The sequence below is a fragment of the Physcomitrium patens genome, chromosome 5, assembly GCF_059467195.1.
Source record: "Physcomitrium patens ecotype Gransden chromosome 5, ASM5946719v1, whole genome shotgun sequence".
NCBI classification, from domain to species: domain Eukaryota; kingdom Viridiplantae; phylum Streptophyta; class Bryopsida; order Funariales; family Funariaceae; genus Physcomitrium; species Physcomitrium patens.
This window is the reverse complement of record NC_143414.1, coordinates 7,443,745-7,515,833: the sequence shown is the minus strand read 5'-3', so window position 1 is coordinate 7,515,833 and position 72,089 is coordinate 7,443,745. Positions and strand designations below refer to the sequence as shown.

Below are 72,089 nucleotides of genomic sequence, written 5' to 3'. Positions count from 1 at the left end.
TTCAAAAATAAGGATATGAAGATTACTAACAAAGCACAGCGTGCTGTCGTATATGCGTAACACATTCGGCATGTCGTACACTTCAATATACACTCAAGAAAATAAAAACAAAACAGAGGAAAGAAAAAAGGTTTAACACAGGTTCAAAGTAACTGCCGGAGACCAACTGAGGGGAATCTGAGCTACTTGGTGCAACTTGCACCACTACAAATCTCCTCAAGTATCTGATAGCCTCCAGGGTGATGAAATTATGATAAACTACTGAAATACAGTACAGCTTCATTAAAACAACATCGCTATCGAGGAGGCCTTCTCTGAACAGGGTTGAGCATGGTTACAGTAAAGGATTTCTTACTGCCTCTTCAGATAGTTACATCTCTGCAGAACCAAAGTTTCGATGAAATCTGACCCATCGAAGGATTACAAAAAAAGTCTAAATCGTCGGCCCATGACGATAGTGATACACCAATTCAGCTCGAATTACCTCTATAAACCAGTTCAAGATATCAAGGTTCAGATGCAGCCTCAGGAGCACCAAAAATGCGCAGGTTGCGATCGCTGCTGCCAACTGCCAAATAGGAGGCATCTGGTCCAAATCGGATTGATGTAACTTTACCTGTCCTCCAGAAATAGAGAAAAGTAATTGCCTTAATGATTTCGGTGAGAAAAAAAACAAGGGCCATGGTTAAGAGACACTTTTGGTAATGACAACTTTCTCAGAACCAACTGATTGAAATTCATTGTATACTATTCGACAATAATTCACCTCTCAAAATCTCAAGATACGAAAAGAAAATGGAAATATTGAACCATAATCACACAGCAGCCTTAAAGCAATGGAGTGTGACAGAAATAGGCATTAAGTTGTTCAAAGTATGCATGTAAACAAGAAGAATTGTCACCTGTCCCAGAGAGATCAGGGAAAATTTTAATCGTGTTCCACTCTTGCTTAACACTTGCTACTTGGTACACCCTGCATGAAATACCACACAAATTAGAGTTGGAACAAACACTTATAAAACTTGGAGACGCAACTGAACAAACTGCATAAACCAAGAAAGGTCAACTGGCTAACAGACGAGGGGTGTTTGAAAACCAGTTCAAGCTATGATTTTGGAAAATGTGTAAAAAAAAATGCAAAACTTATGCTGAATTTGGGAGCACCTTATGTCTGAACCGCCAACAGCAAGATAGCTTCCACTGTAATCAAATTCAACTGCAAGCCAGTAGTACAATAAATCCTCTTTTAGTGGTGCACTCTTGCTTATATTATGACAAAGGTCACAGGCTTGGGATCAATCCTCGATTCAAAGATTGATTTCACCCACCAATGTGACATACAGAAGTCACTAGCACAGACTGAATATTGACAGAACTAAGACAAAAGCTGGCAATAAATGTGATGTATTCGTGAGTAAGTAAAAGTATGGCTGACCAGTATTTGTAGGAGTATTGTTGTCATAAGGGGCAAAAGAACGGAAGTTCTTCAACTTCCGCAGGTCCCACAGCTTAACGCCATCTTGTCCAGCGGTCTGTAAAATACGTATGGGTATCAACACATACACTACCAAGAACAACTATAGAAGGCTCCAAATCCATTATACAAAACAAATACACACATCAAGTAAATGAGGGTTTCAACATGCTGATTCATTTCGAAAAAACCCAGCGTCTGTTGCCAAAGGATGCATAGAACGCATGCAATGAATAGTGAAAACCTGAAGCACAGTTTAAGTAGTGATTGAGGAACATGACAAAACTGTCCCCCAAACTTGTACCCGAGGTAAAAACAACCGCTCCCATTGCTTCAATAGTCAACCTTCATCGTCCAACACTAACTTAATAGATCTAGGGTATCTGAAGCTAAACTTGAATAATGTTACGGAGCTGCGTTTAGATTCAAATAGGCCGATCGAGACTTTCGCGTTTTCACCTTAGGTACAAGTGTCGGGACAGTTCGTCTCAGTGGACATTAAGCAATAGTAAAATAACGATCTCTTGTTACATTATAAAACGGCGTAGTGAAGATGGGAAAACTTACAGCCAAAAAGTAACCATTTTCAGAGAAAGATATATCCGTCACGGGTCCTGTGTGCCCTTCAAACTTGGCAACATTGGCCTGAATTCCAGGTTAATGTAAATGCCGGGACATAAGTGATCAGATATAAAATCCAAATAGCGCAAAAAAAATATCTATTCGTACCACAATGTAAATGTTCGGTGACAGCAACACGATTGCAAAGGGGCAGAGATACGAACCTGAGACTTCACATCCCAAATGCGAACCAGTGATTCGGCGGTTCCAGTCCCTAGGATGAGACCATCAGGATGAAAAGATGCTGACGTGTATCCATCTTGCAAACTTGGTTCATTTACCTGATCCAAATATGCAACATCGATGTTCAACACATTCAACAGTTGTACATCCTTCTGACATACCTATAGAACTCAAAAGCACAATTACAAACCAACAAAGGCATAGCATATGTGAACTCACTTCAGAACCCCAACCAACGTCACCATCTTCCAAACACTACAAGTTGTTCGATCAAAAATATCAGCAGATATTCAAGATAATCAAAATCAATAAGCACATTCTTCAAAGAGATCCACATGAATCAAGTAAAGAACGTACCTGTGTAAGACAAATCCCAGTAGAGAGATCATAAAAATTCCACGTCTTGTCAGCAGAGGCTGTGACAAAGTAATTTTGGGTGGCATGTACAGTCACTGCCCGTACCTGCAATATTTGCATAGAGAACCTTAAATACTCAAGAATCAACCCTCCTGAAACTGCTAGATTGACAGATACTATCTTACCATCCTGACACATTACACAAATCAAGTTACGCGCCAAGTAACAGTTGCTTTAAGAGAACTGTCATTAAAATCAGTTTGGAGTGCATGAGAATACCTCTGCAGAATGATCTTTCAGCGTGCATTTGCAAGCATAATCTCCGTCTTCCTGTCCTTGCCAGATTTTGACCGTCTGCAACACCCCAACACATAAGAATAATGAAATCATATCGCATAGCACAAGGTTGTCACCGTATCTCTACAACAGACGCTTCCACAACTGGATAAGAAAACCTCCTGAAGAAATTGGAAGAAGGAAGAAAATAGCAATGCTCCACCGAACCTTATCAATAGAGCCGGTCAAAACATACTCGTCTTTTGCAACGAACTTCACGCTGGTAACCTGCAAGTCGTTTAAGAAAAAGATACATAAAGTTCCAATTCAATTGAAATTCAACGTCTCCTAATAGGCATTCCACCATACAGCAATGAAAAGAAAATCGAATAGACTAACTAATGAGAAATAAGCTCAAGCAGGTTAGGTAGGTGGCATTTTCAGGTACTATTAATGCAGACATGAAAGTCATAAACACAGATGCAATTTTCATCCACGAGTTCCTTTGACAATTTCACCGATGAAACACGCAAAAACAAAGCAAGAAACCAATGTTGAATCTTACACGTTTGGTATGACCAGACAGAGTAGAAACAAGTTCCCCAGAGCTTCGGTTAAACACTATAGCTGTACCATCAACACCTCCTGACAACACAAGATTCTGCAGCCGAACAAACAAGATCATAAGGCTCACTTCAAGCAAGCTGCATTAATGTAAATATGCTGGATTATATTCATCTTCTATCCCATGCAGAACTCAATACTTCATAACCACAGACGCTAGAAGATACCTACATAATAAACCAAAAAATACAGCAAGACTGTAGCCATGAAAAGGCAGTGAAAGAATTACTTTAGTTTGGTGAATATCAATAGACATAATTCCTGGTTTTGAACTTGAATGCAAAGGATGGCTGGCCAACTGGGTGTACTTCTCTAATGCATCAGGTGTAGCCAAAGTAGGTGAAATCTGCATAAACAATTCACCAAATATTTACGGTTTTGACAATGAATCACAGTAGTATCTTGGGCCAAAGCACATAAACACATTGTCTCCTATTGTATCGATGTATTCTCAATGGTTGAAAAAAATCCAAGGTAATTTAACAAGAAGTAGAAATAAATTACAAAACGTCTTCAGGAAGACTTGTAATCTAATTTGGATCAGGTAAATGAACCAAGTTAAAGAATAGAGAAGGGACAAAATGAGAACCTAAACCAGAGGATATTGGCGACAAACCTGACGCTTCTTACGTTGACCAGAGAGACGAGCATTGCAGTCTGTGAGCTCTTTAATAATGTCAGATGTGATGCCCTGCCGTGGTTTCTTTCCAGGACCTTCAGACTCTGTGTCTGCTTCAGGAGCTATACATACAAATAAAATCTTAAGAGAGTCGGCAAAATTTGTGGATTCCTTCGCTGTCTTTGCAAAATAATGCTATCAAATGAAGATAAACGAATAAAGAAAGACAGAAAGAAAATATGAAAACTCTCATCTACATCATATTTTCGTAAACATATTTCAAGTCATGTGTGTTGCAGCATAAAATACACAATCCATTTCTATACCCTGTCATAACCATCTGGTTAGTTTTTTTTTACAGAAAATCAAAAGTTCACGGAAATCGCGTAGAGAAAATTCGGGAGATTATTGTTAAGTGCCGTGCAGGTAGTCTTTTAGAACAAATTAAACAAAACATGCTGACTAAACGGTGAACAAGAAGTTAATTGCAGAAAGGTATACAACAACAACAACAACAACAACAACAACCTCACTACCGCATATACACGATTTTACGCTCATTAACTTAAATAATCACATAATCTACCAGGAAATTTTAGGCATTGTTGAATTTATATACCTCTTTTTCCGTTGCTGGAAGTTATTGGAGCAGTCACAGGGACCGCTCCAGCAGCAGGTGCTTGCCTCTCTGATTTCAAAAGAACCTCTCTGGCCTCATCTCTCTCTTTCTTCAATCGAGCAATTACTCGGCAAGCAGCATCATGCTGTGCCATTTAAAGACGGATAGGAACGAATCTCAGTACTTGGTTTAAAAGTAGCCTACAACTTATCGAAACCATTCATGAAAATGACTAAAAAAGAAAAGAAAAGAAGTCGGTATTGCTTCAAGCTGCAACAAGCAGAAGATTCAGAGTTTTGTGTGATTTCAGGGATTGACCAACTACATGAACTCTCCACGAAGGAGAATAATATTAAAAAAATGTAGCAAATGAGGAAGCCTCGTTTTCAGCTTAGTGAATACGTTGAAAAGGAATATTCGAACCTGATAGAGAGCATGACTCAATTCTTGGCGAGCAGTATGCAGCTGCTGCTCCAGAGCATAGTTGGACAAGACAACTGCATCCCACTCCTGCACCACACACTCTCACGCATGTTAAATATTTAGTAGTTCGCCAATGTCATCGACATTTTGGAGTAGACTGAGATAATTTGAGCATCATAGGAATATCCACGTGTGAGACCAGGACTTTTCAAAATCGTCAATAGTCCGCAGTGGGTTAAACCGGATTTAGGTTCAAACTGATGATTTGTGTGTCAATTTCATATTAAATATCAAGCAGTGTCTCTTCCATCCTTGACACCAATCCACACCTAACAAGCTTTAATACCCTAAATTGACTTACATTTTGAAAGAGTCCAAGCATGCCCGGTATACTTGCTGCCTGCAAAGGTCTTGGCTTCACAGCCTGCAATCGATTGGGTAGGACTGATTTCTCAGCATTACACAGTTTAAAGTCATAGATAATGAAAAAATACATGCCGAAGATAATTCAGCACATAGCAATGAGGAATTATAAAAGCACATTGTTCAAATAATATTCAATGTTATTTGCTGAAACCTTGTTTGTTTTGATTGAAATGAGGTCCTCCGCAGACAACACCTCTCCAGTAACAGGATCTGTTCCATTATCCTGCAAAGACCAGAACCTCAAGTCAGCTGATCACTGATGGCAATGCATTCGAATTTGTAGAGCAGTTTAAATAGAGATAAGTACACATTTCATGAAATAGAGGAATGTTACCGCAATATGCTTGAGGATTAACCTCCGTTCGAACAGCAAGCCAGATTTTCGTGACACCACAGGGTCTTCAGGTGTCACACCTGATACTAAAACCACAAGGCAGAGAATTAGCTTCAAGTTGAATACCCATTAACGAGACTAATTCCCACGGTCCAGGCAATCAGAACCAAAACCTGCTTCTGAGACTAGCAACGCGACAAAATACACTACTAGCACAAATGACAACTATCTCGTCGGAGCCCTGAGAAATATTTTCCCCTAACGCGCCGATTCCACGAGAGGAACAAATGCAAGACCTCTCAATTTTTCCGCGAACCTAGCACACTGGCCACACTATCAAGCAAAAATTGTCCAGCAAACTCGTGTGTTCACTTACTGGAACAAAACATGGTGACGACGCGTCGTTCACTGCCTCCACAACTGGAAGAGAGGAGAGAAATGAAGAGAGAAGTGGCTATTAACAACACGCTACGATATCGAACACCACTGGCAACAATGGGATGATGCCGGGGGGGGGTTCTAGCGAGAAAGGAGACCGAGCATCGCCATCGCCAGCGAGAGGAGAAGCTCGGGGCGATGGTGAAAGAAGCCCTTCTAATGGGGATTCTAGGGTTTCTGAAGCCAAAGCCTCTCTCTCAACCCCGAAGGCCTTTGCTTTGCCTTGGACTAGCTCGGTTCAAGGGGGGGGGCTTCACTCCCTCTCTGCACTGATTCCCTCCCTTTTTGCCTTCTGTTTTCTTTTTAAAAGTCCGTTTTTCACACGTCCATCACTAGATTTCACTTCCCCATCACTTCCATTCCACCATCTCCACTTGCCACCATAAACCCTAAACCCTCTCACAAGAAACATTGTGCCATTTGTTATAGATGCATATTTCCCCACATAAGGCAACTTTGAATGTTCATCATAACTTGATTTTAAATATAATGTGGTTAGTTTGTACATGGAGTTTGTATGGAAGTATATGTGACAAAAGATGTAAACATTTGTCAAACAAGAAAAGAAGATTTGATGTAATTAAGTGATCTTATATTAGATAATCTATACACTATTAAAATGAATATTTTTGGACAAAAGTGTCATTTGATAGGAGGTACTATAAAAGATTTTTATATTTTTTATATCAAAGAGTTAGCAAGATATAAAAAGAATCTATACAAAAAAATCACTTATTAAATTATTTTTTGCATTGAAGAGTTAAAATTATTTGTATATATATATATATATATATATATATATAAGGAAATGATAAAGCAATCCAAATTTTTACTAAATTGACTCATATGTTAAAACCATCATTTTACTCTTTCAATTCCATCTCCATTTCTCATCCCTATTCTTATCAAGAATTAGAAATGAAAAACACCTAGAAACATGGATGGAGGCTGCAAGGATGCAATGATGGTTAAGATAGAGTAGATCACTTTAGTAAAAATTTGGGTCGCTATATATATATATATATATATATATATATTTATATATGCATAAAGAATTTGTGTCTTCTTATTTCTTTTATTTTTTAATATGGTATTTTAAATTCAATTTTTTTGTAACACATTATTTATTAATGAACCTACTTTGAAAAAAAAACACGAGAACAATGGAAATAAAATAATAGTTAAAATTGATGTAATTATTATTTCTATTTTTTAAAATATAAATCTAAAATCTAAAATCTAAAATCTTCTTCATATTATTTATTATTTTCTTATCATTTTTGTAGCAACTATAATAACCACAATTTATCTTAATATCTAATAAGTAATAAAATATTTAATTACCACTAATATTATAGTAAACAAATAAAATTAAATGTTTATAATATTTATTATTATAATATAAAATTTTAATTCTAGTAAAATCTCTTAAATTATAAATAATTAAATGAAACAACTAAAAAAATAAACAAACAAAAAAATTACACATAGTAGTAAGTTTATTCAAACTATTCTTATTGATTTATTTACCAACCTTTAACAACTTCAATGTGCACACTACAAACTTTATACACAAAGTACCAATTATACATAAATATTTATTTTTTTTTGTTGCTCCAATAATGTTAATCTTATATATCCACATTTCTCAATATATGTTAGTAAATAAACAATTACTTTACTAGTTTACAATAACATTCAAACTTCTCAAGTTGACTTCATGTATTTTAAAATTGAGAAAGATATTAGAAAAAAATAATAAAACACATTCAATCAAATATATTTTTTATTAATTCAAAAATCATTAAAAATACATTTAGTATATAAAGTCTACATCTATAATTATATTATCAAATAAAATATATATATATATATATATATATATATATGTATATAAAACTTCTGATTTCTATTGCTTTTGATCAAACAATCAATTTTCATTTAAAAATGGATAATTTTAAAGTATTTTTTTGGTATTTTTTTGTTCATTTTATTAGTACTACAAATAATGTATTATTCATCTTATATTACTTTCTAAAACTTTCATTGATATGGATAGAAGTGTCTTCTTGTTTAGTATTTTGGTACTGATGATAATCAATGTAACTTATTTTTTTAAAATTTAAAATAACATTCCACCAAATTTATCAAATAATTCTTTGTAGTAGCAATGTTTAAATTTCTTCTATCATTTATATATATATATATATATATGATATTTTTTTATAATAAAAACATATTTAGAATATATAATTAAAATATTAAAATATCACTGAAATTATAATATTTTATATAATTTTAAATTAATAACTTCATATAGCAATATTGATAAAGATTGTTAAGAGTGGTTGATAAAAACTATCAAACAATAAATTCAAGCAAAATATTAAAGATTCAAATCTAAAACTTCTAAAATGATCTCAAACTAGATATACATGATTTAATTGTTTTAAGAGTCTTAAAAATATATATATAAGATATGCACTTCTAAAACTTAGTGGTAATTGTTATAATTATGAGATCACATACTTTAGAACAAAAATGACTTAACTTTCAAAACAAAGTTATGAAATAAAATAAAATAAAAATATCATATTAATCTATAGAAGTCATAGATATTTGTGTTTATTCTAATAATTATCTATATGATTACATAGAAGTAGGTAGAAGTAGATTAATTTCATAATATCTTCTAGAAAAGCCTCTTAGAAGTTTTATGACATGGTTTTGACTTTACACATGTTTGTAATTGAGTGATAGGTTAGAAAGTTGGTGAACAAATTAATCACCTATCATACATATTGGTAGCTTGTAGAATAAGCTTATTATGTGGTGTACATATAGAAAATTTGCCTTATAAGTTAGGATATGTGTCTTGCAAAGTCAACATGTATTAGAGGTCCTATAGAATATCATTACATAGCTTCTAATTAGATAATATATATAGAGACAAGAGTGAAGTCTTCTTCACTCTTCTCAATGTCTTTTTAGTCCTTAGTCGTGTTTCAAGACTTGTTAGTCTTTTTATCTTTAGTAATAGTTATTTTAATTTAATATTATATTATTTTTGAATAATTATCTAGCTTTTTCAAGTGACACAAGAGTGTCTTGAGCTTTTAGTTCTTCAAGATTTATGTCCTTAATAATATGATAAGAATACTAAATTATTATTCTTATCTTGTTTTGGAAATAAGTAGATTATCTCAATTCTACTGTTTTGTTTTGAAGGTGTCATGGACATACAAATTTAGTCTAATATTTATCTATATTATTAAATAGAAGTAGATAAAAGTAGATTTATTTCATAATATTTTCTAAAAAAACTTTCTAGAAGCTTCATAGACCTTGCTTTGACTTTATATGTATTTGTAGTTGATTGATAGATTAGAAACTTAATCAACAAGTTAACTACATGTTAATAACTTACAAAATAAGCTAATTATATGGCATACATATAGAAAACTCATCTTGCAAGTTAACTTATGTATCTTGCAAAATCAACATATATTACAGGTCCTATAGGACATCACCACATAGGTCTTAGTTAAGAGTATATATGGAGGCAAGAGTGTATCCTTCTTCACTCTTGTCAATGCTTTTCTAATCTTTAGTCTTGTTTTAAGACTTTTTAGTATTCTTATCTTTGGCAATAGTCATTATAGTTTAATACCATATCATCTTTGAGTGACTTTGTAGTTCTTTTGAGTGATATAAGAGTGTATTAAGGATTTCTTTCTTTAAGATTCATGTCTTTGATAATTTGACAAGAATACTATTTTTTTTTTTTTTGTCTTCTTTTAGAAGTGAATGGATTACCTCACTTTTATTGTTGTGTTGTAAAAATTACAAATTACCTACGTTTAAATAAACAATATTATTTTTAATTTTTTTTAAAGAGAATATATTATCCTTTTTGTAGAAATTTTTATTTAATATTAGAGATTAGGAATTATACTCTTTTAATTTAACTTTTAAATTTATTTGAGTTGTTTATAGAAGGAAAGTTTATGGATACTATTCTTAGTAGAAGTAAGAATAGATTTACAACTATGATAGATCTTCATGAGCTTGTCAATACTCTTAGAGTAGAAATTTCATATGTTTTCAATATGAATCATAGAGGTACTATTCCTATGCCTATGGAAGAAGTTTAAAGTCTACATTAAGAAATTATGTAATTGAAAGAAGTAAGTAGATTGACCTTAAAACCAAATCTAGGAAGTTTTGTATCTATAAGTATGACAAGGATAAGGATTAGTATGCCTGAGAAGTTTGATGGAACAAGATCAAAATTTTGAAGATATTTGTAATAAGTTAAGCTCTATCTAAGATTTATTATTAACAATATAAAAGAAATTTTTTTTGAAATAATTTACTGCTCAAGTCATTATATATAACAATCAATTATTTAAAAGATGTGAAGAATAAAGACTTGACTAAAGAATAATAAGCCAAATAATAACAACAGCTCTCAAGTTTTTAGGAACTTATTCATCAAGGCCAAAACCAATGCAAATTGATACAATATATTTTAAATCCTTGATAGAGCAGGATAAGACTTGAGAACATTAAGAAGGCTTATGCTTATATTATAGAAAAGCTAAAGATACTTCTCTACATTATTCAAAAAAAAAATGCAACTGCAACATGAAAAGCATGGTTGTCAAAGAAGACAATGTATCAAAAAATAAGTTTTTAACTATAATAGACATTATGCAGCTGGAATCTTGAATAACTCCTAGTAAAGATCTTATTCTCTCCTTAGATCCTTCACCTTGATTTATAATAAAAATTTATTTAGGACCAAAAAATCACAAAGTCTTAGCTTTGTTAGATTCAAAAGCCTCAACCTATTTTATAGATGAAGATTTTATTAAGATTTTATTGGTCAAAAAAACTGAATTCTTACATGTAAAAATTATAGATAATCATTTACTATCTTTTGGAAATATCATGCATAAGACTATTTCTTTAGATGAAGCAATTAAAGATAATAATAGTATATTAATATTTAATATAATATGATTTTAATCTAATCTAGTTATTTTAGGATTATCTTGGTTATAAAGTATAATCTTTAAATAGATTGGATTTCTTATAATCTTGATTTTTTTTGTAGTTTAGTTCAAATTTTCATTAGTCAAGTAAAAATAAATAACTCTAGTACAACTAAATCTTCATTGGTAGATACAAGAGCTTTTATGCATGCCACAAAAGAAGGATAATCTTTTGTTATATATGCTATGCCTATTTCTAATCGTAAAAAGATATCAAGTAATATTTCTAGCTAGTATCAAGATTTCTAAGATATTTTTTAAAAGAAAAATACAGATATTCTTTGAAAGTATCATCCTTATGATTGTTCTATTTATCTTTAAGAAAGAGCTCAACTATCATTTACACTAATCTATAGTCCATCACAAAATGAGTTGGCTGCACTCAAAGATTACATTGATGAGAATTTGGCTAAAAATTTTATATGTCATTTTAAATCTCCAATCATAGCTCCTATCTTATTTATGAAGAAAAAAAGATAAATCTCTACAAATATGTATGGACTATTGATAACTCAACAAGATTACCATCAAGAATAGGTATCTTCTACTCTTGATTTTAGGACTTCTTGATCAATTCAATCAAGCAATTATCTATATAAAAATAGATCTATAAGCAACATAAAATTTGGTATGCACAAAAGAAGGAGATGAATATAAAATTATGTTTTGAATCAAGTATGGACATTTTGAATATAATGTCATGCCTTTTGGACTCACAAATGTACTAATTGCTTTTCAACATCTAATAAATGATCTCTTTTGTGAATTTCTTAATGATTTTATCATTTATTATTTAGATGACATTTTAATGTATTCTAAAAAAATAGAAAAGCATGAAATTTATGTTTGTCATGTGTTACAAAAATTTAGACATACAAGATTATATGTTAAGTTTAAAAAGTGTAAATTCTATAGTACTCAAGTTGACTTTCTAAGATACATCATTTCCAATAAAGGATTAATGAGAGATTTGAAGAAGGTCCAAACTATCATAGATTCAAAGATTCCTAGAACAATAAGAGATGTGCAATACTTTTTGAGCTTTACTAATTTCTATTGAAGCTTCATTAAGAATTTTTCTTAAGTTGTAATTCTACTTATATGTTTGACTTGTAAAAATAAACTTAAGTAGAAAAAAGTAGCCAAAGCATTGTTTGATGCTTTAAAAATGGAATTTATTTTTACACCAATTTTTTATCAATTTGACTTCTCTAAGGCATTTTTTATGGAAACAAATACATTAGAATTTTCTTTGGATGCAATATTGTTAGAAATGGGAGTAGATAACAAATTCCATCTAATAGCTTTCTATTCCAAAATATTTTTAGGAAATGAGATTAATTATGAATCCATGACAAAAAAATTCTTGTAACTATGGATTCATTTTAAGAATGACATCATTATCTAGAAGGCACCTTGAGTCTAGTCACCATGTATAAAAATTATAAGAATCTTGAGTACTTTACATTGATATATGATTTGAATTTTTATCAAACTTATTGGAGTATGTCTATATCAAGATTTAATTTCAAGATCACTTATCAATTCAAAAAACAACAAGGTTTTTTAGACATTCTTTTTAGATATTTTTATCTTGCACCAAAAAAAAAAATGCATCTTTTGATCAACAAAGAACAATTTTTTTGAAACTAAAATATTTTCACCTTTGAGCAATAAAATAAAAATTAACTATTGATTCAATCTTTGTCAAGCAAATTCAATTAAGTATATCCTCTAATCTTCTTATCTATGATATCAAGAATAATTCTTCTAAATTTCATAATACTTCTAAGTTTGAGTTTAAAAATAACTTACTCTATTTTGAGGGATAATTATATATTTTAATAAGTGGGGCATGATTATATATTTTTCAAACTTGTCATGGCTTTCCAATAACTAGACATTTTAGATACAACAAGACTTTGGAACTAATATTAAGAAATTTTTGTTGGCATCAAATATAAAAGACAATCAAAGACTTTTTAAAATTATGTGATATTTGTTCAAGATCTAAAATTCCTTATCATCAAACTTATGGACTTTTTCAACCATTATTTTCCCTCTTTCTATAGAAAAAGATGATAATTAAGAGTTTGAGATAAAAGAAGTCTTAGATTCTAGGCGGCACCAAAATAAATTAGAATATCTTATTCATTGGCATGGATATGATATTAATGAATGTACATGGGAGCCAGCAAAAAAGCTTGGAAATGCAGTAAAGAGAGTTGAAGCTTTTCATTGATGACATCCATAAAAACCAAGATAAAAAATACTAAATCTTGACTATAAAAAAAATGAGATTTAAAGAAGATAACATTCTACGTTTTATCTTTGTTTGTAGCTTCTAAATATTTGTGACATTAAGAAGATGGAGAATTAACAACCAACAGATTCAACTCAAGAGCTTTCATTTGCTGACTTATCAAATGAGGCATTACTATTGTCACAACCTTCAAGACAAAGTATTTGAGATGAAGATCTTTAAAACGGACATGTTCTACCTCAAGTAGATGGCAAAATATAATGTGTTTGATATCACGACTTTAGAAGAGACTCCCAATATTTGGTGATTTTATTAGAAGTAGGAACAACTCTTGATGGTATTCTAAATATTTTATTTGTATGAAGTTATAAATGCCTTAACAAAAATCAAATAATAGAGTAGTCTTTTCACCTTGATATAGAATATTATTGATGGTTGAGAGGAACTATCAACCATTTGTAAAGAGAACAAAGATCAGAGTATGTAGTAAACACAATTTGTGACATCTTTGATTTCTTCAACATATGAAGACCCCTCTTCATAGAACTCATTTCTAAAAAGAAGAGGAGGGAATAATGTCATGGACATGTATATTTATTCTAATATTTATTTATATGATTAAATAGAAGTAGGTAAAAGTATATTTATTTTATAATATTTTCTAAAAAAAACTTTCTAGAAGCTTTATAGACCTTGCTTTGACTTTACATGTATTTGTAGTTGATTGATAGGTTAGAAACTTAGTCAAAAAGTTAACCACATATTAATAATTTAAGAAAAAAGTTAATTATATGGCATACATATAAAAAACTTGTCTTGCAAGTTAACTTATGTGTCTTGCAAAATCAACACATATTATAGGTCCTATAGGACATCACCACATGGCTTTTAGTTAAGAGTATATATGGAAGCAAGAATGAAGCCTTCTTCACTCTTGTCAATGCTTTTCTAGTCTTTAGTCTTGTTTGAAGACTTTTTAGTATTCTTATCTTTGACAATAGCTATTATAGTTTAATACCATATCATCTTTGAGTGACTTTTTAGTTCTTTTGAGTGACATAAGAGCATATTAAGGATTTTTTTTCTTTAATATTTATGTCTTTGACAAAAGGTTGTGAAATATCTACCTTTAAATAAATAGTTTAATTTCTAACATTGATTTTTTTAAAAAAAAATTAAATTAACTATCTTTGAAAAAAAATCATTTAATAGTAGAGATTATAGATTATCTTCCTCTAAATTGAGTTCTTGAATTTGTTCAAGTTTTATATAAAAAAAAAGATTATAGATGCTACTTTCACTAGAAGTAAGAATAAATTTTTAACTATTGAGCTTTTTAGCATTTAATGAATAGAAATTGATATATTTTCAATGTGATCATGGAGGTACTACTCCTATATCTATAGAAGAAGTTAACAATAAAGTTCAAAGTCTACATCTAGAAGTTGTATAATTAAAAGAAGCAAATAGATCAAGTTTATGATTAAATTCAAAAAATCTTACTATTATAAATATAAAAGATGCAAAATATACATATGCTTAAGAAGTTTGATGGAACAAAATCAAAGTATTGTAGGTTTCTATAATAAATAAAGCTCTATCTAAGGTTGAATCCTTTTCAATATCCTAATGAATTTACTCAAGATAGATTTATAGGATCATTTTTTTTAAAGACTTTTTCTTGGTTTTTATCTTTGATGAAAAAATATTCACAAATATTTTATGATTTAAATTTATTCTTAAAATTATTTATATCTATATTTAGAAAATAATCAAAAAATATTAATAAAGATAAAGTTCATATCTCTATGAAAAAAATCACATTCAGCTACTATATATATTATTGAATTCTTTACTTACATCATGGATCAAAATGATAAAGCTCTTACTAATCAATTTTGATATAAATTTAAAGATAATATCAAAGATTTATTAATAAAAATATCAAGAGTAGATTCATTAAAATAATTTATTACTCAGGCCATCGCGTACAATAATCAATTCTTTGAAAGATGCTAAGAACAAAGATTTGGTTGAAGAGGTACAAGTCAAGCCATGGTAACACCTTTTAAGTTTTTGGAATCTTATTCATCAAGGCCATAGCCTATATATATTGATTTAATATGTTTTCAACTTCTTATTGAGTAAAAAAAGACTTATTATTATCAAAAAGGTTTATGCATATATTGTGGAGAATCCAAGCACATTGCTCAACATTGTACAAAAAAACAACACAATCACAAAATGAAAGCATGGTTATTAAAGAAGATGATATGTTAAAAAATAATTTTTTTTAGCAATAATAAGAACTATGCAACTGAAATCTTATATAATACATAATAAAGATTTTGTTCTCTTTTTAAATCCTTCACCTTATTTTAAAATGGAAGCCTATTTAGGACAAAAAAATCTCAAAGTCTTAGCCTTGTTAGATTCAAGAGCCTTAGCCTATTTTAAAGACAAATATTTTGTTAAAAATTAAGAAATATTATTAATTAAAAAAATTAAATCCATACATGTAGAAGTCACAATTGGATGTTTGTTGTTTGTTAGAGATATTATCAATGAGATTGTTCTTTTAGATGTAGCAATTAAAAATCATGATAATATAGTAATATTTAATATGAAAAGATCTTTCTTCAATCTCGTTATTTTAAGATTATTAGGATTAAAAAATATATAATCCTTAAATAGATTGGATTTTTTGTAACCTTAAATTTTTTTATAGAGTAATCTAAGATTTTATTAGTCAAATAGAAATATATAAGTCTAATACATTCAAATCCTTATTGATAATTATAAAAACTTTTATAGATGTGATAAAAGAAGTAACATCTTTTGTTATATATAGCATGCTCATTTTTGATGGTAGAAAGATATCAAGTACTATTCTTAATCAATATCAAGTTTTCTATAATATTTTTAAAAAGAAGAATGCAAATATTTTTTTATAGCATCAATCTTATAATTATTCAATTAACTTATAAGAAGGAGCTCTTCTATCATTGGAATCAATCTACAACTTATTATATAATGAGTTAGTTGCATTCAAAAAATACATTGAATCAAATTTGGCTAAGAACTTCATATGCCATTCAAAATCTCTAAAAAGAGCTCCTATCTTATTTGTAAAGAAAAAAGATAGATCTCTATAGATGTGTATAGACTATCAAGGATTTAAAAAGATTAGCATGAAGAATAAGTATTTTCTATCTCTGATTTTGAGACTTTTTGATCAACTCAATCAAGTAAAGATCTATATAAAAATAAATCTATGAAGAGCATACAATCTTCCCTGCATTAAAAAAAGAGATGAATGGAAGATTACTTTTTGAACAAGGTATGGACATTTTGAATATAATGTCATGTCTTTTGGACTCACAAATGTATTAGCTGCTTTTCAACATTTCATTAATGATATTTTTCATAAGTTTCTTCATGATTTTATTATCTGCTATTTAGATGATATTCCAATCTACTCTAAAAATGAAAAAAAATATGAACTTCATATTTGTTGTGTATTACAAAAACTTAGAAATGTAAGATTATATGTCAACATAGAAAAGTGTATATTTCACATTACTTGAGTTGACTTCCTAAATACATCATTTTTAACAAAAATATTAATGATAGATCTGAAGAAGGTTATAGATTAAAAAATTCTAAAAATTCTAAAAATATGTAATATTTGATTTATAATATTTGATTTGACTTGAAGTTCTTATATATATATATATATATATATATATATATATATATAATGACTAGATTGAAAGCACCTTCTAGATAATGACACTATTCTTAAAAGAATTTACAATTAGAAGAAGCTTTTTATTGTTGATTTTGTAATTGGTCTTTGTTGTTGAAAATTTCTTGGAAAAAAATTTATTAAATAGAGTTTATTATCTACTTCCATTTAAAACAATACCACACCCAAAGCAAAGTTTGATGCATCTATTTCCATAAAAAAATATCTTAAAAAAATCAACTCAATATAAAATTGATATAGCAGTAAATTCCTTCTTTAAAGCATCAAATAATATTTTGTCTTCTTTATTCTATTTAAATTTATTTTTATAGGTTAAAAATATAAGTAGAGCTACAATTTGAAAAAAAAATCTTAATGAAGTTCTAATTGTAATTGGTAAAATCCAAAAAACATTTGATTTTGAGATTACATATCAACCTAAAAAATAAAAAGGTTTTTCAAATGTACTTTCTAAATATTCTTATCTTACACCAAAAGAAGGAAATACAGCTTTTGATCAATAAAAAATAATTATTTTGAAGCTTGAATAATTTTATCTTTGAGAAATAAATCAACATTGACTATTGATTCAACCTTTGTCAAGCTAATTCAATCAAATATGTTATCTAATCTTCTTGTTCATGATATCAAGAATATTCTTTTTAAGTCTTTTGATACTTCTAAGTTTGAGTTTAAGAATAACTTACTCTGTTTCAAAGCTTGTTTATATGTTCCAAAAAGAGAATTATATTTGCATGTTTTTCAAGCACCTTATGACTTTTTAATAGCAACATATTTTGGATATAATAAGTCTTTGGAGCTTATATCTAGAGATTTTTTATGGCTAAAAATATAAAAAGTTGTGAAAGACTTTGTATAAACATGTGGCATTTATTCAAGACTAAAAACTTCTTAACATTGATCCTATAGACTTCTTTAACCATTGCCTATACCAAAACAACTATAATCTTTTGTTTCTATGGATTTCATCATAAATCTTGTAAGTTCAAGTTCATATGACCTTATATTCTTAACCATAGATTATTTCACCAAAATGACACATTTTATATTATGTATAAAAACTATTTTAGATGAAGAAACAACTAAGTTTCTTCTTAAAAATATCTATTGCTAACATAGATTGCCAATAGATATTATATAAAGTAGATGGATATAATTTATATCATAATTTTGGAGAATCTATTTTAAGATATTAAAGATAGATATAAAATTATCTTTGACCTTTCATTTATAAATTGATAGATAAATGAAACAAGTAAATTAAGTTCTTGAGTAGTATTTGAAGTGTACCATCAATTATCATCAAGATGATTATCCAACTCTTTTGTCATTGGCACAGTTTACATATAATAATTTGGTACATTCTACTCAATAAATATTTTTTTTCCAATTATATTTATTATTTATAACTTGATATTTTGATTTTTTAAAGTTAATAATCATATAGCAAAAGATTAGATATATTATTTGATATAGCTATATGCAACAATAAAGGTGTAGTTAAAAGAAGCTCAAGAACAATAAAAGATCAATACAAATACCTATCATAAAGAACAACTACAATTTAATGTGGCTGATAAGATATGATCACTTTGTCACAATATTAAAATTGCTCATCCTTATGAAAAATTGAATATTTATAAGCTTGAACTTTTTTCTATTTGTAAACAAGTCAATCTTGTTGCTTATCAATTACATCTACTAAAATTTATGAAGATCCATCTTATATTCCATGTATCTCTTTTCAAGCCATATAAGATAATAAATATTTAGAGAAGAAGACAAATGCCACCTCTTCTTATAGAAATAGATAATAATCAAGTATTCAAAGAAGAAGAAGTCTTAGATTCAAGAGAGGCACCAAAATAAATTAGAATATCTTGATCATTGGCATGGATATGATATTAGTGAATGCACATAGGAACCTACAAAAAATCTTACAAATACAACAAAGAGAATTGATGATTTTTATTGACAACATCCATAAAAATGAAGATGAATAATAGCAAGATCTATGAAAGATGATATTTTTTCTTTATAAAACTTATCTTTAGAAAGAAAGATAATATAACAAACATATGTATTTATTTCAATAATTACATATATGATGAAATAAAAATAGGTAGAAGTAGATTAATTTTATAATATCTTCTAGAGAAGCTTCTTAAAAGTTTTATGACATGATTTTGACTTTATACATGTTTGTAGTTGATTAATAGGTTAGAAACTTAATCAATAAGTTAACCATATATTACATGTGTTGATAGCTTGTAGAATAAGCTTATTATATGGTGCATATATAGAAAACTTACCTTCTAAGTTAAGATAGGTATTTTATAAAGTCAACACATATTGGAGGTCTTACAAAATATTGTTACATAGCTTCTAATTAGATAGTATATATAGAGGCAAGAATGAAGCCTTCTTCACTCTTGTCAATGCCTTTTGGGTCCTTATTCTTATTTCAAGATTTTTTAATCTTTTTATCTTTAAAAATAGCCATTTTAATTTAATATTATATCATTTTTGAATAATTATCTAATTTTTTCAAGTAACACAAGAGTATCTTAATCTTTTATTTCTTCAACATTCATGTCCTTGACAAAACGATATATAAAATAAATAATAAAAATAAAATTCCAAATTTTTAAGATATAAATTGATTTTAAGATAAAAAATATAAAAATATTTAATATTATATATTTATAAATATTTTTACATCACTAAAAAATTTGATTATTATTATTATTATTTATCAAATATTATATGATTAAGAGCTTATAACAAGTATAATTGATCTAAAATTTAATTTCAAGAATTTAGATCACTTTTTACATCAACTAATTGTATAAGAAAGAAAAAAAATAAAAGATTATATAATATTGTAATTTTATTAGAAATTTTACACATATGTATGCCCACTTCAAGATGTTTTGTATTTTATTTCTATATTTTTTATCAAATAAAATAATTATGGATTTTCAAAAAAATATTCAAGAAAATATACATGTTAATTTATAGACTTATATATTTAAATAATTTAATAATATATTTGTTTTTTTAATAAATATAATTAAAAGCATTAAAGATGATTAAATAAAAATTTGGCATCTAAAAAATATGATTTCAATCGAACATTTTGGATTTGATTTGACAAATATAAAGATTAAACAAATATATCTTAAAGATTAAACAAATATATCTTTTGAATTTTTTTGAATATATATATATATATATATGAATATTTGTGTTATTAAATATCAACAAATAAAATTTAAAAAATATATATTTAACATGTTTTTAGGATAAAAGAATAAAATAATTATGATTAAGATTAATTGAAACAATGGCAAAGTTTATATATTGATTGATATAGGTATTGCTAATTAACACATTGGATTAAAAGTATAGGACAAATAATATCTTATATCATTATTTTTATCAGTAATAATATTTTAAATAGTATATAATATTTAAAAAAAAATATATATATATATATATATATATATATATATATATATATATACCATTGTTATTCTTGTTGTGTTTAAGCTTCAATATACCAAAGCAATTGAACTAATAGAGGTGGGTTCGAACACGAGGAAAGACTGGTTATATGAATTGGATCTATTAGTGTCACAATTGACTATACTCTGGCTATCTGAAATCAATTATCAACTACAAAATACCAAGGCTTACTTCTTCCATCTTAATTCAACCCATAATCCATTCTACGACTATCAATTCAACAATACTTCTATATTCTTATCCGTTCATCTCCCACTTACTTTCTTTGTGGTTTATATATATTCAATTACTGATCTCCCGCTTACCTATTGTATTCAATTTCTCAATTCATCACACAGAATTCAATATCTTAGCTTACGACTCTCACAATCTTGCACTCCAGACTAACTTCTCAGTATTCAGAAACTATCCATTTACTCATCAACAACAAAGAAACAAAAAGAGGTAGCACCAAGCTTTCCTCGGCTTACGACTATCACAGTCTGGCTTCGATCTCTCTTTCCTCAACCTCTTTATCCTACCAAAAAGATGATCCATCGGCTAGCGGATTCCAAAGGTTATGACCCTTTGAATTCTTAACCATTTATTCGACTAACAACCTACTGTTACCAACTAAACTGCCTAACCATCAGTCTAATTCTCAAGGTTATCAATAACCAACCAGTAACTTACCACAAAGTTTATTTACCTATTCTACATAGCCCCATTCCTAATTGTACAGTGCCCTTGCAAACACACAATTGTTACCTATCTAAAAACTACTTAACAAAACTATACAAAGGTACTATTTTCTCTGGCCCACCCAATTGATCATTTGCTGCATTATCAAATGTGCGTTCCACCAAATCTGATTCCAATTGCAAATCTTCTTCTTCATCCTCCAATCCGTCCATCCACTTCTTTCTCAACTGGTTTGAGAGATCTTCATTATATTCTCCTAATTCACGGATTTGAGCTTCCAGTTTCAAGATCTGGACATCCCAAAGTTCTAATTGTTGTTGCTGCTGACTCATCCATTCTAGAACATCTTTAATTGATACTTGCGACTGGCTCTTCACTCTTAATTCTTAACTAGAACTACTACTCTCAAAAACACAAGAAATACAAAAAAATGGCACTCCAGTCAACCCAAAACAACACCAGAGAATGACTTTAATTGGTGCCCCACTCCTATTCTTTTACTACCTAGTGATAATGACAACATATTATCCATACTGTTCGTGAAAGGTAATGGAAAGTAATCTTTCTTGGTGGCTGCATTAAGTTTCCAGAAATCTTGACAAATTCGGATTTTTTCATTCTTTTTTGGCACCATCACGATTGGAGAAACCTACTCACTATTCGATACTGGGTAAATAAAACCAATTGTAAGAAGCTTGTCCAATTCCTCCTTCATTATGAGGGAATATTTAGGATTAAGGTGATGTTGCCTCTGCCATACCGATTTAGCATTCTCTTCTAAAATCTTATACGAGGAGATATAACTTAATTGTCCGAGGCTCTACTGTGGTTGCCAAGTTGGTAGTTTGACATAAAGGTACAGCGGCGATATTTGGTTTCAACCTCCACACTAGTTTAAAATCATTTGGTAAGTCTAACATGTGCAAAGTACTGAATCCTGTATCCAATGCACTCACATGGTGTACATCATACTTGGTCATCCAATCAATATTAAATTTAGCAGAGATTTCCGAATTTGTCGAGTATATCAAGTACTCTCCCAGACCGCCACATTGGTACACCACTCCAAGGTGTTGGTCTGCTTCCACGGAGGCCTCCGTAATTGGTGCTACTACATCATCATCGGTGCTAAGCTCATCGTCCGACGTCAATTCAGATGCTGGCAATTGAGATTCCATGTGATAGTGTACTGAGTATATTTGTAACACCATTTTATCTCTATCCTTGCCAATTGTCAAAGTACCCCAATCCCAATCATTCTTGGCATTTGTTTGATAAAGCCAGGGTCGTCCCAATAAAATTGGATATGATAAAGTCAAACGTTGTAATCAAAAGATAATGTAGTCAATTTCATACGTAATATCGGCAATTATAGTTTGAACACTCTATAAAATATCCATTGATTTAACTTGGCTATTATTTGCCATCGGTAACACCAATGTTGTGTATACTAAGTGTTCCAAATCTAAAGCATCTATTGTATCAACATTGATTAAATTGATACTAGAACCACCATCCATCTGAGCATCCGAGAGCATAACACCGTCAATCGAAACATCGATGGTTGGTGCACCTGGGTTAGGGTTCAAACTGACTTCACAAACTTCCTTATTGCGTTGCCTATGCCATGTTAACAATGAATTCAATGTAGAACAACACTCTGATGCGACCGCTAGAAGTTGCTTCATAGAAATAGAAGGCCGAATAGTACCCAGATCCTTCAAAATGTCATAGGATTTCATATGTAAGGTAATAGCCAATGCCCTCTTTCTTTTTATTGGTTTGAATATAACTCTATGAGGTAAGATATTCTTCTGCCTTGGATTCGGAATTGGAACAATAGATGGAGCTTCCTTAGAATTTGCACCCTTGAGAGGATCTTTCAACGGATAGGACATTTCCTGAAACTGCGTAGAGAATGAAACAACTTGATACGGAACCAAAGCCTTTGTAATTGGTACCTCATTAGAATACACAACCGATTTAGATCTTATATTGAGTAAGGGGCCCATGTTAGGACCTAGATTGGATGGCCCTATAATTGGGTCCAATTGGTCCTTCGCTTGAGAATCACCCAAATGTTGAATTGGTCCTTTCCTCTTTTGCTGATTTCTTGTATGAACAGCTTAGACTACTTCTACCCGATGAACTGGTCATTCCTATGTCCCATTATTTTTTTCCTCTAAAATTTACACAGTCAATCGTATCTTCTGATCATGATTATTAAGGTTAAATGGAAAATTGCATTGATAAAAAAAAATGACCCGATTTCTTGCAATTTCCATATACTGCAACATATTCATCTATAAACCTTGGATTAGGGCATTCACTGGCATAATGATCAATTTGCCGGTACCAGTAGCAACATAGTGATTTTCGACCCATACCGTCATGTACACTTGGAGTCTCCACTGGAATATATCTACTAGGCTGATTCTAGGTAGCCATAATAAATGATCTTGGCTGACCAATTGCTACTGGTCGAGAATTGGACTGTTGAATTGATATAATTTGGAAATTACTCCCTTGATTATTTCCACCGTTTTGCATCTTTGTTCCATAAACCGGATTATAATTAGTATTTTGAAAATTCCCAAAGCCATGATTAGGTCGATTTGAGCGATTATTATTCCAACCACCCATATTTCCAGTCTATACTTGATTAACATCCCATTGAGTTGGCTGTATCGTCTAGTTATTGAACTGTTGTTGCCTTTGTAAATGCTAGTAGTTTTGAGTAGGGTGCTTTCTTCTACAAAATGTACATTGAACATCCATTTGTCTAGGTGATGGATATTCCATATGAAAATGACCTTGTTCCTTACAATTATTACACCATACATTAGGTCTCGTATTAGAAGGCTTATATCATTTCTCCTTGTCTTTAGCGAAATTCACAGCCAATTCTTCCATCTTCTTTGTTAGTTTTAATAACAAGGCTTCATTTGGATCTTTAATAGTCGCATTTGTAAGAAACTCCGGTTGTTGATAGATTGGTGATATACAATAAGGTGTCATTGTTATTGGCACTATTTCTTGGAGTGGTGTAGCATTAATTGATTTTTGTAACATAACATTCTTCATATTAGATGCAGCCATTTGTGGATAATTACCCATCGACACATTTTTCGATTGTATTTGTTGGCTTCTTGAACTTAAAAACATTGTGGCCTCCATTGTTAACAATTGGTCATAATGACATTCTTCCTATACCTTTGCTCGTGCTAATGATGCTTCTATCGTAGCTGGTTGAGCGTCTTTTACAAACATTTTTAATTCTAATGGATGCAAACCATTGATTAATATCGACAATATAAACGCATTTGACATTTAATTATTTGTCCATTTACAAAGTATATCCACGATTCGGCCATAATAGGACTCTACTGATTCCTCCGCAAATATCCTCCTATTCATAAAACTTTCTCTAAGGCGATCTTCAAATCCAATTGGTCTAAAATGGATTAGAAAGGCATTCCTCAAGGCCTCCCAATTGAGAAATCTACCCATTGGTTGCCAAATATACAATTCAAAAGCTGTATCTTTTAAAGTTACTAGCAACCATCTCAACCAAATGTCTTTAATTCTATCATTATTAGCTACGTAGGCTGTCAAGAATTGAGATATATGGTGATCGGAATCAGAGCCCGGCCAAACATTAAAAGTAGGTAATGGTGCCACACTTGTAGTTTGATCTCCCATTACTCCGATTTGTACTGCAATTGGTACTTGTGACACTCTTGCCGCCATTGGTGGTCTCTTTGCTATTTGAATTTGAATTTTTCTTCCTTTGGTTTTACTTGGACCTACAATTCTTTTTTGTCGTTCTCGTAGGAGATTTCTTATGCGTAATCACTCCTGTCTTTCTTTTGCTTATTGATTAATTCTTTGATAATCCTCCCCTTCATGATTATCACTCATAATCTTTCATTCTTCTTTAGAAAATCAATACTACCTTGAATTATAACTCACATATTTGTAATCCTAAAACTGGTTCTTCTCATGTTCTCATTCAACATATAATTCCATCTCCCATACAATCAATTTCTAACATTTCATGTTATTATCATTTTCTCAGTAGCGGTACCAAAATATTATTCTCATTGTGTTTAAGCTTCAATATACCAAAGCAATTGAACTAATAGAGGTGGGTTCGAACACGAGGAAAGACTGGTTATATGAATTGGATCTATTAGTGTCACAATTGACTATACTCTGGCTATCTGAAATCAATTATCAACTACAAAATACCAAGGCTTACTTCTTCCATCTTAATTCAACCCATAATCCATTCTACGACTATCAATTCAACAATACTTCTATATTCTTATCCGTTCATCTCCTACTTACTCTCTTTGTGGTTTATATATATTCAATTACTGATCTCCAGCTTGCCTATTGTATTCAATTTCTCATTTCATCACACAGAATTCAATATCTTGGCTTACGACTCTCACAATCTTGCACTCCAGACTAACTTCTCAGTATTCAGAAACTATCCATTTACTCATCAACAACAAAGAAACAAAAAGAGGTAGCACCAAGCTTTCCTCGGCTTACGACTATCACAGTCTGGCTTCGATCTCTCTTTCCTCAACCTCTTTATCCTACCAAAAAGATGATCCATCGGCTAGCGGATTCCAAAGGTTATGACCCTTTGAATTCTTAACCATTTATTCGACTAACAACCTACTGTTACCAACTAAACTGCCTAACCATCAGTCTAATTCTCAAGGTTATCAATAACCAACCAGTAACTTACTACAAAGTTTATTTACCTATTCTACAATCATATATTCAAATATTTGATACAACATTATTTTTATGTGTGAATATATTTATATATACATGCATGTAGTTAGATGTGGGTAAAATACTATAAAAAAAAACATGTTTTGAAAATGTATCTTACATTCTAAATTACTATGACTATTTCCTGAATAAATTATAATATCTTTTTATGTTGCATGAAACTCATATATACATATATACACACATACACTGAACTATATTTTTCTTATCTTTACTTTTAAAACAAAATTTCACTGTGTGTACCTAAGAATCAAACTCAAGAATATACAACATTTCATGAAAACATAGTCGGCATTTAGTAAGCATGTCATAACAGCAATCATTTTATCGATGAAAAAACTAAACACAAATATACTTGAGCTGAAAAGACTGAAAACACGAATGAAAGAACTGATTCATAATCAACTCAAAATAAAATAAAGAACAGAATAATTCAAAGCACACTAACACACAGAAAGAGACAAGAACATAGTTACAAATGCATGACACGGATATAAAAGGCACCATATTGACACAAGTGTTCAGAGAGCAAGCTTGGCCTAGGCTGAATTAATGCCCAAATCTTGTACAAATAGAATCGAACATTTTATTGTTGTTGTTGTTGTTGTCTTATATTAAGTTGCTCAAACAAATATCAAAAAAAAAAAAAAAAAAAAAAAAAGAAGCTTGGCAGATGAGCAACTAAGCACGTGAGGAAAATGTGCAGAAGGCTCCATTGAAGCTCACGTGTGCCTCACGTCGCCGCCGAAAACGCCGAAGATGTGCGGCAGCGGCAGCGGCAGCGGCTATTTCGATGGTTAAGAAGCTTTCCTGCTCCGATGCCATGTGTTGCTTGAATTGCCTGCTGTGTAGCAATTTCTGTGTCTCAAGCAGATCTTTTGGCAATATGGTTCTGTCGATCTCGGGTGACAATGGCAACTGTGGCGGAGGAGGCGGCGTCTGTTTCGGTTGGGGAGGGGGAGTTGTCTTCAGAAGAAAAGTTGAAGCTAATGTTGAGCACAGGGGGGAACAACAAGTGTATTCCGGAAGACGACGACTTCGCTGATCTGCGGAATATGTTGGCTAAAAAGAAGGATCCCGTTTGTTACGATGGATTTGAGCCGTCGGGTCGGATGCATATTGCGCAGGGGATCATGAAGGTGTGTGTGTTCTAGCTTTGGATTGCGGATTGGTTCTCGCAGTTGAATAACAAGATGGATGGAGACTTGAAGAAGATTCAGACAGTTGGGCGGTACATGATTGAGATGTGGAAGGCTGCTGGTATGAATTTGGAGAGGGCGGAGTTTTAGTGGTCTTCGGAGCAGATTAATGGCAATGCTGCTACGTACTGGCCTCTTGTCATGGACATAGCTCGCCGCAACACTCTGAAAAGAATTACCAGATGTTGCACCATCATGGCCGGACAGAAGCAGAGGATATGTCTGTCGGACAAATTTTTTACCCGTGCATGCAATGCGCAGACATCTTTTTCATTAAGACTGACATTTGTCAGCTCGGAAATTGTCACCTACGGGTGAATATGCTTGCTTGAGAATACTGCGATCAAATTAAGCAGAAACTCAAACCTATCATCCTCTCGCATCGTATCCTGCCCACTCTTTTCGTCACCTATTTCGCTTTTTTGAATCAACTAATACAATTTGCGATAATACAGTTCTGGATGTCTAGCGAACTAGGTGATATAGTTAGTAAGAAGCTTTGCTCCGGCTATCTCAGGTCAAAGATGGGAGTAGTTTTGGCCTTGAATTGTCAGAGATATGCTTCCTGGTCTATTAGCTGGTCAAGAAAAAATGTCGAAAAGCGACCCAAATTCCGCTATCTACATGGAGGATGACGAGGTAAAGACTCTTTTGGATTAACACGCTTATGGATCTTCAAAACTGTTGGTAGATGAGCAGGCATGGAGTTTATGTCATGCACCTGAGAAATGCCCCACTTGTCTGTATCCTCCCTTCAAATACTCACACGGTGTTAGGAGGGGCTACATTACGTCCTCCTCCATGCGTTGCTGTTGTGCATGATAAGAAAGCTTCCATAGAGAATTCAGTTTGAACGCGAAACATATATTAAGCTGTTTCGTCTTTGAACTGCATGCTGATGTGAATAAGAAGATCAAACAAGCTTGCTGTCCACCCCAGGAAATTGCAGGAAACCCATGCATGGAGTACAACTAGTGCATCGTCTTGCTGTGGTTCAACCGATTCGAAGTCCAACGTGATGAAAAAAAAGGTGGAAACAAGTAAGATTTTTCCTCCATATTGTGTTCGTTGATATCGTGCATTACCTTCGTGCTGTTTCCTCCGAAGGATCAGTGGCACCTAATTCTCTGCCTTGCATATTATTTTACTCACTCAAGTCCTTCGAAACGAAATATGTACCGATGAGGGTAAGACTCTTTTTTCAGAACTTACACCGACATTGAAGAGTTGAAAAAAGACTTCACTGAAGGATTGATGCACCCTGCGGATTTAAAACTCGCGCTTTCGTCTGGACTCAACAAGATTATGCAGGTTTGTTTCTAGATAGTAGTTGGTCATCAGCTCGTGAGTAAAAGATCTCTTACTGCACTTCATCACTATTCACATTATTTTTTCCACTTCGTTTAAGTGACGTAGATCCAGCGCCCGCATTGTGATCCAAGCGTGAGAATCACTTCATCCTGTGATGGCGATTGTCTTACCTAGTTTCACGCATTCCATTAAGATCGATTTTCAAAACGTTGAAAACGAATTCCCAGGTTATTGACTGGACTTTTTTCTTACTTATTCTTTGGCATTCACATCTTTCATGGACGGTCTAGACAATGAAGTTGGTCAATATGCTGATACTTCTATGCCTTTAATTGCATTAGCCTGTGCATGACCATTTCAAGAACGATCCCACTGCCAAAGATGTACTGAAAACTGTAAAGGTATGTTGTATCTGGGAAGTTTAATGTAAAACTGATAGTGATACTGTCTCATTCCCCCTCATCTGACATACTTTGCATGACGTCCTCTTTTGTAGGCATGTCATTAAGAAGTTCTAAATTTGCAGGCATGGTATGAGCCCATTCTGACTGGATTGATATATTTGTTTGGTGTCTTTTGTGCAGAGCTACAAGGTCACAATATAATACTCAGCAGATCATTTCTAAGAAGACCTACTTATGATGGAGCTATTTGTTCCATAGTAGTAACGATTACCAGCCCTTCGAGCATGTCTTGGAACGGAACCGGCTCTGGCTCTGACGGAACCCAGCAGCGATTTTTAGTTCATTTTGAAGAACTCGTCGACCAATGTTGATGATTTAGCAAGGATAAACATGTAGGCATTTCAAGTGTGTCTCCTTGTGATGAACAGCTGAAATGGCTTGAGAGGCACTCACAAATGTTGGTTGTACCTCACAATCTCCAATAATCTCTCTAAATGAACCCAATTGGTTTGCGCTATCCCTAACCGTATGCTTCATCAAATTATATGCTCCTTGGCTCTGATTGTCTTGCTCTATTTTGCTTTGATCAAATCATAACCACTGGTTAGGGGGGTTATCAACACGACCTCGTATCTGGTTGAGAGTGGATGATTTGCAACACCCATGTGGCTTACTTATTGGACTTCATTGACGGGTGTTATGATTTCCAAAAGCCCAAATATGCTATTCTGCCGTCCACAAGGACCGAAAGATTAATACCACAGTTCTCGTTTGCTTAATTCTGTAGAAAGTTCTGTACATACGTGAAAACTGTCGGTGAACACATCTCGCTCTCTGTTTTAACATAGAGTATGAGCTTGATCTCCTAGCACTCATGAAATGGAGCACATCGAATGTAAGATTCAACTAAAGGATGAGGCGGTGCAGATTTGAGTCCAAGCTGAGCTCTGATTATGCAACATGATAAGATTAGATTGCAGGCCTCCCTTTGAATCAATAATGAGACTTACGTTCAAAACTTACATGGTTTTGAGTACCTCTGTCGTAGGAGCTGAATTTATGTTTTTAAACCCTTCTTCTTCATGGAAAAAAATTCTCTTGAACAACAAATACTATTGTCTTTGTTCTACAACATGAGGCCTTGACTTACAAGCAGAACAAATGTTGCTGAAATATTAAGTCATAAAAGGAGTCAAGGTGTTCTAAGTTGATTAGCTTACATGTTAAGTTTTCTAGAATCATATAATAATAAACAATGTAATAAGAATGTAAAAAGTTTGAGAGCCCTTCCATATTTTGGACTAGAAGTCACCAAAGAATTGTATATGTATGTGTATGTAAGTATATATATATATATATATATATATATATAGCGGCATACTTACACACACATACACAATATATTGTGAAGACGACGTATGGAGTACGACAATTTGGTTGACTCAATGGACTTTTTAAAATATGGAAACAACATTTTAGCTTAACTAACATGGTAAAAAAAATGGCCAACAACTGTAACAAATGTTGGAATAAACAAAAACAAATAAATAATAAATCACAAGAACATTATGAAATTCAAGTCGCTAATAAGAAATTGAAACAATCTATGGAAAAGTGGTTGTACTGTACAATATGCTACCTTTCTGGATGCTGGCATCTGCAGTTTCCTAGGGAGCAAGGAACTTTTTGGGTACTGAAGATGGGGTTGCTCACGGCTAAGTAGCGAAGAGTTGTACTGACACCATGTGCTGGAGAAGATTTATACGTAAGAATGGATAGCATGTCTTATGTCGCTGGTGGAAAAGACACTTGGACGCCAAAAAACACACGTACCTAGTTTCATTTCTTGAGCTCCGGTAAAGGAGAGGATGAAAGGAGGATCGCAAACAGATCCTCGTGCTAGCTGAAACTTTGGAACATTCGTGGTTCGTAAGACCAACACCAGCTTTTATATTCAATTGAAAGAACTCCAATCTGTAAATCTCGTGATGATTTTACTTAATAGAACGATCCGATTTCAAGGAGGTGGTGTCTTCTGCGCATGGTCGTCGCCCTGATCTCGCTCATCGCTACCGAGTCCAGGGTCCACTGAAAAGACGACACTATAATCTCCAACTTCGTGGTAGCCTTCCTGAGGAACCCCAGGATGTTCGGGGTAGAGGCAGAAATGCTGTACAATGAAGATAAGGTCGAATGCCACCGACAACTGCACCCACTCATGACCACAAAATTCATTATCTTGCGATGCCACTAAAATGTGATTGTGTTAATATGGTTCTGTGCAGATTTCTTCTGAGGCTGATGTCATCACACGAACAGGCTAGATCATCAATGTCAAAGACGCATTCTGAAGTTTGTGCGACGCTTCAATGCACTAACCAAAGATAGTCCCACTTTGCCGACGTTTCCGGAGAAATTAACGAACGATTCTGCACAATACAGAAAGAGGTACGTGTGAAAGGTCATTTTCGCATTAAAAAAGTCTACACCCGGTCATTGTCACAATTTGGGGTTGGCTGTGCTTGAAACTTTTGATGACAATTACATGTAGGACATGCGTGCCAAATCCGAGGTAAATCTGAGAAAAGTGGAAGAAAGGATTACATACTCTGATCAAGGGATTGTGTTAACATCTGTGAAAAGTTTGCAATGCCACCCGTCAAATCGAGGAGAATGTTCGATACACTCCATCCATCTGTGCTCTTCCTTTGAATATTAAAAATCACCTGAATAATTGCTCATGTGCAGCAATTTAGCTACGGTTGCGACAAGAGTCGATTCTCGAGCAGGCTCTCAAGTAGTTGTCGAACATGTGTAGAGCTTCGCTTCCGACAAAATCTAGCTATGATTTACATCCAGAACCAAAACCGTATCTTCGAATTTTTTCAGAAATCTCTAACATCTTTTGTAAATTAGACAGAAGAGGAGCGTAGTTTTAAATGTCAAGCATAATCATCGCAAGAAAAGAAACTCACCTGTGGTATGTACTTAATGGTTGTCATGAGGAGTTGAATGTTACTGCAATTGCGAAATATAACAACATAAGCCAACTGGTGCGAAGTTTTGGAAATCCTACGTGAGCTTCAAGCATGACACCAATAGATACACGGACTCTACGAATAGATTTCAGATCTATATAAGAAATATAGAAACTCTTCCTTTTACGAAAAGGATGAAGCAAAGTGATCTACCAGATTGAAAACAACTTTGCATTGGACTTCAAATTTTCTTGCCAACAGAATATTAGCCGCAAGAAGCACTACGAAAGTAAACCCTTCAAAATGGTATGGCCTAGAAACGAAACAACATATACGCAATAGGGCAATAAGGTGTAATTGCATAAAGATACTAACTTGAAGTTCTGGATCAGCGAAAGCCAGTCCTTGTGCACCCATGATACCACCAATATGATTAGGGCTTCTATCCATACGAAGCTTGATGTGGCTTTACAGAAGCTTGAAAGCTTTTGCCCACCCCTCTACATTTCAGATGAGACAACACCACCAAACACTCCAATATTAATCAAACTCCGTACTTGTCTAATCAAGTAGTACAACGAAGCTAACTTCAAGAAAATCGCAAAATAGAGACTCACGAGTTGCAATAATGTAATAACATCTTTAGACCTTGATAGTGAACCAGACATTGGAACTTAGAGAGGTAGTATTGTTTGGGACAGTAAAGTGGAGGTGGAGCAGGTGAGGTGATATGTTCAGATCAAGTACCTCGTACAAAAATAATTGTACAGCCATAGCTGATGTTAGAAGTACAGCATGAGTCGAGAATGCTACATCACTTGGTGCTACTGGAATCAACTGTTTGTCAAAAAAATGAATCCGATTAGCTAGTACTGTTAGAAAGGGACACGATCAAAACTGAACTTGACATGTAATTTACGGAAACTCCAGAACTGCACAGCTGGAAGACTTACTTTAAGAACCTATAGTACAAGGAGAAATTACTTTTCAAATTTAAGAGATATGCATAGCTCTACTACAGACATTCGTAAACGTAATCGACCAGAGTACAGTTTCAGATGGTAAGCATCTACATTAAATACTTTCATTATGTGTGGACACCCATCCACCATTTTCGAAATATTAGTTGCTGTTTTAGTGCATAGGACACGTTAGCGCAGAAAAGAAAACGATAAGAGAAACAAAAGTAAAAAATAAACAAAAAAGGAAAATTTGAATTCTGACCGATGTACCTCATCAAAGCCATATTTCTCATGATACTGACGTTGGACGACAGTGCTGAAGTAAAGAACAGCATTGTAGATCAAGTATGAAGAGTGCTTAGTGAGGTTGAAGACGACAAAGTCGAAGTGTAAACCGACCACGCTGCACAAGACAGCAAAAGCACACAATTATCTAGAAGCACGAAGCATATTACATGATATACTCCATCATATAATGCGTATTTCCAAAACACACCTGAGTGAACATGTGAAGCTCATACATTACACTCAATCAGCCAAGCTTGACCTAAAATTACAACATAAACTCCAATCGAAGGTGTGTCAATTGTCTGCATGGCTTCGTTACCTTTTTCGTCTGTAGTTCAGGATGACTTGAGGCCAAAAGCTGATAGACCAAGCTGTGAAAGCCAACCAACCCAGCAGCTGGTATATGAGGTACGCAGTTTGTGAGTGCCATGCTGGTTCATCCCCCATTCCGATGATCCTTGCCTGCAACCTTCAGATGGTTATTTGCCTCATTTCTAAGAAGAATTCGAAAAGTGTTGCCAATGCAATTCAGATTGTAAATTTGACGTAAATTACTTTTAAATTGCAAGTGAGCATCGCAGTGTTCAAACACTCTATTTTGAAGAGCCAGGCACAAATGTGAAGCACGGAAAGGATGGAACATTACCAATCGCTTCCAGTTGAACGGAACTAGATCACGTTACTCTACAAATTAACGGTGTTTCAAATATTTTACTGATATAGCAAGCTTGTTAATAGCTCTCAATTTCGCTTCTCTCTATTCCTGAGCAGATGTCGGCCGCTACTTGGCTCACTTAAAGTTACACTAAGAGAATAAAGATGACGCTTGCATATAGTCAACAAATCCTCAACACTATCACATTCATACATGTTAACTATCTAGGGTTTTTGAATTACCTCAAGTCCCAAAGTGAGTATATCTACCCATGCATACCAATCTGCATACAATCCTTACCAGGACTTAAATTACAGCTGACTAAATTGCTTGTATAAGACTAACATCACTTCTGAGTCGAGTGTCGAGCCCAATTTCTCAAGTGTCCCACACAATTCGTCAATTTAGCACACTGCATAACGTTCGCCTCTAACCTTCTAGCGACTTTCAGAGCATCGTCTAGCACTCCTCCACGCAGGATCGAATCATTCAACAATATTGCAAACAACATCTCCTTCAAATTCAAATTGTATCCACACACTGCAGCGACCTCACTACAAAATTAGCATCGACACAAACACGTATAAAGATAGGCTATGCGCACTTCAAATCAAATCAAATCGAATCAAACCAGCCCTCCGTAACCATTCATTACAGCTCGTTATCACGCCCCGGGCAATTTCGGGTTCATAAATCAACCACAGGAGCAAGGGAAACGCTCATAATTTGAGATAGAAACATGTGGTGATCTCAACCGACCTCGACTCCAATTCGCGCCCTCCCCGGAAGTTTGAAAACCTCAGGAAGAATCAACTAACTGCACCTAATGCTAAAATGCAAAAAAACAAAGGGCTCCGTTGCCTACTACAATTAAAAAATACAAAAATAAAAAACAAAAAACAAAACAAAGCTAAACACCGAAGAAGGCCACTGTCAACAATTAGTTCTTCGGAACAACGGACAAGCTTTTCAAAAATTGGTTTCGAGCAACAAGCTGCCTCTCGTCCACATCCTCTGCACTCAAAACCCGGCCATGTGCATGCATCTTCGTTGAAGTAACTCAGGAAAGCGAAAAAAAAAGGTAAAAGGAAGCCGAGGTTGGAGGATGGGAACGTGGCGTTCTCACTGTGCTCCAACAGGTGGGTATTGTTTTTTCTTTTACTTAGTGAGAGGCTTGTTGGAAGCTCTGAGAGAATTGTAAATTTAGTGTGGGTTAGGTATTTAGTGATAGCGAACAAACAGCAGGGAAGAAGTGGAGAATTAATCAAGGGAATCGTCATCTGGACATCCCCGTTTATTGCATGGACACCTTCGTGCCACATATCTCCCATATACAGTAAATTTATTATTTATATTAAAAAGAAATAGGATAAACTTAAACTAAAAGATTTTTGTGCAATGGTTTATGGTATTCTTTTCTTTTTCTTTTTCTTGATTGAATTTAATAGAATTTCATAATACAATTTATGTGATTATTTCATAAACTTTTTAAAAATATTCACTCCTATTTGGAATTTTTTTTTATTGTAAATTTATCCTAATTTTGTTTTAGTGTAAACAAGAGTTTTATTGTGTATGCACATGAATGTCCATGCAGCAAAAGGGGGATATCCATCTAGCAATCCTAAACCTGACCCTAAACCTTAAACAATTGGGATGCTTGTTTATCTAGGATTAGTTTTCCCTGGATACCAGCTTAAATGATCCTGCAAAAATCTTTCAGGAGTTGGTGTAACCCCACATTAGTTTAAGATTAATAAAATAATAATAATAATAATAATAATAATAACAAATAAAAATAATACTCATATTTTAATAATAATATTGTCTCATTTTAATCATGTATGATCATGCATAGTATTATTTTAAATAATCGTTTTATTATTTTAAATATTATCATGGGTTTTTAATTGTATTTCCTTATGATTATACATTTGAATATTATGGTTTATAGCAAAAAAGAAAGAGCAGTTTAACTGGGATACAAACTAGCACAGGAATGGTTAATGAAGATTTTAAATTTAATCTTGGAAAAGAATACAACATGGCAAAGGTGATGGGTGTGTTGCAACAAGATTATCTAAAATATTCTTTAATGAAATCCAAGGTTCAAAACTTAAAACACCAAGACAAAAAAAAATTCTATTGAGAAAACAAGTTATAGCATCCTAAGAGAGGTTAATATGATATGCTATGATACAGAGGTAGAAGAGATATCAATGTAGTTTTTGGAAGACATAACAAATCATTTAGAATGCAAAATCGTAGTCAATTAAGTGCATAACACACAAGAAGAGATGTTAATTTGAGATGAACATTAGATAAGAAAAAAATCACACAAAAATATTTGAGCAATATCTATAGCTATGTGTGTATTTATGTATTGTGGCTAAGATATTTTATGTTGCTCAAGTATTTTTTGATGGTATTCTAGATCCGAATGTTTTAAAAAAGATGAGATTTGATTGTTTTACTAATAAATTTTTTTTAATAGAGTTGTAATTATATTAATGAAAAACTAACTACCAAAGTTTGTCTGCAATCACTTTTATCTTTTGAATTGTTTTAAATCTTTTATGATTTAAAAGATAAAAATCAAAAGTGTATATATTTGATATGTAGGGGCTATTTGTCTTGGCATCCTTATGAAGGTTGAATCTTCTCAAATATCATGATCACAAAATCAATCCACTTTTTTTTCATCACTTGTGCAAGTAAAAAGTTAAGATTCTCTAACAAATTCTTATATTGGTCCCATATATTTGTAAAACAATATCTTTATTTTGTTAAATCACTTAACATGTTATGATAAGCTAAATAAAATTACTAGGGTGTTACTAAGATGACATGTTTAGATTCTTTGGCTACCTTATTAACAACCTATAATCTCTATGTTGTTGGTCCTATTTATAATATGTATATGTACTCAAAGGCTCTTGAAGATTTTTTGAATGTGAGTTTGTAGGGATTATTTTTTATTTGGTCTTTCTCTAGTTTGTAGTACAAAACAATTCCATTCAATGTATAGTATTTGATCCTAAGAAAAGACTGTATGCAACAAATTTTAATTATGTTATTTTCTTTAGTTATAAGTTTTTTTTAAAAAAAAAATACTTTATTAGGTGGTAAATCTTCTTCAAGATAAATATGAGGTTAGGCATTAAATTTAAAGCTTCCAATAGATTAGATATAAAACACAATGTGGTATTTTATAAAAAAGAGTTAATACATATATATATATATATATATATAGTATTGTAAAAGATAATATAATGAACTTGTGGAAAAATTTCAACAATAGATAATAGTAAAAATTAAATTAAAATAAAATCTTAATACTATATTTATTGTCTAAAAATAAATATTTATAGAAAGATTATCTCTTTCTAAGTAATATAGTAATATGTATTTTAATAATTTATAAAAATTTATTTAAATAATATTTTAATATTAATATAGATAGAAAGCTTTTCAGATAGCAATTGAGATATGAAGATTCTACTTGTATTTCATCTCTTACATAGCCGTTGGATTAATTCGACTAAAAACCAAGATAAAAAGATGTTTCTATCATTGAGAATATTGAATTGAAATCTCCAACTTTATTCCAAATTAAATCTAATTAATGAATTTGATTAAATAATCTTATATTGATTAGAAATAATACTATTTTTATAAAATTATAATTGTGTATAATCCTTTTAGCTATATCTATCTATAACACATTCTTTACTAGCTTTTGAATTATTTGACTAGATATAAAAGCTTATCGTATTTGATTAAATAAGAATATATTAGTATAAAGTTTTCTTAAGATTATATAAGCTACATATTTAAAGATAATTCATATAAGATAGGCATTTTAACTTTTATTTCTTTGTTATATTCAAAAACCTTAAATAAAGCCATTATTTTTGTAGATGATTTAAAATTATTTTCTAAAGCCTTTTAAAAGACTTGTAGATAATAATTTATATATATGCACTTAATAAATCTTGTAGAACATTCTTATTATGGTCGAACACAAAAAAATTTCATCAAAAAAATTATATAAATTATTAATAGATATTAATATATAGTAAGTTAATTTTAATATTTTTCTATTAATTTTTTTTATAAATTAATCATTTATATAGAAAAAATTTATGTAATAAAATAACCTAATTCTTAATTTAAATAATTTAAATAAATCTATTATACATAATAGATTACTCAATTTTATGACTTTATAATCTCTATAATTTATAGAAAATGATATATATATATATATATATATAAATTCTAATGTAAAAAAACCTAAATACTTATTTTTTAATCAAAATAGATGGCACATTAGTACCAAAGACATGAATTACAAAACAACCAAAGAGTCAATACATTCTTGTTTTACTAGAAAAGAATAAACATTCACTCAAAAATAGCTATGATATTGAAACTAAAATAACTATTGCTAAAGATAAAAATATTAGAATCTTTAAAAATAAGCCTAAAGATTAAAAAAAAATATTAACCAAAGTAAGAATGAGAAAGGCTTCAATCTTCAAATCACAGATGTTGGTAACTTGTGGTACAAGTCGGCCACATGGTGTACATGTAAGAAATTTGTCTTATAAGTTAGACAAGGATCTTGCAAATTGAACATGTATTAAAGGTATTATGGAATGTTGCTACATAACTCCTAGTTAGATAACATATATGGAAGTAAGAATAAAGCCTTTTTCACTCTTATTAATGATGTTATATTATATGAAACATTGTTTGAGAATACACATGGCACTTGGTTGTGAATGATAAATTGGAAATTGCAACAACAAGGTCTAAATATCCTAATATAATCTTAAATAAATCCTAATTAAAAATAAATAATTCTAATTAAGTCTTTAAAAAATCAATTAAAGTCTTAAAGAAATTATAAAAGAAACATAAAGAAATCATAAATAATTTTACAAAAATATTTAAAAAATAATAAAGAAATATTTTTAAAATAATAAAAATAAAAATCTTAAGTAAATATTATTAAAAATTTAATTAAACCTTAAATCCTATTTTAAAAAAAATTAAATCCTAATCAAATCTTTAATCCTAAAAAACTGTAATCAAATCTTAATTAAATCTTTAAGCCTAAATCAAATTCTAATGAAATCTTAATCAAATTTTAATTTTTAAAAACTCTTAATTAATTCTATAATAAATTAAAATTTTAATAATTATTTTAACAATAATTTTTTTCACTTCTTAATTAATAAGTTGAAAACAAGTACAAATAATCTAAAGAAGATGAAACTTATCAAATAAAAGATAAATCCTAAAATTTTCTTGGATATTGACCAACTTTTTTTTTATAACTTTGATGTCAATCTTATAGTGCTAATATCTATTAATTTTACCATTTAATGTCTTTTAGATTTTGCACAAATATTAAAAATCAAGTCTACTACTATTTTCAAAATTTTAATTCAATCCAACATTCAGATTGTTGTACATCTTATAAATATTCATTAGTCCTCTAAACTCCAATTTTTTAAGACTCTAATATGTTTAAATTTTAATAATATTTGAATGAATAGTTAAATTAAGCTTAAACTTACAACATAGATTTCATAAAATATCAACCACTCAATTACAAATTTTCACTCATAGATCATTTACCAATCTCACAAAATTCTTCAAAGTATAAGCTCTTTATATTTCTTAAAATTCCAAAGTCACTACAGATAGCTTTAACTTCAAAAAAGCCTTTACAAAGTCAATGTATACTCAAATTGCTTAAAGTAAATGCCCAAAAAATCCCTCTCTAGTCTACTCTCAAATCCCACTCTCTAATCAACCAAAGAACCTCAAAATTGCCAAAGGTGCATGGATTTGTGCCTTTAGGTTTGATTTCAACCTTGGTTCGCAATTGGTCCTCTTCAAGAATCAATTTTTGATTTCTTAAGATAAATTTTGCAAAGAACTACTCTCAACTTCTTTCTAAAGATGCATATATCAATTTTTTTTCTTATCTACTTTGATTTGCTTCATTTATGGCCCTATAAAGTTAATAGAAGCCTTTTTTATAAAAATGCAGCAATAATATTTATTAATTTTTATTACCTCCTTGTTTATTATCTATATTTTTAAAATAATTTATTATAATATTTTCATTTAAACTCCTTTATAATATAGTATTTTTCTTTTCTTTTCTTTTACCTAATGGTTGTGTTACAACACAATAATACCTTTTTTGTTCTTAGTCTTGTTTTAAGATTCTCTAGTCTTTTTGTATTCGGCAATAGCTATTCTAGTCTTAATATTATACCATCATTGAATTAATACCTATCCTTTTTTCAGTGATGCAAGAGTTTATCGAAATTATGATTCTTTGTAATTCATGACCTTAAGACTATGTCACATCCACTAATCTTGTAATTAGAGGATTATCTTTAAACTCTTCTATTTCTTTCACATCAATAGTGAATTCATCTACTTCAAAGAATCAACATTCATTATTTTTATTTTAATGCTACCTAAATTCTAGATGCAAAATTTACATTCACATATTCTCTAATATTTTTTATTTAATCAAAACCTTTGCATTAGAATCATTAAAATCTAATGTTACCAATTATGGATGAAGTAGGCATGAAGAGTGAGTTTCTTGTGTTATTTTATTTTTAAGAATAAATTAGATATTAATAGAAGGATTCTTAAAATAAAAATAATAATATTCATATATTCATCTTTTTACAAATTTAAGGTGATTGTAGAGTATTATTAGTATAATTTAACATATTAATGGAAAGAATATTTTAGAGATGCAATTGCCACAAATATAATGTTTTAAAATAAATCAGGGAGGTTGTATGTAGTCAATTTATTATAGATGATGATGGTTTGGAAATAAACATTATTGCAACATGTCCTTGTTTTTTTAGGCAAAACGACACCTTCAATAACAATTTGAAATTCATTATTTTCTTCTTTTAAAATTGAATATTTAATATTTTTAAATTAATATATTATTATAATTATTTTTTATATTTCTTAATTTTCTAAATATTAACTATAAGAGTCTTATGTCATGTGTGCCAAAGAACATTCATTTTTTAATATTTTTCTTTATTCTATAAATTTAACTAATGTAATTAATAATTTGTTGAGAGAAAATCAAACCACTTATTTATTCTATAAGTAAAAAAGTGTATTTTATCTACAATAAGGTACAATTAAATTTATATTTTTAAAATTTTTCAATAATTTTTTAAATAAGCATTTAGATGTATTAAACTATTTTGCTACATAATATAACAAGATGATACTTATCTATTATGTAGTGTGATTGTTCTATGTTGCTCTTGCATTTTTAAATGGATTTTTATTAAAAATAAAAAAGAAACAAATGATATTTTTTATATTATTAAATAAAAAATTATATTAATTAAAACTTAAATAATATAAAAATAATTTATATATATTGGAATAATTAAAAGATCATTAAAGATAAAATTTAGGAATTGAAAAAAATAATTTGGGCTATTAATTTTTGTAAAACAATAAAACTATAGCCAAATATATTAAGTTTTAATACAATTTTTTTTTATTGATATTACAAAAAAGAACTTGGTCTCTAATGTGTGAAGATTTGTCATGGATCTTCTTTTGTATAACAAGGTGAGATTATTGTCAATAAATATTTTTAGAAATATGTAGTAATTGATATTTTTTTAGATTATTAAACATTAATATTTTACATTAATGATCTATAAAATTTCTATAGAACCATCTAAAAGACAATTTCTTAATTTTACACACTTTTATGTGCAAACTTTGGAATAAACTATAATAACTACTAATCATTTTTGCGATTGGAACTATATATTTTTTGGTTATAAGAAAGAATTTTTTTTTTCTTAAAAGCAACACATCTTCTTGAATCTTGATATCCAAACATTGTGATGTCTATATTATAGATGTGTTTTTTAAATCAAATTTTTTCAAATTCTAAGTTAGTAGAACCATTAAATCCTTGTGTGTTCAAAATAATAAATACAATTTTATATTAAATACATAAAATAATCCATTTAAATTGTGAATAAATAATTGCATTGAAAAGGATATTTTTATTTGTTTGTTTTTTTTTTGAATTTTTTATACCTAAAATGCTTTATTTTTAGTCATGCTATTGTTGAAAAATCTTGTAAATATGGTGCCTTCTTGTTATTGACTTACTTATAGTTTTTGCATGTGAAATATAATTTTAAAGTATAGAAAAAAAAATCTCATTTAATCATAGTCATTTTTATATTTAAAATGACATTAGCATATAGGATAATCTCTTAAAGCAATGAGGTAATAGTTAAAGTCATCTATTATATCTTATACTCATCTTAGTATTTTCATTTAATAAGATTTTTTTATTTTTATATATTAACATGTACTTTCAATATAGTTTTTATAATGAAAATGTGTAAATTCACTTTAAATTCATATTATTTATATTATTTAGAAACAAATAGCATAATTTTTTATTAAATTTTAATTAATAAAAATAAGTTATAAAATATTTGGAACCATAAAATAATTGATGAATATTTTTTAATTAAATATTAATTAATAATATTTTTAAAATAGTAGATAAATTTGATTATTCTTTATTTTTCTTGTGTGTGATTATATTTAAAATATATGAGATAAAATAAAATTGAGGTGTATTATTGATCTCTCGTAGTTAGTTATTATTTGTTGTAACATTGTAACATTGTCTTAAAAACCACAAATGATTTGTTGTGCTGATTTGCTAGAGAGTAAGATTTCTTTATTGTAAATAACATTGTGTATTAATGTGGGAGGATGAGGATGGCAACATAACAATATTTAAAGGGAAATATGTAAAGGGCAATATTTCTTTTAAAATGGACATTTTCCATCCACTTTTAAAGAAATTTTAATTTTTCACCTTTGATGCTGCTAACTATGTGTTAATTTTTTTATTAAAAATCCTGTCAAATAATTGAAAACTTCTTTAATTTCAGTTTTTCTCAATGCTTACATTAATTGCAACCTTAATAGTAATGTTTGTTAACTATTGAGAAATGTCTCATAGAAAGTATATTGCACCTACAGAATAAGCTGTTGTATTATTTTCATCATTTATAATATAATATCAATGTTCTATTTTTATTAAGTATTGTAAGGTCCACTTTGACTAACAGGCAACCTTGGAGACACACAACTTGTTATTTGAAAATTTTGACATTCAATTTTTGGGTGGAAGCAAATAACTTGTGTATTATATGTGATCCAATGATATTCAGTTTTTGTTGTGATACAGTATAATTATTGTATAATTTAGTAGCAATCTTGATTATCAGGTATAATTAGAGGTTAACTAATTTGAATCTAATATGTCCAACTACTACTTGGTAATTTACAATATTTTTAGGTGCAAATTATACTATCAGCACATAATGGTTACATACAAGGCATCACATTAAACGATAACAATTCTGAGTTCAAGGCACAAAGTTGTGGAAACTCATGATATGGCCTCCATGGGCAGCTACCAACAGCAGCCAACCACTGAGCAATTTAATGATTCACTTGCTTCATATCTTATTTGGCTTATTTTGGCATGGCCAAATATCATCATCAACATATAATGTGTATTTGGTTTTGTGATGAAATCAATTGAAATGAAATTGTAGATTTGCAACAATATATATATATATATATATATATATATATTTAGAGAGAGAGAGAGAGAGAGAGAGAGAGAGAGCCAGTTTTTAAATTTATCTAAAAATAAAAAATGTCCCAGATTTAATGAGAAAAGGGATGTTTTGGTTTTGCTTTTGTACATTGTGATGAGTTTTTGTTTTTGTTCTTTAATTACTTATTTGTGCTAGACTCTTTTATGCATTGTATCTAATTACTTTTCATAATTTAAAACCATAATATCATACTTAAAGCTTATGAAATAAATTAATAAATTCAGCACACACACTTACTTAATGTGTGTATATATATATATATATATATATAAGTATACATTGTGAGTGAAGAGAACTCCAGGTTTCTGCATTGGTCTCACAGTTGTACACATCCTGTCATTATTCCCACACATGAAAACACACATGCACACAGTGGAGGACAGCCACACAGTCAGATGAACACATGGCTTTCACCTTTCACTCACACTCATTCTCATGGGAGTGCAACAAGTGCAGTCAAGTCAGCAATGGGCTGCAGTAAAGTCATAAAAAAAATAAAAAAATAAAACTAAAAAGAAAAACAAAAGGGGAAAGTTGAAGGGAAAGAGAGGGATGTGTGTGGTATCCACATACAAAACCCATGCAACTATCTGGATTTTCCTTGCCTACTCATTATAAGACCCTGTGAGCAAACACCCACATGACAATTACACCACTCCCACTTGCCAACTCTCATTCCACCCAGTGTGTTGCTCAAAGCAGGAGAATTCTAGCCAAGCCAAATTTTCATCCATCCTCCACTCATTACATACATTCATCTATTCATAGTTTGTTCTAATTAGGGAGAGCTCATGTGGGTCCTCCCGCGGTGATCAGCAAAAAGCTGCAGGCAGCATTCACAATATTAGGGCCCCGATTGCGGCAAATGTTGCCACGCGACTGTAATAAGGGAAACCCTCGCAGACGAGACGCGCCGGTGAAATCAGGACAAGTTTGGCTTCTGTCGCCGCTTTGGCCCACGACGTGTGTTGGTTCCGCCCTGTGACTGTGCAAGGAGCCAAGTCAAGTTGCAATTTAAGCCCTCTGGGTCGCACAAATATAGTTCGTCTCTCGCATCATGCTCTGTCATCGTGCTACAGATTGCCTCTTGCGCAAGCTTGCGGGTTTTAGCTTTACCACCCTGTGCGTTCATGTGAGTCTCCCGTCTGTGAAGGGCAACGGTGGTGTGGTTGAGGTGTGTGTATGGTTTTGTAATCGGTTAGTAAGAGGTTCCATTTGAGGGTTGTTCCGTTTGAGCTTACGCCTCCGATGTGTTAGCTTCTTGTGAAGCACGATGTGAATATTGTCTTGCGACACATTGATATGGTAGTATTGACCATCTAGGTGGCATGTAGCTCAATTAGGTGCGCTGTATTTCTGCATATTCTCGATTACATCGGCGAGGTTTAGTCTCGAAAGCTTTGCTTGCGGGTTTTTGTCGTGCTTTTGTGTGTTTCCACACATCCCTACTTCGAGCTCCAGGAGCATATCCACAGGTCGATCTGCTTTTGCGTCTTCTTTAGAGTCTACTTCAACCTTGTCAGTATTCTCGCATTGTATTGGTTCCGATTTCTGTTTTACGAGGAGGTGGGAAAGAACGATTTCTGTTCTAAGTCGATATTGTTTGAAACTAGCTGAGCGAGGTTTCACTGTATACCAAGTTTGGAAGCAGCTATACACTTGGACAAGTGGAAGAACTGCTTATTGTTTTGTTTTTTAATCAAATTCGGGACAGTCTCGATCTATATTATCAGATAATGGCAGTAATGTTGAGAACCGTTTCAAGTCTTGGTCGTCTTGCCTGCTCCACTGGTGCAGCTTGTAGAGTGTGGTGTGGAATTGAATCTACTTCACAGTTTTCGAAGCGTAAACACTCGCTATTCAAAGACCAAGAGCCATCATTCTCCAAGTCCAAGAATGCCGCTGGATTCCTACAATCAGTCGATCTGCCAGCTCTTTGTCAAGCTGCCGTAGCGATCCGCCCTCTTCCAACTCGACAAAGCGTGGAGATTTTGGAGCGTCGCATTGAAGTGGAGAAAAGCCCCGTAATTGAGATGCGTCCTGCTACGATCGACCAGCATGCAGAACCCTGTCCTCGCTCTTTCTTGGCTGAATCCGTGGACGGTAACCTCGTGGAGTGCAGCAGCAGAGGCAGCCGCCCCCTGTACACCAACGTGCTGTCTGAGTTTCAATTGAGATATACAGGATCTTGCCCTATGGAGATCTCTGCGCACGCGGATAATACAGCAGCGAAGATGGCTTTTGAGGCCGCGCTTGAAAACGATCCCAGTAACGCTCGAATTGTGTCGGAATTGGCAATGTTCACATGGAAGGCACTGGGAGAGGTGGATGCAGCGGAGGAGCTTTTCAACAAAGCCCTAGAGTTAGCGCCACATGATGCTGACATTCAGGCTAGCCATGCGCTCTTTCTATGGCAGTGTGATGAGTGAGTTGCTTTCATCCAGGTTTTCAATCATGGATCTCGATTGCGGGATGGGGACGTAAAGGAATGTGTCAAAGTAGGGTTTAGGTCGCATTTTATTCTGTTTATTATGTCTTTCAACCAGAGTTCCTTAGTAACTGGACTGACTCTTAGCCCAGAGAATTTCGTGATCCACCCCACTAACTTAAAATAACCGTATAGATTCCTTCTGGCTTGGTTAGCTCCCAAGGATGCCTAGATGATCATATGCTCTATAGAGAGGCGAGAATCGAAATGGGATCCAAGCACACACCTCAAGGCGGAGGTTTGCCTTCACCATGGGTCGTCCGAGGAGGTTTTGAACAAAGCTGACCAATTAACAGTCGACTTAAAAATCGTCGGCAATCGAATGCTCTCCTTGTAGCAGAGCGAGAAGTGACTCAAAAATGACAGCATCAGTATCCTGAGTGTAACATGTAAATGCAGGAAGGTTGGGGTTGAACTTGGCTGCTTTAGTTGGGGCTTAACTTCTCAGATGTACAGATTTTTTAAGATATTCAAGACCTAGGCGAGAAATACCTCGTAAATCATTTCGCAACGTGGATGCGGTGTAGATTTCTGATCAATACTTGGTGTTTTATGTTAGGGCGTGCTTGACTTTCTTTTGCCAAGGCTCAGATGCCAATGAATGTTTTACATACATTGTAAATTGAATTGACAGTTGTAGGGTCGAAACTCTTAAACTCTAGCACTGGAATTGACGACGGCACGGAAAGGTATCATTGCCACTCATATTTGGTCGAAACAGATCGACATTCAATATGTTCGGTAATCCGACATATCTCATTAGAGGACTGAGTATCAGCCTAGATCCTCAGTATTATCAAACTTGTTGCCATGTCTCAACAGCCAATAAATTTAACCATATCCTATCATCGTCACTGGATATTTGGCCATCGACTCGGACATTACTAAAATATTACGCAACCTTGCAGTCAAAGCTATGCAGGTACTTACAGAAGAAGATTATCATACTTCTCTCCACATTGAAAAGTATGTACAAATCATAGGCTGAGTGGATTGGCCGACGCTCGCCGCTGTTCCCCTAAAATGTGCACAATTATTCCAGCCCGACAACAGTCGGTGAAAAGGAAGGTATTATAGTCAAGGTGAACGTGGAATGACAGCCACTCACGAGTCTATTTGAAGGAATTCTGCCATTATTTTTCATTTGTCAACCACTTATTACTGTTAGATCTGTTACATGTTCTGATTGGCGCTTGCTGTAGAACTAGATATTCGGACGTGATCTGCCACAATTACACATTCTCCTTTTAAAATCGTGCATAGAGCAGTGATACATGAACAGCGAAAAATCGGGAGCATTGTTACAATATTCATAAAGTCTGCAGAGGAGTTTGTATGCACTACAAATTGCATAAAATTAAGTGCAAACACGGGTAAGCGGAAATGTAATAGTGTGTACACTGAGAAGAATCTCAAATAAAGAAAGCGTTGGCACTAATCGGAAGCAGTAGTAAAGAAAAATCAGATTTTGAAGCTCTCCGTGTCAACGAATTTAAACATTGATAGTGTAGTGGTTGAGGGTTCGGAAATTTGCACGACAAAAAACGAAGACTTAGAAGTGAAAAGGTCGTAGATGGCGACGGTAAACCTTCTCTTCAATCAACATGGCAATCCGGATGTTCATTTCAAAACTGTCAATTGATCGTGCAATGATTTAAGACAGATTTAACTGTACGAATAAAGTGGTCTACACAAGCCTTAAACGCATTTCTATTTGGACATCAAGTACAATTAGCCAATGCGGCGAGAGGATGGACATACCAATGACAAGAGGAGCCAAACAGATCTGATAACGCTGACGAACTCGTAAATGCTAAATGAACATACCATATTCTTCGATTGAATATCGTCAGTCACAGATGTACGATCTAAGAATCCTCTTCTGAGGAATGTTTGTCTAAGTAGTGGCCCCTATCTATGCTTCCCTGCGATATCAAGAAAGACTTACCAACAGGCTTCATCGAAAGAAGCACATTAAAGGTAGTCAAATTGGGATTAAAGGAAAAGCCACATTATCAAAAAAGCAAAATGAAACTCGACCTATGTTCAAATTACACGACTAGCGATCAATCTGTATCGACGTGGTCAAAGTACATTATAGGCCCTGTTCTAAATTCTCTTACAATTCACATTTCTTGAATATGTGCAGCAAGGAATGATTACCATTTAAATGAGCCAGTGAAATGCTTGATTGGACTCTGAAGTCTTCGAACTTTCATCATCGCTTCTTCATGCTGAGCTTCTCTCTCCGCAAGACGAATGCTCATGACAAAATACCGATCGCGAAGATCCTGCAACTCTCCCTCAAGTGACTTCACTTGAGCACGTAGTTTGGTGAGCTCCTCGTCTCCACTGGCAGCAGGTGCACCTGCAGCATCTTTAGACTCAGCGAAGGCAGTGTGGAGCTGTGATTTGTACAAGTTGTTCACCTCCATTGCCTCTGCAAGCTCGGTTTCCAGAGTCATGATCCTCTCCAGCATCTTGTTGCCGGATTCAGAGTCTCCATCTCCGGCCCTAGTTTCTAGTAATTGCTCGTTCAACTCTTGCAGATGCTGCACTTCTTTCTGGAGCATATCCTTAGTACTGAGCTGAAACTGTAGCTCCCGCTCTCTTTGGGAAAGCAAGGTATTATGCTTCTGCAGCCTGGTAAGCTCCATCTGAAGCTGCTCCATGCCAGAGTTCTCGCCACCAGCGAGCAGCTGCTCATTCGCAAGCTCAAGACGCTCAAGGCTCTCTAGCAAATTGTTCTTATCCTCTTCAAACTCACGCTTCAACGCCTCGTTTTCAAGCATGCTCTTCTTCAGTGCCGACTCGAGGTACGAGTTCTTCTCGAGCAAATCTGCATGCTCTCCAGGTGAAAATCGAGGAGACATTGGGGCCACGAAAGAAGTTCTTGCTCGGGGTAGCGGACTGGGAAGACCAGGCTTCATTTTAAGGTCCTCTCCAGCTACCAGCTTCTCACCCTCGCTTAGAAACTCAGGATCCAGAATGACGTCTCCCTTAGGTTTCTCCCAGTTACGAGATACAATCCTCAGCCTCGACTTGGGATTCTCAAACTCAGGTTCAGGCTCCCTCTGTTTCTGACATATCACTCGCTTGATCTCTCCATCTGGTGAATCCATAACACCGTCCTTGTCCACATTTGATGCAGATTCAAGTAAGACGTTACCCAGAAGAACATCATCTGTGTCCATGGTTCTGTTTACTGTCATTCCCCGAGCTTCCCGAGTTTATGCGTTGAAAGTTTCACGGATTTTACTCCAGAAACAACAGAGGCAATGTTACAAACCTGAAAACATAACAAAAAAGAACGGTGAGCACGGACCTTCATATTCAACGCATGAAGTACATTACTGAGGTAATGCTTTCCAGATCTGGCTAGCTTCAAATTTGGGTCAGGATAGAGATATCTTCTCAAACGGACAACAAGGTAGACTTGACGAGGAGGTATCACATAATAACGGAGGACTTCGGTGCAAATTCAAGTATACGATTAAATTAGATCCTAAAATAACGCCTTTAATCGCGTAGCTTCTAAGAACGGCGGGAAAACAGCAAGACCATAAACAGGATTGAGCAGCGAGGCCTAAAACGTGAAATTGCTTGCTGTTCTGACCATACGTCTAACTACAGGAGCAAAACATTTTCAAATACTTGCCTTTAAAATATAAGTGTCACACAAGATTGCTGTGAGAATGGAGCTTTAAAGTTGAATCAAAGGCGAACTAAGACTCAAACTGCCTGTTCCGCGGACCTCTACATCCACAGCTATGATCTCCGGGCTCAACGTCACTGGAAACAGCTCTAACTCTCAATCTGAACAAGAAAACTTTCATGTGAATCGAACGACAGAGCTTCTACCCCAAGCAGCGCCTCAGTTGAGAACAATCGAAACGAGAATGTGCAACACGGCGCTGACGGCAAATCACCTGACAAACACGAGGAGTCGGTTACCGTCACAGACAGCGGTCTGTAGCTAAGTCACGCCCACATTCCAATGAACACCGCGTGGTTGACAACAAACATACAGACCGAGACCTTTTGCAATACACGGTGCAGCTAAGACGCGCTCGTGAGTAGGACAAGGCAGTGTCGCACCGCTGAGCTCACACTCAACACCTACACCGCCCTCAAGATCGATCTCCAGTGGGAACCATCAGGCAGCCCGAAGGAAAACCCCTCTATATCCAAGAGCACATTCACGATCCCCGGTAGGGTGGGGAGCGTACACAAGCAGTACCGAGGCGATCCAAGAGGAGGATTCAGGCAGCTTGAGGCAGGGAAACAATCTCCCTGTCCCCCGATTACAAGCCCAGCCCCCCCACAAGCAAAGCTGTAACTGTAGCGCGCCGCCGTGTCCGAGTTTGATTTACCTATCTGACACTCCAAAGTTACCGATCTGACACCAACATGAACTGTCATCTTTTCACAACCCTGCCTTACTCCAACTCCTAAACCTGCACAAATCTACACAACCTCACACAAACCTACACAGACCCCACTCTGCAAACTTTCTTCAAAAACTTGCAACCAGCAACGATCATCCGTCTGAGCTCGCCTGCATTCGTTTCCCACCCACCACTTACGACAGTGAACACGTTAAAGAAGAGATTGTCTCCTTATCTTCTTTGATATTCGTTTCGAAATGTTTACTGCCAAGCCAATGAGAAAGCCCACAACAGAGTTCGAATCGGACGGTCAGCTGGCCGCGAAAATTTACCATCCGAGGGACTGCATCCAAAAGTTTCACCAATTACGCCACCATCACGGCAAAGGACATACAAATTTACGACAAATGGGACCACAGGCAAAGGCTTTTTTTCATTTAGTCCTTGCACCCCGAGATTTCACCTGGGGCTCCTTCCACAAACCCAGGAACATTACGACTTTGCGAACACGACAGGGACGCAACGGGAAACTGTTCGTGGTCTGGATTTGGAATTCTCGATCACCCTCGATCGAGCAGAGGGATGCGGCGAAGATTGCGAAGACAACCTAGCTGGAAATAGCATCCCGATTCCTTTTCATCTCCTGATCCAACCCCCGGGATCTGACTTCGCTTCGATCGACCGTTTGTTAAGAATTCTCGCGGAAACCCAGATGAATAACAATCTGCTCGATTGACGGGGGTGGTTGTGTTTGAATTTTTCTAATCCGGGTGACGAATTCGGAGCTTCTACGGAGAAAGCTTGTGCCCTGCCACACGGCACGGGCGAGCACGGTGGTTGGTGCATCCTCCCATTTCCGCTCCTTAACTCCACCCTATAATACCGCTGACACTATTCATATACGGATTCAATACCTGGTCCCATTGTCATTTGTATCCGGGTAGATAAAGGAATATCAAGGCGGGTATTGGAGGGGGGAGAGAGGATATTATGGTGGGTGGCTGTGGAAGTGTGGCTTCGAAAAGGGGGTTGAGCTAACTCAACACGTAATGATGGGAAACCCATTTGCAAATTTAAGAAGGACGTTTATATCGCAACGTTGTTCCCGACGTGCACTTGATGGGTACAGGGGAACGAACACACGTGCAGGGGAACCTGCGTTCTCTGTTTGTTCTCTCCCTCTCTGGGATTGTTTGGCGTTATTTTATTTTATTTTTGTCTCCTCCCTTTCCTTGCTTGCACAAATGTAATGCTCATTTTTAATAGCCTCTTAGGATTACTTGAATTATTTTTTTCCTATATTGAAAAAATAGTGAAAAAAATAAAAATATATTTCTACTTCTGTTTATTAATTGATAGATTCAATTGTATCATGGGGTAATGTCCGAACCTTGTTGCTATGTACCACCCCAATACTTTAATTAATACTTTTTAAAATATATTTTTATATATTTTAATTTTAAATAATTTAAAAATAATTTATAACCAAAAAAAACATTTATTCCTTTAAAACAAGACTTTAGACTTTCATACTTTACTTTTATAATGAAGAAATACAGATGTTGATTTCTCATGGTTATACCAAAGTATTTGAAGTTGAAAATGTGAAGTGTTTTTTTCTTTACACTATATCCACTTTGAGGCTTATATATCATATATTTATTAGAAAAATACTTATTCAATAATTAGAATTTCTATAAATTTAATGTAGAAGTTTTAATTTATTTTCACAAGATCTAAATTTTAAAATTTTAAAATGCTTATATTTTTACATTATATTAAATATATCTTATTCTTAGAAAAAAATATATTTTAAAGAATAATTTTTTATTCTAAAAAATAAATTATAATATCAAACACTTCAAATATAACATAAGTCTATAGAAGCAAGATATTTTTAAAAAGAAAAAGAAAATGAAGAAGTGCCTTCATTCAAAACACAATTGGTGGCCTCAAATATATGGAAAGAATTACTAAATAATAATAATAATAATAATAATCATAATGTTTCTAAAAATAACCCTTGTTAAATTTTTATGGAGAAACAATTTTTATGTAGAAACAAATTTTTATAGAGATTTTAACTCTCATATGCAATTATAATTATCTAAAAGAAACCTTGGGTTTTTAAAAAACAAATTATATCTTTATGTTTTGCAATGGTAGATTATTTAATCAGAACAAAACTCTTTTTATAAATACTAGTACAAGTCTTAGATTCTGATTTTTATCATTTCTTATTAAATGGTATATTTTATATCAAAAACTTGGATGATTTTTTTGTATATAATTTTAAAACACACACACACACACACACACACACACACACACATATATATATATATAAATAAAATCTTATAAATATTTTCATCTTTAAAAATATAGATATAGTAAGTAAATATTCACATTAAAAATGAAACAAAATAATCATTAGGATCTAAAACAACATACACAAACAATAGTGGTTTTACCAAGCTAATTACTAGAACCTCTAAAAATTCTAAAGATTGTCCAAAAAGTATATATGAAGTATTTGCCAAATAGACATATACTATGCTATAAGAAAAGAGAGCAACTTAATTATGTAGTAAGCACGCCCACTTCACTACATACATTAACTTAAGCAAAGTACAAGATTTTCTAAATAGTTTAAGAAATATTTGTAATAGCTTATTAAAAAAAATAAAAAAAATAAAAATTATTAGTATAAATATTTATTTAAACAAATATTTTATATAATTATAATTGCAAATTATACTTTAATACCTAGCATTTTTTAGATATTGAAAATTATGCCCACAAACTTTTATTAATATTATGAATGTGTATAATATTAAATTTATTAATAATATGTATACATAATTATAAATGCTTTTATCTTATTTTCTACTCTATATTTATTCTTAAATATTGTCAATTTTCTACATTTATAGCACTCGATTTTTATTATAATATGTCAAGTTCTAAATTTCAATTATAATTATTATTTTTTTATTTTTTAATAGCCTTTAATTTTTACAAATAATGCTTTAAAATATAAAGGCTTTGTATTTTAAAGCATTTTTTTTTAATAGCCTTCATTATTATTTTCTTACAAATAATGCTTTAAAATAAAAAGCCTCACAATAAGATCTCTTTTTCATCTTATGACATAAGAAAATAATATTTACACCTTTTAATTCTATTGTAAATTTTCTATATAATAGAGTAGTTTTTAGATATTAAAATAAAAGATGCAATGAAATGAATAGCAACAAAGATGTTTTATAGTAGTATGTTTTTATAAAAATGGTATATTTTATTTTATTCTTTTTTAATATAACAAAAAATATTATTTTTAGATAAGAAAGTTCATGAAAAATTAAAAAAATATAAATTATTCTAACAATAACTTATATTTAACTTCTTTATTCAATATATATAATTCTTTATGAGTTTCTTTAAAGATTAATAAGATATTGATAAAGACATCATATGTATATTTGTACTTGGTATTAGAACTTTCTAATTGATGAATTGTTTCTTTTGCATTCTTTTATTATTTGACAAGTATAGATTTTAAATATTACATTAGTATTTAATATATTTATATAGGTTATATTATATTATGAAAATAAGTTATAATATTATATATATTTATATATAAAATATTTTTATATTTTATTTTATAAAATATTATAATATTATATAAAGTTGGTAAATTAGTGGAATAATATTTCAATGTCATTTTTTGATTATCTCATTCTTTTTGAGATAAATTAATGTTCTTCCTTATTATTTATAATTTGCATCTATAATCCATTGATAAAAGTGTCATAAGTTGCTAGCTCTTCATTGCTACTTAGCTTATCATAAAGAATTACTATAATTTTTTTTAAAAAAATTCTTATCATTTATAATATATTAAAGTTTTTATATCCCTTTATTTTGCTTAAACTCATCTTGTAGAGAATGTTTACGATGTTAATAGCCAATATAATCATACATAGTTCATTTATGTATTCTAAAATAAGTTATTAAATTACTAATTATATTTTATCATATATTTACAAAATTTTGGTTTTAAATAGATATCTTTAATATCCTAAAAATATATAGTTTTAAAATTTTTGCTTCAAAAAAAATTTCAACTGTAAAATTTATGAAATTATTTGAATATTAATATTAATATTAATTATAAATTTATAAAAATATAAAATAGATTAATAGAAATCTTTTTGTATTTTGTGATGGTGCTTGAGGCAAAAATTATATAGCTTTGTTTTAAGATTTTACTAGTATTTTGAAAAATTAAAAAATCCATATTTATTAATGTATTAAATTATCTATAGTAGAAATTTATACTGCAAAATTGACTTTTATTTTTACTTCAGTTTATTTATGTAATATAGTAGATTTGGTTATCATGTAAATATAATTTTTCTAATCCTTATAACTCAGTGTATACCTTATTTGGTTGGCATATAGGATATTTTCAAAGAATCATTGAGAAATTTTGGCAAGTTTATTATTTAATTCAGTAGAATCACAATTATTTTAGATCTTAGTAAATTAATTGTATTATCTATTTATTTATATTTTAATGTGTTTTTATGATAATTTCCCAATAATTTATTCTGTGAATTTTTCATAGAAATTTCTTATCTTAATGCCTCTTATTTATTATAATATTAGATTATAACCATATTTTGATAGATACTTATAAAAAAGTCAAGTTTATAGAAAATTGCATTAATTCTTTTTAGTATGTAGGTTTGTAAGATGATACTTTAGAAAAATATTATTTATGCAATATTTGTTTTACAACTTAAACTAACATCTAAGATTTATATAATATCTATTATAATAACTATAGAACTTGGTGATTGTAGAAATTGATAATTTAAATTATATTATATTCTTGCTATTTTTATAAAGAATCTATTTCTATGCAATTGTAGAAGTAGATTGTATAAATTAGATTTGGCACTAAAGTTACTAAAAACATTGTTTTAAAAACTTCTCTAATATTTCAAAAAATACAATTTTTTCAACTAAGTCATATTCTTTTGGTCTATGCCATAAAACTTTGAATTAAAGAGCAACATAGAGTGCCAGCTCTTGGGACTTTTTTTTTGTAGTTCTGATATATTATTTCTCTTGTTGATTATTGGAATAAAGTTTCTCCAATTTGGTCTTGCTTCTAATATATATATATATATGTATATATATATATAATTTATTTTGAAGATACTTGTCTTTTGGTTTATTTTTGAAATCTATATCTATATATAAAATATAATATTTTTATAGATAAAAAGAAATACAATAGAGATTATATAATTCAATATAAATGATTTTTTGTAATAAAAAATTATCTAATTTTTAATTATTAATATTATTTTATGATTTTTAATTGCATCAAAAAATTTAAAGACCTTTTAATAAAAATGCTTTTAAAAAAAGATGTAAAATAGTAATATTTTAATAAAAAAATAATTTTTCTTAAAGAAATAAGATTTATCTATAAGTTATTTTTTTACTTAATAAAATTTAATACACAGATATATATATATATATATATATATATATATATATATCATATTAAAAAATCAAATGATACCATCTATTTGTAATAAAAATTAATTAACTAAAATATAGAAAATATATTTATGTATTTAGAAGTCAAAATTTTATAAATACAATAAAATTTGAAATAATTTAAATTTATAATACGCCATCAAATATTTCAACCAGCCAGATTAATGGAGATAGACAATCTTAATATAATAACTACATACATACATTTAAAAAAAGAAAAAAAAAAACTATAACATCGTATTAAAACATCCATGATGTGATTGTGCAATTAAAGTATAAGTAAATTTTACAACTTCTAATTAAGCCAATTTGCAACTTTTTGCAAAAATTAAATGTTTTTAGAAGAATATATTGATATGAACTTAGCTGTGATTTTCATTGAACATTCAAAGTTTCTTGTTTTAAATAGAATTTTATTTTTTTTAAGAACTGGAACAGATCTACAGTTTTTAACATCTAAAAAATTTGAATATTTGAGAATGATGATTCAAATGTAGAATTATTTATTTAGATGATAGACTGATGTGTTCCAAGAGTGAAGAGGATCAATATAATCATACGAAGAAAATGAAATCAGACCGTCATAGAGTACAGTAGAGAAGACTTTTATTAATTAAATATATACAATATTATTTAAAGATTTCAAAATCCTTCTAAACTTTATTTAGATATTATTTTGCAGTTGTAAATTCATTCAATAAGACTTATAAAGAAATCAAATTTACATGGAACAATGAGGCCAAAGGAGTTAAAATATTAGAATATTAAAATATATTTTTCTCATTAATGCTAGTATCCATTTATGGAAACTTAAAAAACCTTCTTTCATCTTCTTTTTTTAGGAGTTTTGTCTTGTTGAGAGATGCTCCAAAATGAAGAAACAATGATCAAAGCTTCAAGATTGCATAGTAAGATCAAGCATTATACCAACTAATTTAAATAATATTTATTCCTTGCTACACATTTTCCATACATGTGAACTGTAAAATATTTTAGAATAGATCAAATTCTCTACTTTTTAGCTTTTTCCAATATAGAAAAAATACATATTAAATGAAATTATATTCTATTTATTTTATTATACATTGATTATGAAATGTTTACTTGCAAATTATAATTTTGAAGTTTTTGCCTATAATTTATAATTTATGTCTTTAAATAATATCATCATGTACTAATATATTTATATGTATATATATATATATATATATATATATATATCAACATTATATTTAGGTTCTAAGAACTTGAACCAATCCTAGAAGACAATAGTTTTGAACTAATGGAAAACTAGTTGAAATACAATATCATTTTAATTTTAATTTATAATTGTCCAAGCAACTTCTTAGAAAACTTTAATGATCTGTGTTTTATGATAGTATTTGGCTTCAAAGGAAAAAACAAAAAAAAAATAAAACAAATAAACAAATCTAAAAGACAAGACAATTAATAGACTATTAGATTAAATTTTTAATCATACAACAATACAAGTAGATATTCATAAAAAAATTTAATACACGTTTTCAAAAAATAAAATAAAAATCCAAATAACGATTTCAATGAATTATTTTTATTTGATTTCAAGATGTTTAAAAAAATTAAATTATTACATTTGTTTCAAGTAGTTCAAAAATATTATTATATGATATTTTTTATTATAATATCAAAACAAGATTTGTATTTGAATAACATCAATGACCAAGAATGTGAAGAAATTTAAATTTTTTCTATTAAAAAAATTTGTGTACTTAAAAATACAAAATTTCTACATCATCAATTACTCAAGTTCCAACCGCCCTCTCTTTAAAAATTTCTATGATTATGATTGTTGACGGACTTTGTTGTAGATCTTTCTATCTCTTATGGTAATATTTAATTTTAATATTTATTTTTTTATAATAATAGTGTATACTATCTTATAATATAATATTTTATTAATATTGATTGTATTAGTTTTACAACCATAATCTTCTTCAAAATTTTAAAGAGAATCATTTTAAATATGAGGTATTAATATAAATATTTCTAAGATAATATTTCAAAAAATAAATATTTCAACTAATGTTTTTAATCAAACTCTTAAGCAAGTTTTTAGATACAATACAAATTATAAAATGACAATAGAAAAATATTTTTTTATTTTTAGATCTTTTTTTTTATAACAATCACATATAATTTCTTATGTATATGTATACATATATTTAAAAATAAATTGGCTACAATATTTAAACACATATTTTTAAAATCAAAGATGTAAAAAGAGCAACTTCATAAGATTTGATTATTTATTTGCATATTAAATACAAGGACCTTGTACTTCATCTATAAGGACTTGAATTTTAATAGAAAAATTATAAAAATTATAAAAATAGAAATATAAAATAATTAAATTTAAAATAAAAGAAGATCATATAAAGAAGAATATATATATATATATATATATATATATATATGTTTGCTATTAAATTTTATGTTAAAATACTTCTTATATTCAGTATATTTAATTTTTTATCTTTAGCTTCATGCTAGTGTATTAATTCACTTAATTTATTGTGTTTTATCCTTAGATACTTCTTATTAGCTATGTATCTCAAAATGAATTTTATCTATGAATTTAATTTATAAATATAAATATAAATATATTTAAACTTAATAAATTTAATATTTTAAAACATATTTATAAAATTTCGAATTATTTAATGATTTAAAAAGAATATAATATTAATAAAAAAATAAAATATATTATAGATTGTGATATATGTATAATTGAAGATTTTTATTCTTCATTTATAATATCCTTATAAAAAAATAATACTTATATAAAAAATAAAAAAATATACATTATATATTATACATATAATGATAAGAAAATAACTTAAAAAAATTAAACTTTTAAATAAGTATATGTGTATAAAAAAACTTAATAGAATTTAAGAACCTTAAATATTTTATTTTCTTTAGTTTTCTTTAATAACTTTGTAATTTTGAGATTTATCATAATAATTATTAATGCCTTTAAAATTCTCTTAATATTATTATGATTAAAAAAGATTTTTAAAAATTTATATAAAACCTTGATACAAAAACTCTTCCCATAAAAATGTTCTGAAATACATTTGAGACATGGTATCAAGGACATGAATAACAAACAATAAAATCCTCAATATACTCTTTTATTACTAAAAAAGAATAGATATTCATGCAAAGATAATATAATATTGAAACTAAAATGACTATTGTTAAAAAACAAATACTAGTGATTCTTGAAATAAAATTAAGAACAAAAAAATTGTTGACAAGAATAAGGAAGACCTTACTTTTGTTTCTATATGTACTATCTTACTAAAATCTATGTGATAATGTCCCATAGGACTTCTAACAAATATCTATCTTACAAGATACATTTCTTACATTTGCACCACATGACCAACTTACACTATAAGTTACCAATTTGTGTAACATAGGACCAACTTGTATCATAAGTTACCAACATGTCCAACAAACAGTCAAAATATTGACTAAGTTTTCAACCTATCAATCAACTACAAATATGTATAGAATCAAATATATATCTATTAAGCTTTTAAAAAGCTTATTCATAAGATGTTATCAAATTTATTTAATTTGAAAGATTTTTTATCTAATTTCTTAAATTTAAATAAATATATATATATTTGTAATCATACTCTTTTTTTTAGAAATAATTTTTAATTGGTATAGTAATCACATGTTGAAGAAGTCCATGATGTAATAAATTCTAATTTCAACATACTTTGATCTTTATTCTTTTTGAAGGTAGTTGATAGGTCTTTTCAATTATTAGTAGTATTTCATATCAATATCAAAAGACCACCTTGTTATTTGAATATTGTCAAGCACTTTATAACATCTTTCAAATAAAATATTTCAAACCCCATCAAAAGATGGTTCATACATTTTGTCATGGATTTACATAGGTACTCTAATAAATACTTATATGATTATGTAGAAATAAGTAAAAATAAATAAAAATAGGTTAATTTCATAATATCTCCTAAAGAAGCTTTTTAGAAGCTTCATAGATCTTGCCTTGACTTAATATGTATTTGTAATTAATTGATAGGTTAGAAATTTGATCAATAAGTTAACCATGTGTTGATAGCTTATGGAATAAGCTAATTATATGGCACACATATAGAAAACTTGCCTTGCAAGTTAAGATATGTGTCTTACAAAGTCAACATGTTTTGGAGGTCCTATAGGATATCGTCACATAGCTCTTAATTAAGAGTATATATAGAGGCAAGAGTGAAGCCTTCTTCACTCTTGTCAATGCCTTTTTAGTCCTTAATCTTCTTTCAAGACTTTTTAGTCTTCTTGTTTTTAGTAATAACTATTCTAGTTCAATAATATATCATCTTTGAGTTGCTTTCTAGTTCTTTTCAATGTCACAAGAGTATATTAAGGATTTCTTTCTTTGAGATTCATATCCTTGATAGTTTGACAAGAATGCTAACTTATTGTTTCTATCTTGTTTTAGAAGTGAATGGATTACCCCACTTCTATTGTTATATTTTGAAGATTGTGGACTATAAACCTTTAAACAAACAATCTTATTTTTTGATACTGATTTTTTTTTAAAGAGAGTAGATTACCTTTCTTTACAAAAATTTTTATTTGATATTAAAGGTTATTGATTACCTTCCTCTAATTTAATTTTATAAATTTGTTTGAGTTGTCTATGAAAGAAAAAATTATAGATGCTACTTTCAATGGAAGTGAGAGTAGATTTGCAACCATTACAAATCTTCATGAGCTTGTCAAGACTTTAAGAGGAAAAATCTCACTTATTTCCAATATGAATCATATAAATAGTATTCCTATCTATATAGAAGAAGTTCAGAGTATACAGCAAGAAATTAAGCAATTGAAGGAAGCAAGTAGATCAACCTCAGAACCAAATCTAAAGAATTTCACTTCTACAAGTATAATGGAGATAAGGATTAGTATGCCTGAGAAGTTTGTTAGAATAAGATCAAAATTTTAGGATTTCTATAATAAGTCAAGATCTATCTAAAGTTGCATCCCTTCCAATACCTTGATGGATTTACTCAAGTTGGATTTATAAGTACACTTCTATGAAGAAGTATCATCTTTTTATTTGTATCTTTAATAGAAAAGGATTTTTAAGTCTTCTATTATTTGAATTCATTCATAAAAGTATTTTTGGCCATATTTGGAGAAACTGATTAAAAAAAAAGTAGCAAAGACCAAACTTTTATCTTTGCAACAAGAATCATGTTCAGCTACTATATATGCTATTAAATTTTAAAACCTAATTTGTGATGTAGATTGAAATGATAAAGCCATTATGAATCAATTTTGATATGGGTTGAAAGATAATGTCAAAGATTTATTATTGACAATGCCAAAGATAATTTATTGTTCAAGCTATTACATGCAACAATCAATTATTTGAAAGATGTTAAGAATAAAGACTTGGCTAGAGGGAAACAAATCAAATAATGATTATAGCTCCCAATTTTTCAAAATTTATTCATGAAGGCCAAAACCAATGCAAATTGATACAATACATTACAAATTTCTTATAGAGCAAGAAAAGACTTGATGACATCAAGATGGCTTATGCTTATATTATGGAAAAGTTAAATACATTGCTTAATATTATTCAAAGAAATAACATAACTACAAAATGAGAAGCATAGTTACTACAAAAGATGATGTGTCAAAAAATAAGTTTCTTTAGCTACAATAGAGATCGTGCGATTGGAATCTTTTGTAACTCTTAATAAAGGTCCTATTCTCTCTTCAAATCCGTCACCTTGTTTTACAATAGAAGTTTATTTGGAACAAAAAAATCATAAAAATTTAGCTTTATTAGATTTAGGAGCCTCAGCTTGTTTTATAGATGAAGATTTTGTCAAAAAATAGGAGATATTTTTAGTTAAAAAAACTAAACTTATACATATGGAAGTTATAGGTGGTCACCATCTTTTGGAGATGTTATGCATCAAACTATTTCTTTAAATGTAGTAATTAAAAAACATAATAGCATAGTAATATTTAATTTAATATGATCTCTATCCAATCCAATTATTTTAGGATTATCTTGGTTAGAAAAGTATAATTCTTAGATAGATTAGATTTCTTGTAACTTTAATCTTTTTGATAATTTAATTCAAAATCTTATTAGTGAAGTAAAAATACATAAGTCTAGTACATCCAAATCCTTATTAGTAGGTACAAGATCTTTAATGCATACTACAAAAGAAGCATTATCTTTTGTTTATATGCCATATCTATTTTTCATAGTGAAAAGATATCAAGTGATATTCCTAGCTAGTATCAAGATTTCTAGGATGTTTTTTGAAAAAAAAAATGTAAATATTTTTTTAAAACATCATCCTTATGATTGTTCCATCGATCTTCATGAAGGAACTCAATCACCATTTGGACCAATCTATAGCCTATCAAAAAATGAATTGGCTACACTTAAGGAATACATTGATAAAAACTTGGCTAAAAATTTTATATGTCATTTTAAATCTCCAATTGGGGGCTCCTATCTTATTTGTGAAGAAAAAAGATGGATCTTTGCAAATATGTGTAGATAATTGAGGATTCAACAAGATCACCATTAAAAATAGATATATTCTACCTTTGATTTCATAACTTCTTGATCTATTGGATCAAGCAAAGATCTAAATAAAAATAGATCTATGTGGAGCATGTAATTTGGTACGCATTAAAATAAAAGATGAATAAAAAACTGTATTTTGAACCAAATATGGGCATTTTGAATATAATGTCATGCCTTTTGGATTCATGAATGTAACATTTTCTTTTCAACATCTATTGAATGATGTCTTTTGTGAATTTCTTGATGATTTTATTGTATGTTACTTATACCACATCCTAATCTACTCTAAGAATACAAAAGAGCATGAAATTCATGTTTGTCATGTGTTACAAAAACTTAAAGATATAAGATTATATGCCAAGTTAAAAAAGTATATTCTACACTACTTAATTTGACTTCCTAGGATATATCATTTTCAATGAAGGACAAATGATGGATCCAAAAAAGATTGAGACTATCATGAATTGAAAGATTTCAAGAATAGTAAAAGATATATAATGGTTTTTAGGATTTGCAAATTAATATTAGAACTTCATCAAGAATTTTTCTCAAGTTGTGGCTCTACTTATACATTTGACTTGTAAAAAATATTTTAAGTGGAGTAAAGAAGCCAATGCATTATTTGATGCTTTAAAAAATAAATTTACTTCTATACCAATCTTATATTGTATTGACTTCTCTAAGGTAGTTTTAATGGAAATAGATGCATCAGACTTTATTTTAGATGTAGTATTATCACAAATAGAAGCAGATGACAAATTCTATGTAATAGCTTTTTATTTCAAAAATATTTAAGCAACCAAGTTTAATTATGAGATCTACTGCAAAGAATTCCTTGCAATTATAGGTTCATTTCAATAATGGTGTTATTTTTTAGAAGGCGCCTTAAGCCCAATCATTGTATATATATATATATTACAAAAATTTCAAGTATTTTATGTCAATATGTATTTTGAATCATTGCCAAGCATCTTCGAGTATGTCTTTATGAAGATTTGATTTCAAGATCACTTATTGACCCGAAAAATAATAAATTTTGTTGAAAATCCTTTCTAAATGATCTTATCTTGTACCAAAAGAAAGAGATGCATCTTTTAATTAATAAAAAATAATTCTCTTAAAGCCAAAATATTTTCACCTTCAAGTAATAAAATCAACATTGATTGTTGATTCAAAGTTTTTCAATTAAATTCAATCAAGTATGACCTTTGATCCTCTTGTCTATGATATCAAGAATAATTCTTTTAAATCTTACAATACTTCTAAATTCAAGTTCAAGAATAATTTACTCTATTTTGAGAGATGATTATACATTTGAGAAGATGGAGCATGATTATGTGTTCTTCAAATTCATCATCACTTTTCAAAAACTAGACATTTTGGATACAATAAGACTTTGAAATTAACATCAAGAGATTTTTAGTGGCCTCAAATGTAGAAGGCAGTCAAAGACTTTATACAATCATGTAATATTTATTCAATATCCAAAACTCCTCGCCATCAATCTTATAAACTTTTTTAACCATTGTCTATTCCAAAACAACTATGGTCTTCTATTTCTATGAATTTTATCACAAATCTTTTAGTTTCAAGTTCATATGATTTTATATTCATGGTAGTAGATTATTTTATCAAGATGAAATATTTTATACTATATATAAAAATCTATCAGAGGTGAAGAAATGACTAATCTATTTCTTAACAATATCTATTGCTACCATGGATTGTCTAAAGATATTATATTTAATAGAGGGACTCAATTTAAATTAAGATTTTGGAGAATTTTTTTCAAGATTTTAAAGATCAATATAAAGCTTTATTTGACTTTTCATCCTCAAATTGTTGGACAAATAAAATGGTTTTGTATTGTGGTTTGGCTACTATATGAAAATAATGTAATTATGTACTTAATATATAATTTACTAAATAACATGGTGAAAGCTGTGTTAGTAGATTTTAGTTGGTTGTAGAATATAATTTGATTATTACTTAGAGAAGAGGTTGTTTAAAAAGACTACTATAGAATTTTTATACTTTTAATTTCTTTTTTGATAGTAGATTTTAAGATTGGTTTTGGTTGATAGTAACTTCTAAATATTTAGAGTCACCTTTGTTAGACATTGGTGATCTTTGGAAACTTATTTTGGTTCTTTTATTTGATTTTTAGAACATAAATTATGTAAATCTTATAAGAAAAAAAATTGAAGAAGGGTTTTGGTAGCAAAAGGAGTAATTAAGGCACTAATATAGATGAATGGAGATGAATGATGAAAATCTCCATTCCTATTGGTCAAAAATTATGACCAATGGCCTTTGAAGAGGCTGCCTGAGGCCATATTAGAGATTAGGATTGGTTTTTCGGGGCCATTCAAACTTTGAAGGCTAGGTTCAGCAAGTTTAGATTTTTGGCTATGGTTTTGGTACAAATTTTGTATGGTTTGGAGTTCATATGAAGGAGATACAAGCGCTAAAAATTAAGGTGTTGATTTGGGAGCTACTGTCACTCTTTTTGACATAATGCATGCGTGTAGGAGGCAATTGAGGATTTGCAATTGCAACTAGAGAGAGCACTTTTGCGGCTATACTTTTTGCATACTACTTATTGGATTCTAAGTTGGGATGAAGGAGTTATTGGATTTTGAGGTCAACACATGCAATCTAAGGATAGTAAGTGACCCGATTTACTAGTGGTTGTGTCTTGAGCTATAACTTGAGCAATTTGATAAATTTTTGGCTAAAAATTTAAAGAAATGTATAAATTTATGTTAGTAAACTTTATACATAAGTTTAATAAAATTTGAATATTAGATTCTTGAGATATCAAGAAAATAGTGCTCAAGTACTAGTAAGTTAGGGTTTAGAGCATCTACTAGGATTTCTTAGATGCCAAAAGATCGGGAGTGAATTTGCAGTTGGTGTTTTTTATGGTAAAACTTAAGGGTGAATTCTACCTATTCTATAAATTTGAGACAAACTGAATAGTTTGATCAAGAGTTATGAATTTCTAAAGTTTAGAAAAAGAAAATCTTTTACGTGAAAAATATGTTTTGAAGGGATTTTATTATATTTTGAGTTTTATGCAAAAAAAGAAGTTTTGGAAGCTAAAACAAGATTCATATAAAGGTTTAAGCTACACTCTCTACAGCTAGATACCCAATGTATTCTTAGATAGCAAATTACCTTATAGAACTACGGATGAATCAAGTTTTGGAGCAATACTTGAGGTGTATCATCAACTATCATTAAGATGATTGGAATTTTTTTTTATCATTGGCAAAGTTTGCATATAATAATTTGATACATTCTTTTATTCAATAAATACCTTTCTTTGCCAACTAGAGTTATCATCCACAACTTAATACTTTTGACTTTTCAAAAGTTGATAATCTTGTGGTAAAAGATTTGACAAATCATTTATTAGAACTACATGCAATAATGAGGCGTAGTTAAAAGGAGTTCAAGAATAACAAAAAATTAATATAAATGCAATGATATTTATTTTCTTTTTGGTATATGTAATGTCTTATATGGCTTAAGAAGAAATTTGTAGAATACAAGATGGATCTTTGTAGATCTTGATTGGCGTCATCAATAAGCAACTATCAAGGACATGAATTTTAAAGAAAGAAAAATCTCAATACACTCTTATATCATAGAAAGGAACTAGAAAGTCACTCAAAGATGATATAATATTAAATTAGAGTGACTATTGCCTAAAATAAGAAAACTAAAAAGTCTTGAAATAAGACTAAAGACTAGAAAGATATTGACAAGAGTGAAGAAGGCTTTGCTCTTGTTTCCATATATACTTTCTAATTAAGAGCTATATTATAGTATTGTGGTTTGGCTACCATGTGAAAATAATATGATTATATATTTAATGTATAATTTACTTAATAACATAGACAAATATTATGTGAATCTTATACAAAAAAAGATTGAAGTAAAATTTTGGTAGCAAAAAGAGTGGTTAGGGCATTCATATGGATGAATGGAGATGGATGATAGTAATCTCCATTCCTATTGGTTAAAAATCATGTCCAATAGACTTCAAGGAGGCTGTCCTTGGCCATATTAGGAATTAGAGTTAGTCTTTTGGAGGAATTCGAACATCGAAGGCTAAAATCGTCAGGTTTAGATTTTTTATTATGGTTTTGATGAAAATTTTAAGTCATTTGGAGTTTTTATGAAGGAAATGTAAGTGCTCAAAGTCAATGTATTAATTTTGTATTTGCTGTCATTCTTTTAGATATAATACACACGTATAGAAAGCAACAATAGATTAGAAATTAGGATTAGAAAGAATACTTTCTCAACTATACTTAATGTATACTACTCAATAAATTTTAAATCAAAACAAAGGAGATATTGGAAATTAAAGTCAGTACTTGGAATCTAAGGAGTAGTGAGTCAAATTGCAAGTGGTTGTATTTTAAGCTATATCTTGTACAATTTGACAAGATTTTGGCTATTTTTTTTTTCAAAAATGTGTATCTTCATGTTATTAAACTTTATACATAAGTTTTGTGGCATTTCAATTTTGAGTTAGTGAGATATGGTGAAATCAATATATGGATGTCTATAAAAGTAATATATACCAAACTTGCTACTAAACAGACAATATCTGGAGTTTGGTAACAAATTTATAGTTGATTTTTTGTGTCGTAGAAGTTAAGAATATTATCTTACTCCTTAGAAATTTTGAGTTCTTTCCAATGGTTGGATTGGAAAAAATTAAGTGCTGAAGTTTTTTAATTTTAAATTAGTTACTGTTATTGGTTATTGTTACTACTATTGGTTACAATTATTCGTTATTTGTTACTATTACTACTATCAGTTACTATTATTGCTATTGGTTTTTGTTACCAAAATTAATTACTATTACTGTTGCCAATTAGTACTGCTACTATTGGTTACTGAAATTATTGCAATTACTATATTCATATGTTTTTGATAATTTTTGATTATTATAAATAAAATTTAAGTTAGGTGATTTTAACTGTGATTACCAACTAAAAGATAGTTTAGTAAACTCAAGAAGTTGAAGGTGTAGTTAAGAATATAAAGACTTTTTTTGGATTATATAGACAAAAATTATGTACAAAAGCTTATGATATATAAAAGATTTGTTTGGTTAATTTATGTAAATTTCTTTTCTTAGTTTTTTATTTTAATCCTTCATTGAAGATAAATTGGTTGTTGAATAAGAAGCTATTAAATTAAAAATAAGCTCTCAACAGTCAAGTATCCAATGTATTCCCAAATAGAAAAACATGTACTATGACAACGTGCTGATATTCTATAGGACTTTCAACATGTGTTGATTTTGCTAGCCACATGTCTTAACTTGTAAGGAAAGCTATCTGTATATGTACCATATAATTAGGTTATTCTATAAGCTACCATATAGAGTTAACTTGTTCCACAAGCTACCAACATCTAGTTAACTTGTTGATCAGGTTTCTAACCTAGAAACACATCTAAAGTCTAAACCGCTTCTAGAAAGTTTTTAGGAAGCTCTTTTAGAAGACTTTATGAAATTAATTTATATTTATCTACTTCTATCTAATAATATAAGTAACTATTGGAATAAATATATATGTCAATAATATTACCTCCTCTTCTAGAGACAAGTTCTACGAGGAGCAGCCTTCATATGTTGAAGAAGTCCAAGATGCAATAAATTGTATTTGACACATACTCCAAAATTTGCTTTCTTTGAAGTTCATTGATAGGTCCTCTCAACCATCAATAGTGTCCCATACCAAGGTGAAAAGACCACCTTATTATTTGGTTGTTGTTGAGGCCCTCATAACTTCTTTCAAATAAAATATTTGCAACACTGTCAATAATTGTTCCTACATCTAATAAAATCACCAAACATCAAGAGTCTCTTTCAAGGTCGTGATACCAAACATGTTGTATCATGCCATCTATTTGAAGAAAGACATGTCATTCTTAAGCATCTTCATCTCAATTTTGTTGTCTTAAAAGTTATGACAATCGCAATATCTCATGTGGTAAGTCTGCAAATAAAAGTTCTTGACTTGAATTTGCTGATTATTGATTCTCTATCCTCTTAGCATTACAAATATATAGAAGCTACAAAGAAAGATAAAAGGTAGAATTTTATCTTCTTTTGATCTTCTTTCTTTTATAATAAAGATTTATTATTCTTCATCAAGATTTTCTTCATTAAAACCAAATATTTTGATGGATGTCGTTGATGAAATACTCCAACTTTCTTTACCGCCTTTACAAGATTCTTTTACGGCTCCCATATACGTTCACTAATATCATATCTATACCAATAAATAAGATATTTCAACCTATTTTGGCGCTGCCTTGAGTCTAAGTCTTCTTCTAACTAAAATTCTTGTTTATTATCAACTTTTGTAGGAAGAAGTGGCATTTGTCTACTTTTCAAGATATTCACTATCTTACACGGCTCAAAAAAGGACAGATGAAATATAGGGTGGATCTTCATAGACTGCAGTAGATATAATGGATAAATAACAAGATTGATTTATTTACAAATAGAAAAAGGTTCGAGTCTACAATAGTCCAATTTATCTAAAAAATGAGTAGTCTTGATATTACGACAAAGTAACCATACCTTGTCACCTATGTTGAATTGTGGTTACTCCTTACAATAGGCATCCACATTGATCTTTTGTCATTCTTGAGCTTCTTTTAATTGTATCTTCATTGTTGCATGTAGCTTTGACAAACGATTTGCTAAATTATCCATCATAGGATTATCAACTTTTGAAAAGTTTAAAGTTTTAAGGCATGGATGATAACCACAATTGGCAAAGAAAGTTATTTGTTTGATAGAAGAATGTACCAAATTATTCTATGCAAACTCTATCAATGACAAAAGAATTATTCAATCATCTTGATGATAGTTGATGGTACACCTCAAATATTATTCCAAATCTTAATTCACCCATTTTGTTTGCACATCAATTTGAGGATGATAAAGTAAAGAAACCTTTATATCCATCTTTAAAATCTTAAAAAAGATTTTTTAGAATCTTTATACAAATTGAGTCCTCCTATCTAATATAATATCCTTTGGCAATCTATAATAGCAATAGATATTATCAATGAAAAGCTTAGCTATTTTTTCATTTAAAATAGATTTTATACATGGTACAAAATGTGTTGTTTTGATGAAGCAATCTACGATTATGAATATAGAGTCATATGAACCTAAGACTAAAAGATCCGTGATAAAATCCATAGGAACAAAAGACCATGGTTGTTCTAGAATTGATAATAGTTGAAGAAGTTCATAAGGTTAATGGCGAGGAGAATTCAATCTTAAACAAGTAACACATGATTGTACAAAGTTTTTGACTCCCTTCTACATTTGAAGCCACCAAAAATCTCTTGATATTAGTTCAAAAGTTTAGTTGTATTCAAAATACCTAGCTGTTAGAAAATCATGGCGAGCTCGAAGGACACGTAATTGTGCCTTGCCTTCTAAAATATATAGGTGATCTTTGAAATATAGTAGGTTGTTCTTGAATTCAAACTTTGAAGTGTCATAGGACTTAAAAGAAGTATTCTTGATATCATAAACAAGAGAATTAGAAGATATATTTGATTGAATTTGCTTAATAAATATTGAATCAATAATTAATGTTGATTTTATTGCTTGAATATGAAAATACTTGAGCTTTAAGAGAATCCTTTTTTGTTGATAAAAAGATGTATCTTCTTCTTTTGATATAAGATAAAAACATCTACAAAGAACGTTTAATTATCAAGGATAAGAACATGATAAAGAAAAATAAAGAAGTGAGACTTTTTTCAAAGAAAGATGATAAAATAGAAATAACTTGATATATATATTAAGAAAGAAACTGCATTGGCTATTGCCAAAAGATAAGAAAAGTAGAGACCCTTGAAACTAGACTGGAAGCAAGAAAAGAGTTGGCAAGAGTGAAGAAGGCTTCACTCTTGTTTCTATATATATTATCTAACTAGGGGCTATGTAGCAACATTCTATAGGACCTCTAATATGTGTTGACTTTGTAGGACACATGCCTTGACTTACAAGGCACGGTTTTCTATGTGTGGGCCACATAGTTAGCTTGGTCTTTAAGCTAACAACATGTGTGGCACATGGCTAACTTGTTGACAATGTTTCTAATCCAAAAAGTCAATTAAAGACACCTATGAAGTCAAAGCACCATCTATGAAGCTTCTAAAAAGCTTCCATATGAAATACTATAGAATTAACTTATTTTTACCTACTTTTATTTACTTCTACTTATTTGTATATGTAATTACTAGCTTACATGAGTATGTCCGTGACATTACCCCCTCTTCTAGGGACGAGTTCCACAAAGAGCGGTCATCATATGTTAAGGACATCTATGATGCGACGAATTATATTCACCACATACTCTGAACTTTGTTCTCTTCGAAGATGATTGATAGGGCCTCTCAACCATTGGTAGTCTCCCATACAAGGGCAAAAAGACCACCTAGTTATTTGATCATTGTTGAGGCTTTTATAACTTCCTTCAAATAAAATATTTGGAATACCATCAGAAGTTGTTCCTACCACTAGTAAAATTAGCAAACATCGGGAGTCCCTTCCAAGGTCACGATACCAAACACGTTATATTTTGCCATCTATTCGAAGAAGAACATGTCATTCTTGAAGATCTTCATCTCAATTACGTCTTCTTGAAGGTTGTGACAATCGTAATGTCTCATCCAGCAGGTCAATAAATGAAGGTTCTTAAGTCGAATCTGTTGGTTGTTGATTCTCCATCTCCAGAGCGTCACAACTACAAAGAAGCTACAAACAAAGATTGAAAATAGAATGATAATTTGCCTAGATCTTGTTTCTTTTATAAAGAAGGTTTTCATCTTGATTTTGATGGATGTCATCCATTAAAAGCCTCCACCACCTTTGTTGCATTT

The 72,089-nt window shown here is 30.7% G+C and overlaps 3 protein-coding genes and 1 pseudogene across 15 annotated transcripts in view; 1 reads left to right on the top strand and 3 right to left on the bottom strand.

Annotated features, from left to right (window-relative positions):
• LOC112282899 (pre-mRNA-processing factor 19) overlaps positions 1 to 6,607 on the bottom strand; it is a 6,631-nt gene extending 24 nt beyond the window's left edge. Inside the window, exons 1-18 of the mRNA XM_024521039.3 lie at positions 6,333 to 6,607; positions 5,957 to 6,042; positions 5,774 to 5,845; positions 5,558 to 5,620; positions 5,197 to 5,283; positions 4,774 to 4,918; positions 4,152 to 4,276; positions 3,765 to 3,881; positions 3,477 to 3,572; positions 3,140 to 3,199; positions 2,915 to 2,989; positions 2,636 to 2,740; positions 2,260 to 2,376; positions 2,042 to 2,119; positions 1,436 to 1,532; positions 1,165 to 1,216; positions 903 to 973; positions 1 to 616 (exon numbers count right to left, since the gene is read on the bottom strand). The exon at positions 1 to 616 is cut by the window's left edge and continues 24 nt beyond it. Of these exons, the coding sequence (XP_024376807.1) occupies positions 507 to 616; positions 903 to 973; positions 1,165 to 1,216; positions 1,436 to 1,532; positions 2,042 to 2,119; positions 2,260 to 2,376; positions 2,636 to 2,740; positions 2,915 to 2,989; positions 3,140 to 3,199; positions 3,477 to 3,572; positions 3,765 to 3,881; positions 4,152 to 4,276; positions 4,774 to 4,918; positions 5,197 to 5,283; positions 5,558 to 5,620; positions 5,774 to 5,845; positions 5,957 to 6,042; positions 6,333 to 6,345 (1,569 nt within the window). The 5' untranslated portion in view covers positions 6,346 to 6,607 and the 3' untranslated portion in view covers positions 1 to 506. The remainder of the gene's footprint in view (positions 617 to 902; positions 974 to 1,164; positions 1,217 to 1,435; positions 1,533 to 2,041; positions 2,120 to 2,259; positions 2,377 to 2,635; positions 2,741 to 2,914; positions 2,990 to 3,139; positions 3,200 to 3,476; positions 3,573 to 3,764; positions 3,882 to 4,151; positions 4,277 to 4,773; positions 4,919 to 5,196; positions 5,284 to 5,557; positions 5,621 to 5,773; positions 5,846 to 5,956; positions 6,043 to 6,332) is intronic.
• A 20,704-nt stretch (positions 6,608 to 27,311) lies between these two features.
• LOC141045421 (tyrosine--tRNA ligase 1, cytoplasmic pseudogene) lies at positions 27,312 to 30,186 on the top strand (annotated as a pseudogene). The gene is made up of 2 exons (XR_016502919.1): positions 27,312 to 28,342; positions 28,643 to 30,186. The product of XR_016502919.1 is annotated as a tyrosine--tRNA ligase 1, cytoplasmic pseudogene (transcript).
• Positions 30,187 to 30,942: 756 nt separating this feature from the next.
• Positions 30,943 to 35,230, bottom strand: LOC112282914 (cystinosin homolog). 6 transcript variants are annotated; one of them, XM_090250378.1, is made up of 10 exons: positions 35,061 to 35,230; positions 34,293 to 34,584; positions 33,966 to 34,108; positions 33,629 to 33,761; positions 33,144 to 33,233; positions 32,772 to 32,896; positions 32,394 to 32,436; positions 32,027 to 32,144; positions 31,798 to 31,847; positions 30,943 to 31,624 (listed from the first exon to the last, which is right to left on the bottom strand). In XM_090250378.1, exons 3-10 carry the CDS (start codon positions 34,091 to 34,093, stop codon positions 31,436 to 31,438), a joined length of 876 nt encoding a protein of 291 aa, XP_090106504.1. In that variant the 5' UTR covers positions 34,094 to 34,108; positions 34,293 to 34,584; positions 35,061 to 35,230; the 3' UTR covers positions 30,943 to 31,435. The 6 variants fall into 6 exon arrangements, with proteins under 6 accessions (XP_090106504.1, XP_090106505.1, XP_024376852.1 ...); XM_090250379.1 differs by having other exon boundaries at positions 33,966 to 34,115; positions 34,544 to 34,584; XM_024521084.3 differs by having other exon boundaries at positions 34,544 to 34,584.
• Positions 35,231 to 47,234: 12,004 nt separating this feature from the next.
• Positions 47,235 to 51,049, bottom strand: LOC112282473 (uncharacterized). Of its 7 annotated transcripts, none has more exons than XM_024520075.3 (3): positions 50,197 to 50,478; positions 48,702 to 49,827; positions 47,235 to 47,761 (listed from the first exon to the last, which is right to left on the bottom strand). In XM_024520075.3, coding segments are annotated over exons 2-3 (1,050 nt in total). In that variant the 5' UTR covers positions 49,751 to 49,827; positions 50,197 to 50,478; the 3' UTR covers positions 47,235 to 47,760. The 7 variants fall into 7 exon arrangements, with proteins under 7 accessions (XP_024375843.1, XP_090106507.1, XP_024375841.1 ...); XM_090250381.1 differs by having other exon boundaries at positions 47,246 to 47,761; positions 50,468 to 50,518; XM_024520073.3 differs by lacking the exons at positions 47,235 to 47,761; positions 50,197 to 50,478 and adding an exon at positions 50,912 to 51,049 and having other exon boundaries at positions 48,346 to 49,827.
• Positions 51,050 to 72,089: the final 21,040 nt, after the last annotated feature.

Bases quoted from the DNA above. Each gene is read 5' to 3' on its own strand.
- LOC112282914 (XM_090250378.1), bottom strand. From the start codon at position 34,093: ATGGGGGATGAACCAGCATGGCACTCACAAACTGCGTACCTCATATAC. The intron at 32,437-32,771 runs GTTAGTATCTTT...TCGCAATTGCAG, and splicing joins TCGCTGATCCAGAACTTCAA to TAACATTCAACTCCTCATGA. The intron at 31,625-31,797 runs GTTAGTGCATTG...GAGTGGGTGCAG, and splicing joins GCAAAGTGGGACTATCTTTG to TTGTCGGTGGCATTCGACCT.
- LOC112282473 (XM_024520073.3), bottom strand. From the start codon at position 49,750: ATGACAGTAAACAGAACCATGGACACAGATGATGTTCTTCTGGGTAAC.